Genomic DNA, 72,089 nt, shown 5'->3' on the forward strand with positions numbered 1-72,089 from the left:
CCACATGTTTGGCATTTCTGTGGCGATGAGAGCCCGCCTAATTTACTGGTGCATGTCTCCAGAAGCATGAGCTAGGCATAATGTACTGATCACTACAACGTACTGGTCACTACAATGGCAGTTTGCAATTTTCACATAACATCCACTGCTGCTTGTTTCTGGAAAACACCCATGTAGTTAAAAATGCTCACCACACCTATATATAAATTCCCAAAGGGGTATTATTTCCAAAGTGGTGTCACTTGATGGGGGATTCTGCTCTTCTAGTACTTAGGGTCTCTGTATATGGAGTCTGCAAACTCTTCTAGGAAAATCTGAGCTCCAGGAGGCAAATAGCACTCATTCCCTCCAAAGTCTCATTGTGTGGCTAAGCAGTACTGCACAGCCACATATGGGGTATCTCTACATTCAGCAGAAATTGTTTGACAACTTTTGTGCCATTTTTACCCATTTCCCAGTTTGAATATGAAAAATCTGGGGCTAAAACAAAACTTTGGTGGAAAAAATGTAATTATTCTTTCTTCACCGCCCAATGGTGTAAAATTCTTTGAGGCACAAGTGGTGTCAACATGGTCACTGCACCCCTAGATGAATTCATTGAGAGGTTTAATTTGTAAAATGGTGTCTCTTACGGGGGGATTCTGCTCTTCTAGGACCTTAGGGTCTCTGCCAATGTGGCATGGCACCGTCAAACCAGTCCAGCAAAATATGAACTCCAATATGATGCCCCTTCCCTTCTGAACTTTCCCATATGCCTCAAAAGTATTGCAGTTTTCGACCACATATGGCATATCGGCGTACTCAAGAGAAATTGCAAAACACATTTTGGGGTCTATTTTCTCCTTCTATCCTTGTAAAAATGAAATAATTGGGGGCTAACACAACATATTTGAGGGAAAAAATTTTTTTTTCATTTTCACAGATCAACGTTGCAAAAGTCTGTGAAGCACCTGTGGGTTCAAGGTGCTGACCACACATCTAGATAAGTTTCCTGAGGGGTCTTGTTTGCAAAATGGTATCAATTGTGGGGGTTTACTTTGTTTAGACACATCAGATTCTCTCCAAATATGACATGACATCCTCAGACCATTCCATCAAAGTCTGCGTTCCAAACTGCCACTCCTTCTTTTCTGAACTCTGCCGTGTACCAATTAGGTATACCATAAGAGGAAGCTTTGGTAAAGTGTAAACATAAATCCTCTAAAATTTAATTTTATTAAGCAATATTAAAAACACCAAAAACCCTTTGTGATAGAGAAGATCTATTTCCGTCACAAAAAACAATAATAAAAACCAATGTCCCTATGGGATTTGATTAGGCCCAATCAGGCACTAATAATATATAATGTACTTAACTCGCCCTAGTAAAGGCCTGATAAATTCCTGCTTGTCTTGGGGGTTGGCACCCTATAACAATGATTTTGGCGCCCCCGTTCCTCGGCAGCTGTCTCTCACTTGCCCTGTTCCGCCCTATGATGGTGAGCTAAACACAGAAATAGGTGACTGCCTCTTCAAATACATTATAAGTACTGCACTAATACAACAAATAGATGGATTAGTCAATGCATAATAATAAAACTTATCTCATGAATCTGGGGATTGCTTCAACGCATTTCCCCATCCTGTCAGTTCATCAGGAGGCCAGATAATAGAGCGTCCAGAGAGAGAATAGTGATGCTTGATTCAGTAGTGCATGATCACTTGTGGCATGCTATGATTCTTTGCCAAATGGCTCTATTTAAATGTGTACACAGATTGGTTACTCCTCATTAACATCCGCCCATTACATACAGATATCCTTCCCCAATGTGCAGTCTCCGGTCTTCCAGGGCTCAATTGTGCACATCAGTCCAAGAAACACCAGAGACTGCCTTGTTATTATCAAATGCGCGTGCTCTGGTACATCACTTCCGGAACGGAAGCGGCGATTGCGTTCCATCGTGGAATGCAGATGTACTCAGCCATCGCGCACGAGCAGATGCGCAATCCCCAGGGTATAGTGACAGTCTTCCATGCAGGCGCAAGTACGGCAACATGGTCACTGTGTTCCAGAATGGAACGCAAGCCCACATTCTATGTTGTCACAAATATCATCACTGTGGAAGTCTAAGGCATAATCATGGAGATTACCCTAGTTACCCGGGCATAAAACGCAAACCCAGATGCAGTGATAGCACAAGTTTCAGCGCTATAAAGGTTCAAGGTATACTCATGATTATTGCCCTAGTTACCAAGGACTGACATAGGTCATTATTATATAGATAATAACATTCCATATTGATAAGGGCGATTGTGTCAATAGGGGAGACATTCAACACGATCTATTTATACCATATATGGGGAGAGGGTGTTCAGCCAATCCATCAAGGGAGCTAGTTTCGTATCCATCAAAATATAAAGGTGGATACATGTTTACAAAATTAGATGACAGATATATATTCATTCCATAATTGAAGATCCTCAAAACTGAGGAAATAGAGAAAGACAACTGAAGATTAGCCCATATTGAAACATAGATCAGAGGGGCCACCAGGTTTGGAGGAGCAGAGTCATAAATAAGGGGAGTATATCTCAGAGGAGAAAGAACGAGGGGGCACTTCACAGAAAGCACACATATGAGAGTTGCTCATTTAGTCCTTTCGGGGTGTAAGGTGGCTGCCGGACAGGTCGTGGACGGGAGGTATGTGTCCCCGAAGTGCCAAGCTTCGGTGATATAGGACCCGGAGAAGCAGGCTCCAGCACACATAGTGCTGAGAGGAATTTAATGGGCCCGGATTACAGGGCCGGGTTTTATGAGCAGCTGAAAGAGCTGGGGGGGAACAGCTGCTCCCTTACCTCCAGTCCAGATCTTCGAAGGCTGATTTAAGACAGCTGCGCCTGTCTCAGTCTGTCTGTGTGTGTTGGACAAGGTGAGCAGACCTTGCATGTGTTTCTCAGACTCTGCAGGAGGCAGAGGAAGGCACTTTGTTTAAACGGCTGAGGCTATGCTGCATGGACTTGTTATTTTGAGCTTTGTTCTGTTATTCCTTTTTTGTGCCAGGAATAGGCTGTTATTTTGTTTCCTCACTGGTGTATGGACACGAAATAAACCACCAGTTTGTTTGAACCCGTGGACTGCATTACTGTGTGAACCTGTGTCTACCTCCAACGTGGCTCAGTGAGTACAAATCCCTACAATTGGTGCTAGACGCACGGGCACAGATCCCAAGCGGCAGTGTGACTGCTGCAAGAAAACGTATATGCCCTCGGTGAAGTCGGCCATAAGCCAGCAAGTGTCGCCGGACAAAATGGAGGACCTGCTTAAACATCTGTTGCAGGCACAGCAGGCTAAGCAGACGCAGTTCCAGCAGCAGTACCTGCAGAGCCAGTAGAGCCAGCAGAACATACAGCAGACGCAACGGGAGCAGCAGCAGGAAACAAATGAACTTCTGATTCAGCAGATCCAACAGCAGCAAAGACAATTGGAAATCTTGGCAGAGCAGATCCGTGGCAGGACCACCTCCACATCCTGAGATCCAGGTGATGACTCACATGTCAGGAAGATGGTAAGAAGACCATTACAAAAGATGACCCCGGGTGATGTCGTTGAGGCATTCCTGACAGTCTTTGAGAGGGCGGCAGAACTGGAGAAATTACCTCCAGATCAGTGGGCGGAGGTACTGGCGCCATATTTGACAGGAGAGCCGCAGAAGGCCTACTATGACTTGGCCTTGCAGGACGTGAAAGAATATGTTAAGTTGAAACCTGAGATTTTGGCACGCTTGGGAGTGACTCTGACTGTCAGGGCGCAACGGGTGCACCACTGGGCTTATTGCAGTGACAAACCTCCCCAGTCCCAGATCTTCGACCTCCTACACCTGGTCCAAATGTGGTTGCAACCTGAATCTTCCTCCCCAGCACAGATGGTGGAGAAGGTCATTATAGACAGGTTTATACACTCTCTCCCGAAGTCAGTGAAATCCTGGGTTGCCCAGGGAGATCCCCATAATGCCAATGACTTGGTTGGGTTGGTGGAAAGATACCAGGCGGTTGAGAATCCATTGGGAAAACAAGGGGTCGTAGCCTCTCAATACTGGGGTTCCCAAAAGGCGACGGACACCCAAAAGAAGGGAGCTAGAGCCACACCTTGAGGGCATCCTAATGTTGAGGAGGGGTCTGCATTGCTGCCCAAGGTCCCACCCCATAATATAATGTGTTGGAGATGTCATACCCCTGGCCATATTGACGCCCGGTGTCCCATAAACTCTGAGCCAATGGACTGCAACATGGGCCGGCGCTGCTCCTATTTTGTCTACCCCGCCTGCAGCGCGGTACCTCAACATGGCGAGGGCCCTCAGGCATGCTCAATGTCAGTAAACGGGGCACAAGTCTCTGGACTATGGGACTCAGGAAGTTTGGTGACCATGATAAGGGCCACACTCCCTCATCGACTGGTTCCTGGGAAGGTGGTGGGTGTCCGGTGTATCCATGGGGACGCTAAGAACTATCCTGTGGCCCAGGTGGATGTAAACACGGACTGTGGCATGATGTGGCGGTCGTTAAGGACCTATTGCATCCCATAATAATTGGACGTGACTTTGTATTATTCTGGGAAATGTGGGGGAAAGCGGGGACACCTGGTTGCTCGGACGACAGCCAGATCGCTCCTAAGGAAACTTACCCACAGAACATGGTAGATGAGTTTCCCATGTGTGTGTTTGTGGGCGATGAGGATGAGGCAACATCCCCTGAGGCCAATATCCCTAAGCTGGTTGTGTCTAAGGGAAACTTTGGAACTGCCCAACTCAGGGATTTAACTCTGAAAGGGGCCTTTGAAAATGTTACTGTGTTAAATGGGGTACCTCAGGAACCAAGGGCTGACACTCGGTTTCCTCATTTTGCTGTGAATGGGGATTTGCTGTGCAGAGTAACTAAGCCAAGGGGTGAGGTAATAGAACAGTTGCTGGTGCAGAGCCCTATAGACGCAGGGTGTTAGACATGGCTCATTCTCATGTGTTGGGTTGTCACCTGGGTGCAGACAAGACTCAGGAACGGATCATCCAGAGATTCTACTGGCCAGGTTGCTATAGAGAAATATAGAGTTATTGTCGTTCCTGCCCCACATGCCAGATAACCTCCCCAGTGGCCCACTTCCGCAGTCCCCCAGTGCCCCTACCCATCATCGAGGTTCCATTTGAATGCATAGCAATGGATCTAGTGGGGCCTCTGGTCAAGCCCGCCCGAGGGCATCAGTATATCCTGGTGGTATTAGATTATGCTACACGGTTTCTGGAGGCCCTACCACTACGAAACTCCTCCACCAGGTGTATAGCCGGAAGTTAGTTCACATGTTTTCAAGAACGGGGTTGCCTAAGGAGATCCTAACAGACCAAGGAACTCCATTTATGTCGAAGGTCATGAGGAAATTGTGCAAGACATTGCAGATTGCACAACAGAGAACCTCCGTGTACCATCCCCAGATGGACGGACTGGTCAAGAAGTTTAACAAAACCTTGAAAGCAATGTTGAGGAAAGCAGTGGAAAAGGATGGCTGAGACTGGGACTGTCTGCTTCCCTATCTGTTGTTCGCCATCAAGGAAGTCCCCCAAGCTTCCACAGGTTTCTCCCCATTTGAACCACTCTATGGACGACACCATCGAGGACTCCTGGATGTGGCCAAAGAGTCCTGGGAAGCTGAGACCACTCCCTATAGGAGCGTGGTGGAGCACGTTGCCCAGATGCAAGAGAGGATTGCCCACGTGATGCCCATTGTGAGGGAGCACCTCCTCAAGGCACAAGAGGCACAGTCCAGGGTGTTTAATAGGTCGGCCAGGGTGAGATCGTTCAACCCAGGAGATCGAGTGCTTGTACTAATGCCCACAGTGGAGAGCAAGTTCATGGCCAAGTGGCAGGGCTCCTATGAGGTGGTAGAGAAAGTGGGGGAAGTCAACTATAAAATCCATCAACCGAGGAAGAGGAAGCCCTACCAAATTTACCTTGTTAACTTGATTAAGCAATGACAAGATAGAGAGCCCGTGGAAGCTCCCTGTTTAGTGGCTGAGGCTGAGGCCGATGTGAAAGAGGTCAAGGTGGCAGAGTCACTGTCACGTGCCCAAAAGCAACAGTGCAAAGAGTTGCTACAGCAAAATAAAGACCTGTTTTCGGAGTTGCCAGGACTCACTCAGGTCATAGAGCATGAGGTTCTCACAGAGCCTCATGTTCGTGTCAATCTAAAACCATACCGGATCCCCGAGGCCCGCAGAGAGGTGATCTCAAAAGAAGTGAGGCGTATGCTTAACCTGGGAGTCATTGAAGAGTCCAAAAGTGGATGGTTCAGTCCTATAGTCTTAGTGCCAAAACCAGATGGGGAATGGCGGTTTTGCAACGACTATAGGAAGCTGAACGAGGTCTCGAAGTTCGACGCGTACCCAATGCCTAGGTGTAAGGCAGCGCTAGTCATCATACTGGGGGATACTCGCTGCACCGGGTCAATTAAAGCACACCAGACACGTTTTTCAGTTTTCACACTTCAGCAGTTTATTGCACATAACTGCTTATCACGCAGTCCATCTTAGTGGCTCACCGGCATATTACACACATAACCTTTGGGAGCCTTTCCAGCGACAGACACGTCCACTTGGCTCCAGTTACAGCCCTCAGCTAGGCAACAACATAAATGTCCATATAAAGCAGTGTTTTTACCTTTGGCGGGTTTTAGCTGCTTCAGGTTTATTCTGCCACCGCTGTGGCCTTTACGGCTTCCCAGATGGGGGTCTCCAGCCCTCGTACCATCAAAGGCTACTAGTATGTTTACACAACCAACATCCAGCTTCTGCCTTTCAGGCTTCACCTGGCCTCTCTAGGCCTCACTAAGTCTCTCCAGGCTAATGGTGTCCCCCACAGGAACAGGCCTCACGCCTTACACCCCCTGTCTCAAGACTACCAGGGTTTATATATCCTGTAGTACACACACACAGGACCTGTGCTGATGTCACAGTCATGTGACCAGACATTCTGTGTGCACAGGACCTGTGCTATGTCACAGTTATGTGACCAGTCACCTGAGGGGGAAGTACATGGTCAGCCAAAACACATCCTGGACCCTTACCGTAATGCCGTAAGTCGCTGTATTACATATCGCCCCCCTCTGTTCAAACTTGTGTGGTTGAACACATGACATACACAATCACCTTATAATCCCCAGTTCACACAGAGACTATGTACTTGACAATTGCGCTACTCAGTCCCTGGAACCTTAGTCATCGACATTAGCCCATTCCTTAGGGACCTACCATCCGTCATTGTCACCGACTTCAAGTCACATTTCCGGGTCATAACCTTGTCAGGCCTCCCCCGCTCCCAGGGCTCAATACAGCAGTGTGACTCTCATGCCTTGGTATCTAAGGTCCGGTTCGACTCCGTACTGTCCCATCCTCTATTGGGTCGTTTGTATGGGCCACTCAAACCTGAGTTTCTGGAGGTCTCACTACCTCTAAACCCACGCCCACTACTCTCAGGACATCTTGAAAGGTCCCTAACTTCAGCTGTAGCTGTTCTGTTACTTAGGGGGCCCTTTCTCTGTCTGGTCTCACAATTTCTAGACGGCTGCCACTTTCTGCTGCTCAGGCAATTCTGTCTTTCCACTCGCTGTCTAGCGAGATTCAACTGTTCCACCTCTCGCAGGTAGGTCACTCGGTACTCCATCAGCATGCGTATATATGTAAGACTTTCTTCCGTTCCTGCAGCGGAGAATGACACCATGCCGTCTTCATCTGATATCCAGTCCTGTCGATCACGTGGACTGCTTACTCTCATCACACCAGACTTCTTTACCTTCATCTGCATGGCTCAGCCATTTCTCCCAATGAGCTTTCTCACCAGAACATGAGGCACCCGGATGACCTCTTCCCACAGACTGTGAGCTTTTCTCATAAGCTCCAGTTGTCTAACGGCTTGTTCCGTCTTCAACCGGAGAAACCGCTTTGTGCGAATACATCACCAGTGTATGTCACTTAGGATCGCCACCCTCTTCACTGTGACTTCGGTCGTGGACAGGACCACCAGTTGTTTAGCTTCTGAGGTTGAGTACACCTTACAGGCTCCCACGGCCTTCTTAAACTCTTCATGCACAGACTCACTGGTGCATTCTTCTCTCAAATCCTCGGGTACATCTATGAAGCATTTGTACCGAGACATTTCTGTCTCACCAGTGGTTTCCAGACAATCAACCAGCTCAGGTTTCAGGGACAACTGACTTTCAGCTTCTTCACCCTGTATGCTTCCCCTGAGCTGACTCACAGCTACAACTTCAAGAATTTTCATCTTGACCACTTCCAATTCATATTTATCTTCTGTTAACACTCTCTTAGCTCTCCTCAGGTCCACCTTCTCATGGTATAAGAGAGTGAGTGCAACTTTTTTTTCCTTTTCCTTCTCCAAGGAGGCCTCGTTCACTGAGTGACACTTTGCCAGGCGACTTTTGAGCTTGAAAACTTCTTCCTCTAGCTCAGCGACTCACCTCTCAGCAATCCATCTCTGAAGCTCTTCCTGCTTCAGCTGCACCTTTAACAGTAGAGTTCTCTCAGACCCCTCTGTCTCCAATGCGCTCACTCGGCTCTCAACAGCCAGTCTCTCAAGCTTCTCTCGCTTCAAATGGGCTTGTAGCGACTCCTTGAGCTCCTTGATCTCGGCTCCTGCATCCACCGAATCATCCGAGCTCGCATTATTCGAGTAGGTATTTTTTCCATACCTCCCATCTCCAGTGGCCAACTCCTGGCCCTGGTCTGTGGCTTCTCCGATAGACTCCTCCATCTTTTTCCGCTCAGCTTCCATCTTGCTGATTCTTTCCTTAAGGCATGTCTCTGCCCTCTGGAGATTATCACAGAACGTCTGCAGCTCCTTCACCTGAGCTTCCAGACCTAGGGTCTTTCTGCGGAGATCACCATTTTCATCACGGGTGTCCTGCAGAGTGGTCTCAACCACTTGGCGCATGTGCTCTGCATCCGCCTTATCATCCTCTAGTTTTTCTTTAACCCTGAGGAGATCCTCATAGTCTCTTTTAGTTTGTTGCAGTTCCCCATTGTGTTCATCATATTCCTTCTTGGATTCACACAGCTCCCGGTTGAACTGTTCGCGCAGTCGTTCTAGGTTTTGTTCATGCCCAGAAACTTCATCCTGCAGCGCCTCCTTCTCAAGCTTCAACTGAAAAACCTCCTCCTTGGTTTGGCGGCGGTCCTCCTTAATTTCCTGGAACATTTCCTTCCATTGGTTAATTTCCTCGTTGCTTCCCTCCAGGTCTCGCTGTAAGTTCTTCACAACCTGGTATATTTTCTGCCGTTCAGACTCCAGGCTCCGCTGGTCTGAGGACACGTTCTCCAGGTTTTCCCATAGTTGCTGCACGTCACTCTGACACTGCTGCCTGATAGGCTCCAGCTCTTGGTCATGACTGGCCACCTCCTCTTTCAGGGCTGTCAGATCCTTCTGTCTCAGTACTGTACCGGAGGTTGCTACTGGCAATGTTACCTCCTCTTCTGCCTCTAAAGGAGGATCCACACTTGAAACAAAGGCACACAGTACTACATTTTCTATATTTTCACTTTCAGCAAAGATTACAGGAGCAACCTTTTTGTGGCCCTTGCGCCGTCGACGACGAGAGGGGGACTCTCTCCCCGCGTCTAGCCCCTCCTGACTGACCTCTCTTTCTACTTTCATAGTGTCACCGTCAGCAACGAGGTCTGTGTCACTCCCCATGGATTTGGAGACTAACAGGTCACCTCCCACTTTGACGTCAACCCCTTCTATTGGAGCTACCCCGTTATCAACGGTCAAATCGTCATTTTTAGGCGGTACCAACCCACAACCAGTAACATATTTTGGTTTTCTATACTCTACGCTCTTGTGAAAATCCGCCCCCTTTTGATACTCCGCCCCCTTTTGGACACCCACACTTGCAGGGGAATTGTTACAAAAAAAAATCAGCAATAGTCTTAGGACTCAGTTCACAACATCTCTTACCACCTCCCCGGGCACTCTGGGACAATACTGGCGGCCCCGGAGAGTTCACAGAATGGTCCACTGCCGCCACTCTATACGGTGCCCACAGCTCCGGTGGTTCCTGTACCATGTCCAGTAGAAGTTTCCCAAATACCTGCTGCGGTCCCAACCAGCACTTTAATCGCTCAATAGCTTCATTTTCTTTTGCTGCTCCGTTCACAGCCATCGCGGTACACTATTCACACTAGACAATTCACCGCTTTTCCCCGGAAAAAATTTCGTGGCCCCGCCGAGCCACAGCAAACCACGTTTGAGTGCGAGGACAATTTTCGTAACCCCACCGAGTTACAGAAAACCAGGTTTGAGTGCGAGGACAATTTTTGTAACCCCGCCGACTTACAGCCAGATGCTTTAATTTTTGTGACCCCGCCGAGCCACAGCAAGCTAGGTTTGAGTGCGAAGACAATTTTCGTAACCCTGCCGAGTTACAGCAAGATGCTTTAATCTTCGCAACTCTACCGAGTTACAGCAAGATGCTTTAAACTTCGTGACCCTGCCGAGCCACAGCAAGATGCTTGTATCCACACTCGTCGTCCTGTGCCATTGCCCCTAGCAAACGGGCTGCCGTTGCCCCTAGCAACCGGGCTGCAGTTGCTCGCATTCTCCAACCATATGTAAGGCAGCGCTAGTCATCATACTGGGAGATACTCGCTGCACCGGGTCAATTAAAGCACACCAGACACGTTTTTCAGTTTTCACACTTCAGCAGTTTATTGCACTTCATAACTGCTTATCACACAGTCCATCTTAGTGGCTCACCGGCATATTACACACATAACCTTCTGGAGCCTTTCCAGCGACAGACATGTCCACTTGGATCCAGTTACAGCCCTCAGCTAGGCAACAACATAAATGTCCATATAACGCAGTGTTTTTACCTTTGGCGGGTTTTAGCTGCTTCAGGTTTATTCTGCCACCGCTGTGGCCTTTACGGCTTCCCAGATGGGGGTCTCCAGCCCTCGTACCATCCAAGGCTACTGGTATGTTTACACAGCCAACATCCAGCCTCTGCCTTTCAGGCTTCACCAGGCCTCTCTAGGCCTCACTAAGTCTCTCCAGGTTAATGGTGTCCCCCACAGGAACAGGCCTCACGCCTTACACCCCCTGTCTCAAGACTACCAGGGTTTATATATCCTGTAGCACACACACACAGGACCTGTGCTGATGTCACAGTCATGTGACCAGACACCTGAGGGGGAGGTACATGGTCAGCCAAAACACATCCTGGACCATTACCGTAATGCCGCAAGTCGCTGCATTACACTAGGGTAGTTGAGCTTATCGAAAGGCTAGGACCCACTTGGTACATCACCACTCTGGACCTCACCAAAGGATATTGGCAAATTCCCCTGTCCAAAGCGGCCAAGGAGAAGACAGCCTTCTCGATGCCAGATGGATGTTATCAATACGTCAGGATGCTTTTTGGGTTACAGGGATCTCCGGCCACCTTCCAGAGAGCCATGGACCGGATCTTAGCACCCCACAAAAAGTATGCAGCGGCCTACCCAGATGACATTGTCATATTCAGCCAGGACTGAGAAAGTCATCTGGACAAAGTTCAAGCCATACTTGATGCCCTAAGGAAGGCGGGCTTTACTATCAACCCAAAGAAATGTGCCATAGAGTTGGAGGAAGCCAAGTACCTAGGGTACGTGGCGGGTAGAGGGGAAATTAAACCACAAATAAATAAGGTTGAGGCGATCTTGAACTGGCCACAGCCCCTCTTGAAGAAGCAGGCAGGGCATTTCTATTCATTGTGGGCTACTATCGAAGATTTGTCCCTAACTTTGCCCTGATAGCAGCCTTGCAGACGGATCTTCTGAAAGGGACAAAGCCGGCTATAGCCAAGTGGTCCCCAGAAGCAGAAGCGGCCTTCCAGGAATTGAAACTGGTCCTCTGTAAACAGACAGTCTTGGTGGCACCCAACTTCTCCAAGGAGTTTGTGGTCCAGACGGATGCATTAGATGTCGGACTGGGAGCAGTCTTGTCCCAGGAGATTAACAGAGAAGAACACCCTGTATGTCTTTGGACCCGTTGAAGCGCCGGAAGGCAGCGAAACAGCCGTTGTCCCTTTTTTCCTCTCCCCAACATACCCTTCGGGGTCCCAGTCCAATGCTGCATGCTTCTTTTAAAGAAGACTGGGTGAGTGCTGCCTTTCCTTCTATTCTTGCTTGTGATTGAAATATTTCTTGGATGTGCACCACCATTTAAGTCTTGAAGCACACAGTCTGAATTATGCCCTGGTGATTGATCTTCTGAAAAAACAGCGTGGTGCCAGAATGTTTCTCTTGCATTTGAACCCTGTAATATACCTCAGTCGGAAGCTCTCCACTTGTGAGAAGAACTACTCCATTGTAGAAAAAGAATGTTTGGCCATTAAGTGGGCGTTAAACACTCTGAGGTATTACCTGTTAGGTAGAAGGTTCAGGTTAGTGTCAGACCATACCCCACTGAGGTGGATGCGAGAAAAGAAGCGGAACAATGCCAGAGTGACTAGGTAGTTCCTGGCTTTACAAGATTTTAGTTTCCGGGTAGAGCATAGGCCTGGGAAACAACATGGGAATACTGATGCCTTGTCAAGGGTTTATTGTATGGTGACAGAAGGTGCCAAGCTTCGGTGATGTAGAACCCGGAGAAGCAGGCTCCAGCACACATAGTGCTGAGAGGAATTTAATGGGCCCGGATTACAGGGCCGGGTTTTGTGAGCAGCTGAAAGAGCTGGGGGGGGGACAGCTGCTCACTTACCTCCAGTCCAGATCTTCGAAGGCTGATTTAAGACAGCTGCGCCTGTCTCAGTCTGTCTGTGTGTGTTGGGCAAGGTGAGCAGACCTTGCATGTGTTTCTCAGACTCTGCAGGAGGCAGAGGAAGGCACTTTGTTTAAACGGCTGAGGCTGTGCTGCATGGACTTGTTATTTTGAGCTTTGTTCTGTTATTCGTTTTTGTGCCAGGAAAAGGCTGTTACTTTTGTTTTCTCACTGGTGTATGGACACTAAATAAACCACCAGTTTGTTTGAACCCGCGGACTGCATCACTGTGTGAACCTGTGCCTACCTCCAATGCAGCTCAGTGAGTACAAATCCCTACAGGGGATACTGACTGTAATCTAAATATCCATTCAGTTTCTATTCTAAGGATAATTGTATCCAAGTTCCCTCCTCTTATTTTAGGTCTAATCAATTCAATCATATTGAATGATATTTCTTCTAGTTGTCCCCTATGGATCTCATTCATATGGCGTGCAATCGGTGTGTCACGTCTGTTCCTGATATCTCCCAAGTGCTTGCCCACACGTGTCCGCATCTCCCTTATAGTCTTCCCCACATAGTCCTTGGGAAATGTGCATGCCGCCTTGTAGACCTACAATTGCCAAAATCCCTAATTGAGAAGTGTTTGCCCATAGCCGAACTTGAAAAGGTTTTACAAACAGCCAACCAATCACACCTACTGCACTTTCCACACCTCTAGTAGCCACAGGGTTTTCTCTCCAGCCAGGTCCCTGGTTGTGGAGGTTGTTGGTATAGACTGTGTACCAGACGGTCACCAATTGATCTGCCCCTTCTATATGTAATACAACCCCTGGCAAAAATTATGGAATCACCGGGCTCGGAGGATGTTCATTCAGTTGTTTAATGTTGTTGAAAAAAAGCAGATCACAGACATGGGCTCTTCTCTGCACCCGCTCTAGTTCAGCTATGTCTTTCTTATACACCGGAGACGAGAACTGTACACAGTATTCTAAGTGTGGTCGCACTAGGGACTTATATAGAGGTAAAATTATGTTCTCCTCATGAGCATCTATGCCTCTTTTAATGCATCCCATTATTTTACTTACTGTACCTTTGCAGCAGCTGCCTGACACTGGCCACCAAACGTGACCTTGTCGTCCACCAATACACCCAGGTCTTTTTCAGTTGCAGTTTTGCCCAGTGATTTACAATTAAGCATATAATTATACATTTTATTTCGTCTGCCCAAGTGCATTACCTTACATTTATCCCCATTAAAGCTCATTTGCTATTTTTCAGCCAAAGCTTCAAGTTTACATAGATCCTCCTGTAATATAAAATTGTCCTCCTCTGTATTGATTACCCTGCAGAATTTAGTGTCATCTGCAAATATTGAAATACTACTCTGTATGCCCCCTACAAGGTCATTAATAAATATGTTAAAAAGAAGCGGGCTCAATACTGACCCCTGTGGTACCCCACTGGGTCAGCTGTGACCCAGTCTGAGTGCGTTCCATTAATAACCACCCTTTGTTTCCTATCACTGAGCCAGTTTTTAACCCACATACATATATTTTCCCCTATCCCCATTGTTCTCATTTTATGTATCAACCTTTTGTGTGGAACCGCATCAAAAGCTTTTGAAAAGTCCATATACACAACATACACTGCATTTCCTTGGTCCAGTCCGGAACTTACCTCTTCATAAAAGCTGATCAAATTAGTTTGACAGGAACAGTCCCTCGTAAACCCATGTTGATATTGGGTCATGAGGTTATTCTTCTTCAGATACTCTAGTATAGCATCTCTTAGGAAACCCTCCAGGATTTTACCCACAGTAGATGTTAAGCTTACTGGCCTATAATTTCCAAGTTCGGTTTTTGTCCCCTTTTTGAATATTGGCACCACATTTGCTATATGCCAGTCCTGTGGTACAGACCCTGTTATTATGGAATCTTTAAAGATTAAAAATAATGGTCTGTCTATGACGTTACTTAATTCCTGCAGTACTCGCGGGTGTATCCCATCCGGGCCCGGGGATTTGTCAACTTTAGTGATTTTTAGACCCCGCCGTACTTCCTGCTGGGTTAAGCAAGTGACATTTAATGGAGAATTTTTGCCATCATTTAGCATGTTTTCTGTCATGCGATTTTTTTGTGTAAATACTGTTGAAAAAACATCATTTAGAATATTGGTGTGGGTGTAGTGTTGGGCTTGACCCTCCTCCTCCTCCACCACCATGTGATACTGCGGCCCTAAATTCAAATGTTCAGAGGTCCTGCCGTAGGCAGGAAAGCTGAGTTTTGTGAGAGCCCTCGTGTGGCCCTGTAACATAAGTTTGGAGGCTGGGGGCTGTGTCATAGGTGCAGGAAGATTCCATGACAAGGGCCTCCCTTGACAAACATTATCTACGATGGAGTGCTGTAGTAGTTGTGGCCCTCAATTCAAGTTTTCAGAGGGCCATCAGTTGGTCATCAACAGTCAATGTAAATCTCTATTGAATATGTATCCCCTATCTCAGTCACAATGTGGCACAACATGTGACAAGGGCCTCCAATGGCAAATATTAGTTTGGTAGGACTACTGTACATTCCAGATTTGTCTACTGCACAATGTGCATAGGGCTTGTGAAAATTAGCCCTATGGGCTGAGTCATGGTTGACACAGGAAGCCACCATCCCAAGGGCCTCCAACCACAAATAGTAGTTAGGCTGGAGTAGGAATACTGTCCTGGTTTGTCCAGGATTTGTAAAAATTAGCCCTATGGGCTGAGTCATGGTTGACTCACTATTTTGGCTGTGCCTGTGACAGCTAGCTTGGCTTGTGCCATCAACATCTGAAAATCTGTCAACAAAACCCAAAATGCCAAAAAATGCCAAAATAGCCTGTTGTTAAGGAACATGGACATGGTGTTGTCAGTGGTGCGCGAGAAGGCACTCAGTCTGAGTCAGATCAGAAGAAGCTTGATGCATCCACTATGTTCCTGGAAAAAGTTCCCGGTCTGGAATATAAACGTATGTGGAAGCCTGAAGAGTGAGAGCAGATTCAGTCTTGGATAGCAGACAGGACCTCTACGCATTTCAAAAGCAGCATCAAATCTTCCACGACCACACAGTCTACTGTGGATACACAGAAGGCTGGCCCTTCCAATCCTGAAGCTGGTTCTCCTTCCTCCTGCCATTATCAGTCACAGGAGACATATGACCCCAAGCTTGGCCACTCCGAGGATCAGTTTGGTACGTATCCTTTGGTTGGCTATGGCCTATCACCGTGCAACATTGAAGAGGGACAAGAGGAAGTGGCGTGCGTTGATGCTCAAGTATTTGAGGACCTACGGCCAGGAGAAAGCCACTTGGAGGAACGTCATTTACTGTCTCCAGCGGTGGAGGCTGATGTTGATGAGACACAGTTGCCATCAGGTCAACCTACAATGTCAACTGGGAAGGAGGATAAGATAGAAGACGTGGTGGTCGATGATGAGTCCACTGATCCGACCTGGACTGTTGGCACGCATAGCCATAACAGCAACACAGAGGAAGATGGATATGTAGCACCAACACAGGCACCAAGGGGTCGTGGTTTGCCCAGAGTGAGAACTGGGTCAACTGTTCCCAAGAGCACCCCCGCTGTGTGCCAAGTCAGGGCTAGGGGACGTTCAGCTGCTGTGTTGATTTTTTTTTTCTGAAAGTCCTTCAGAGAAAAACATTGTTGTCTGTAGCATCTGCCCTACCTAGTTGAGCAGAGGCCAGGGCAAAGGCAACCTGAGCACCACCAGTATGAGAAACAACATGGCAGCTAAGCACCCCAGTAGGTGGGCGGAACACCAGGGTACCAAATCAGCATCTAACGGTCAAAATAATAAAAATAATAATAATAATACTCTTTATTTATATAGCGCCAACCTATTCCACAGCGCTTTACAATTCAGAGGTTCATATTCAACAGTCATAAGTAACAAAGCTAAAGATAATACAATAATTAAAGCAAAAATAATGACGACCCTGCTCGCAAGAGCTTATGATGTACAATGAGGTGGGGGTGACACAAAGGACAGGGGCTTATTTACAATGATGGTCCAGCCATCTTGACGGGATGAGGGATAGATAAAGGCTGCATGAGCTCATCACCAGCCAGTATCTGTAGTGCTTTTGGGTTCGGTAGAGACTTATGCCATGTCACCTGGACTATGTCTGTTCAAGAAGCAGGCGCTCATACAGTGGTGGCCAAAAGTATTGGCACCCCTGCAATTCTGTCAGATAATACTCAGTTTCTTCCTGAAAATGATTGCAATCACAAATTCTTTGGTATTATTATCTTCATTTAATTTGTTTGCAAGGAAAAAACACAAAAGAGAATGAAGCAAAAATCAAATCATTGATCATTTCACACAAAACTCCAAAAATGGGCCAGACAAAAGTATTGGCACCCTCAGCCTAATACTTGGTTGCACAACCTTTAGCCAAAATAACTGCGAACAACCGCTTCTGGTAACCATCAATGAGTTTCTTACAATGCTCTGCTGGAATTGTAGACCCTTCTTCTTTGGCAAACTTCTCCAGGTTCCTGATATTTGAAGGGTGCCTTCTCCAACCTGCCATTTTGAGATCTCTCCACAGCTGTTCTATGGGATTCAGGTCTGGACTCATTGCTGGCCACCTTAGAAGTCTCCAGTGCTTTCTCTCAAACCATTTTATAGTGCTTTTTGAAGTGTGTTTTGGGTCATTGTCCTGCTGGAAGACCCATGACCTCTGAGGGAGACCCAGCTTTCTCACACTGGGCCCTACATTATGCTGCAAAACTTGTTGGTAGTCTTCAGACTTCATAATGCCATGCACACGGTCAAGCAGTCCAGTGCCAGAGGCAGCAAAGCAACCCCAAAACATCAGGGAACCTCCGCCATGTTTGACTGTAGGGACCGTGTTCTTTTCTTTGAATGCCTCTTTTTTTTTCCTGTATACTCTATGTTGATGCTTTTACCAAAAAGCTCTACTTTTGTCTCATCTGACCAGAGAACATTCTTCCAAAACGTTTTAGGCTTTCTCAGGTAAGTTTTGGCAAACTCCAGCCTGGCTTTTTTATGTCTCGGGGTAAGAAGTGGGGTCTTCCTGGGTATCCTACCATACAGTCCCTTTTCATTCAGATGCCGACGGATAGTACGGGTTGACACTGTTGTACCCTCGGACTGCAGGGTAGCCTGAACTTGTTTGGATGTTAGTCGAGGTTCTTTATCCACCATCCGCACAATCTTGCGTTGAAATCTCTCGTCAATTTTTCTTTTCCGTCCACATCTAGGGAGGTTAGCCACAGTGCCATGGGCTTTAAACTTCTTGATGACACTGCGCATGGAAGACACAGGAATATTCAGGTCTTTGGAGATGGACTTGTAGCCTTGAGATTGCTCATGCTTCCTCACAATTTGGTTTCTCAAGTCCTCAGACAGTTCTTTGGTCTTCATTCTTTTCTCCGTGCTCAATGTGGTACACACAAGGACACAGGACAGAGGTTGAGTCAACTTTAATCCATGTTAACTGGCTGCAAGTGTGATTTAGTTATTGCCAACACCTGTTAGGTGCCACAAGTAAGTTACAGGTGCTGTTAATTACACGAATTAGAGAAGTATCACATGATTTTTCAAACAGTGACAATACTTTTGTCCACCCCCTTTTTTAGGTTGGTGTGGAATTGTTTCCAATTTGGCTTTAGGACAATTCTTTTTGTGTTTTTCATTGAAGACAAATTAAATTAAGATAATAATACCAAAGAATTTGTGATTGCAATCATTTTCAGGAAGAAACTGAGTATTATCTGACAGAATTGCAGGGGTGCCAATACTTTTGGCCACCACTGTACCTCCTGCCCACAAGCTGCGGTTGCTCACACACAACAAACATCAACCACATCCACTTCCTTGTGCCAGCAAATCATCCAATTGTCCGTGCCTGAGAGCTTGGAAAGAAAGCGTAAATACCCAGCCACACACCAACAGGCACAAATACTAAACTCGCACATTGCCAAATTGCTAGCTGTGGAGATGTTGCGTTTAGGCTTGTGGGAACGTGATCTCTTGGCTGTGGTTGCTCCACGATACAGTGTTCCCAGCCGCCACTATTTTGCCCGGTGTGCGCCGTCCCTGCGTTACACAAGCACGTGTTAAACAATATGAACCATGCTTTCACCAACGCCGTAATCCGGAAGTTCCACCTAACAATAGACACCTGGAAAAATTGTTGTGTTCAGGGACGATACATTTCTGTTATGGCACACTCGGGAAACCTGGTGGAGGGTGGGACAAAGGTGCCAACTGGAACATCACACATCACACCTACGCTAAGAATAGCGGGGCCAACTTCTGTCAGGGTTTCCACCTCTTCATATTCCACTTCCTCTCTCCCCTTCTCCTGCTCCTCATCCTCTGCTGAATTACCCTCCCCTTCACTGCCAAGCTGGGACCTGTGCAGCAGTGCATCGGCAAAGTGGCAAGACGCTCTGTTGAAGCTGATCTGTTTAGGTCAGAAAGCACACACTGCAACAGAGCTGTGGCAAGCTTTAAAACAACAGACCAATCAGTGGCTCTCCCTGCTGCACCTCCAACCCGCTCTGGTCATCTGCGATAATGGGTGTAACCTGGTGGCGGCTTTAAAGCTGGCACACGTGCCATGCATGGCTCACTTGCTGAACCTAGTTGTTTAGAAATTTCTGAAAACTTTCCATGACTTGCCGTACCTACTTGAGAAGGTGCACCGTATTAGCGCCCATTTCCACCATTCCTCTACTGCTTTTGCAGCTTTTACAGCGCTGCAAAAGCACTTGAATTTACCAAGTCACCGACTCATTTGCGACCTGCCCATGCGGTACAACTCCACCTATAATATGTTGGCGAGGATTAGTGAAGAGCAGAGGGCATTAGCTGAATACCAGCTTCAGCATGCCGGTCAGACTGAGAGTCAGCCACAACACATAGCTGTCAAGTGGGTGTGGATCGCTGACATTTGTGAGGTTCTTGAGAACTTTGAGTACTGCACCAACCTTGTGAGCGATGATCAGGCTATTATCAGTGTAACCAACCTGCTGCTGTGTCTCTGGAAACAATCACTGCATAATCTCAAAGAGGAAGCCCAGCATGTTGCTATAGAGCCAGATTTCCCAATGGGTGATACTACCCAGCCCAGCCAATATTCTGAGGCAACATTGGGTGATGAGGAGGGAGAGGACTTGTTTTTCTGTGCTACCGAGGGGACTCGTAATGCTACAGAGGGGAAACCCAACCCAAGCTTCATGTCTGTCCAGCCTGGATGGGCTGGAGAGGAGGAGGTGGAGGAGGAGGAGGAGGAAGCGAGTCAGCGTGAGGAGAGGATGAATACTGTTTCTACTGTTGGGGACTCAGAACATTTGCCTTTTTGCAGCTTGGTCCACATGGCACCCTTCATGTGTAAGTGTCTGTGGCAAGACCCTCGCATGATACACATTTTATCCAACAGTAAAAATAATAATAATTTTTATTTATATAGTGCCAACATATTCCGCAGCACTTTACAATTAAGCAGAGACATGTACATACAATAAATTCAGTTTAAACAGTTACATTAGGAGTGAGGTCCCTGCTCGCAAGCTTACATTCAACAAGGCAATGGGTGGACACAATAGGTGAAAAGTGCTTGTTATTTCAGGTCAGGCAATTATAATAAGTAGGGATTTTCATATAAGACTGCATGATCCCGTCATCAGCCAGTTTTAAGTGCAATAATCAAGTATCGAGTGTAGTTATTGAGGCGCCCCCTGGGCCGTGGGGTACTCTGTAGCCGGGCCGGTCGATGTTGGGGGATGTCACGGTGGCGGTGACCCGGTCCGTGACCCAGGCCGGTCAATTAAAGGGGGAAAAGTAAAAGGGGAATAAAGTTTTTATAGATAATGTTTGTTACGCCACCTGTGGTATGCGGCTTTATGGGGCCGCCGCTGCGGTGCAGATCTTCTGGAGCTGATGGTGACGCAGCAGAGTTGGTTCAGCTCTCCACAGGTAGAGCTAAGCTCCAGGACAGGATATAGTGATACTATGAGGTACATGTTGTTGGTGCTGAGTAGTGCAGGGCTGGTGATGGCGCAGCAACAATTCCAGGACACAGTGGGGTGCAGTCTTCAGGATTACTCACAGTTGTACAAGACTCCAGGTTACAAGGGCCAGTGTGTAACCTCCCATGCCGTCCTGTGTTCACCAGGGAAGGGGTTCAGCAACTCTCAAGCCTCTCAGGAGTACTTAAATGGAACCCCGTTCTATGTTCCTTTCTCAGTCGTCTTCCCTGCGCTGGCTCTCACCCTTCTGCCCTGCGCCTCACAATTAGAGATGAGCGGTGTTCGAATCGAACTGTTCGCCAATCTCAAATTCGATCTCTTTTGGGCGGTGTTCGAGCCGTTCGACGAACCCGAACGATTTGAAAAAAATCCGGCTCTTCGAGGTTATGTTCGATAACTGTTCGTGCACCCAAATCGTAACTGGATTTTTTCACAGTAATGCTGATAATCAATGCTAATACACAGTTTTAGTGTACAGCGGGGCGGGGTGAGGGGCATGGGATGGATCTCTGCAGAAATAATGAAGATCTCCATTTTTTTTTCTCTTTCCCGCATTTACAGTGGGGAGGTGCAGTCTGTCAGCCTATGAGCAGCGCACACACGGAGCGAAGTGCTTTTTTTCACACAAGCAAGGGCATGTGTCATTGGCTGTGAATGTCACATGTCTTTGCCCTATAAGACCCAGCCATTTTCCCCGTCGCCACCATTTTCTCACTGCTGCAGCTGAGTGTTAGACGGCACTGCTGCTGCTGTTAGCGCTATATTGTGTAACTGAATTGCAAGCAAATTTTCTCTTAAATAGACAGAAAGGTTTAGGGAGTAGGGACTAGTTTGTAATTGCAGCCCTTTTGAGGGCTAGGTTATAGCAGTTCCTAGCACTTTTAGCAGGCAGGTCTGTGCTCTTAAATCGACAGATAGGTTGGGAGTAGTGACTAGTTGTAATTCCAGCTCTTTTGAGGGCTAGGTTACATCAGTTCCTATCACTTTTTGCCAGGCAGGTCTGTTTTAGTGCTGTGCAAGTGTTTTTCACAGCATTTGGCTAAATGTAGCTCACAAATCCTTTTGGGCCTCTTGCAGTGTGTGTTAGTCAGTGGAGCAGCCTATCTGTGTTGCAAGCTACAACACCTGTGTATATAATACAAATTTTTTACTGCACCTAGCCAAGTAAAACCTTTTGGGCCTGTAGCAGTGTGTGGTACTCAATCTATTAGGACATCTATACAAAGCTCCACCAGCTTTGAAATTAATAATAATTTTTAGCTGCATCTAGCCCGGAAAATAATTTTGGGCATAGTTGCAGTGTGTGGTACTCATTGTATTAGGCCATCTATACCAAGCTCCACCAGCTTTGAAATTAATAATAATTTCTAGCTGCATCTTGCCTGGAAAATAATTTTGAGCATATTAGCAATGTGTGGTACTCATTCTATTAGGCCATATACACTAAGCTCCACCAGCTTTCAAATTACTAAAAATTTTTAGCTGCATCTTGCCTGGTAAATAATTTTGGGCATAGTAGTAGTGTGTGGTACTCATTGTATTAGGCCATCTATACCAAGCTCCACCAGCTTTGAAATTAATAATAATTTTTAGCTGCATCTAGCCCGGAAAATAATTTTGGGCTTAGTAGCAGTGTGTGGTACTCATTGTATTAGGCCATCTATACCAAGCTCCACCAGCTTTGAAATTAATAATAATTTTTAGCTGCATCTTGCCTGTAAAATAATTTTGGGCATATTAGCAGTGTGTGGTACTCATTCTATTAGGCCATCTATACTAAGCTCCACCAGCTTTCAAATTACTAATAATTTTTAGCTGCATCTTGCCTGGAAAATAATTTTGGGCATAGTAGCAGTGTGTGGTACTCATTGTATTAGGCCATCTATACCAAGCTCCACCAGCTTTGAAATGAATAATAATTTTTAGCTGCATCTAGCCCGGAAAATAATTTTTCTTCCCAATAGTGGTAGCAATAGAAATATGGGGCGCGCTCCTGGCTAACAAAAATATACGCTTCATAACAAGAAACACCAGCCTAGCGCACTGCATTAATAAGATGGCATCATCGTCTCTCCCAGTGCTAGGCCTACTATGCCGGCTAGCATTCCTGTGCCTAAAACACAATGTATGGGTCCGCGCTAGCCACGATGCTGAGGGGTTTAAAGCTGCTGCTAACACTTTATCACAATTCAATTGGCAGATTTTTACAGAGCTCCTCCCCTACGCCCACCCATCAGGCAACAGTTGCCCACCCTCCCTATGGGATCTAGTGGCGAATAGTTGATGCCATTAATCAGAGCGTCAGTTGCCCCGTCGACGTGGCAAGCATACGGTAAGGCATGGGAAGAGTGGACACGACTAGTAGCAGGCAGACGGGTTGACCAATGTGAACAAGCCAGATTACAAATCACCATAGAATTTCTCCACCAGCTAATGATGAGGGGCATATCAGGGGCGTCAGTGCAGCGGTGTCTGACTGGAGTAGCATTTCACTTCCAACTACTGAATTGGGGAGATGTGGCAAAGAGATTCATCATCAGACCATCCATAAAAGGGTGGAAAAGGGGTCAGCCAAGTCAGGAGTGTAGACGTCCCTATCCCGTGTCACTAAAACTGATTTCTTACATCATATCCCTAACACCATTAACATGACACGCACAATTTGAAGCAACACTACTGTCTACTGCATTTGCGATCGCCTTCTTCGGGGCGCTATGCATAAGCGAATTAGTCCCTCAATCCAAAATTACCACCAGTGGAGGCTTATTACACCAGGACGTAGTCATAGCCAATAATGCAATACGTCTACGCACACGCCAATCGAAAATGGTTCCAGCGGGCTGGGGCACTTGGGTACTTCTACAACCCACAAACGGTACACTGAGTCGGGTAACAATAGTAAAAACATATATAACCATCAGATCACAAAGTAATTTCTTCCTATCACACATTGATGGAATGCCATTATCAAGATACTAGTTCCAAGCTATATTTAATAAATGCATAACATCGGCAGGGAACCACCCCAAAGATTACAGGACACACTCATTCCGCATAGGCGCGGCCACGGAAGCAGCAAGAGCAGGACTGTCAAATGGAAGTTCAGAGGATAGGGAGATGGCGATCCACATGTTTGGCGAGATACATAAGACCGGACTTGTTATCCTAATGTGGTTTGTTTCTTTTACAGGTGACACTAAGCCAACAGTGTGGGTGATAGGCCACTCGTATATATATTGGGCAGAAAAAAGGGCGAAAGTCCGCCCAGGCGGGAGGAAATTAGAGTTTCATAACACATATTTCAACTGGAGAGGTATTAGAGGCCTGCTATGGCCACAGGTACTAATGGAGGTAATCAAGGTAGAGAGAGAGGCAAGAGGTCCAGTCATCTTAGTTATACAGGCCGGGGGAAACGACCTAGGTCATCACAAGAGCGCATAACTAATGGCAATAATGAAACTAGACACTGAGCGCTTCAGAGAATTTTTCACAAAACTAACTATAGTATGGTCAGAGCTTGTGCCGATAGCGGTATGGCAAGGTGCGTGAGACATCACGGCCATCGAACGGAAAAGGCAGGTAATAAATATTCGGATGGCAAAATTTAGAAGAGACAGAGGCGGTGTAGTGATACAACACCGACTACTGGAAGGAGATAAAGCAGGCCTCATACGGCCCGACGGTGTTCACTTAATGGATATTGGACTGGACATATTCCTGTCAGGACTCCAGGACGGAGTGGAACAAGTGTTAAGAGTGATGGATGGGGGTCCGAGTCCTGCATACGAGTACGCAGGATCCTCCGTGGCCTGGAAATAGAAAGGACATGTTGGAGAGATACACTTGTTGGCCAACTTGCCGGTGTGGAGACCCAGGGCATGCTGCAACAAGCTGAATTATTTTAGAAATAAAATGCCTTTCTAATGGAATGAGTATAAAGAGTTAATAAAGCTGTGACCGATCCTCACCCATCCAGTTGTAAGTGTTACATTATTGTATTGTCAAGGAAAGGGGGGCGGTAGGGGGGCTGAGCGTCTGGGTTTGGTTGGGGGTCCCCACAGTCTGCCTAGGCTAGATGCATTTAAAAGTTCTTATTAGATACAGAGGCGGTGCTGCTTGCTTCACAGCTGGGCTACTGCGCCCAAAGTATTGCCTAGGCTAGATGCAGTTAAAAATTCTATGCTGACTAGCAGACACTGAAGCTTTGGAGCAGACCTCTGAGTAAACAGCTCTTCAGACTCAATAATCTGTGTTACTCCAAGCCATAGAGTATGTAATTTCTTACAGTTAAAAGGGGGGGGAGCGATGCAACCCACCTGGAATTGACGATGCCAACGTCACGTAAAACACAGCAAGGGAACTCCTAAAAGAGTCTCCATTTTTTCCAAAAATTGTGGCACAGACACCACTTAAGTGGCATCAATTGCCCCAGAGTTGCTTAAAACGGTTGGTGAGGTGATTTTACCAAATCCTCAAGCTTTTAGACTCCCCAGGATGACACAGGGGTAGAAAAGTCCTTGCGGATCCATGATTTGTTCATCTTTATGAACGTGAGTCTGTCTACATTCTCAGTGGACAGCCGCGTGCGCTTATCTGTCAGCACACCACCAGCTGCGCTGAACACACATTCAGAGAGAACGCTGGCTGCAGGGCATGACAAGATCTCCAAGGCGTGAGTGGTGAGCTCCGGACATTTTTCCCGATTGGATTCCCAAAATGAGCAAGGGTCCAGTGACACAGTCATGGCTTCGATGTTCACCTGGAGATACTCCTGTACCATCCTCTCTAGGCGTTGACTAGGTGTCAGACTTCTTGTCTCCTGTGGCCTTTGAAAGGATGGTCTAAAAAAGTGGTGAAACGATTCCACAAAATTGCTGTTACCAGCAGATACTGTGTTACTGTTACGGTTTGAGTGATGAAGACTCAACAGTCCCACGGTTTGCAAGTTAGAACTGTGAGATTCACTACGTGCACCACTGGTGCTTTGTGGAAAAGCACATGTAAGATTCTGCAACAATCTCTGCTGATACTCCTGCATGCGCGAATCCCTTTCTATGGCAGGACTTATTTCGGCACATTTACTTTTGTACCGGGGATCTAAGAGTGTGGCAACCCAGTAGTCGGGATTACTTCGAATTCTTACAATCCAAGGGTCATGTTGCAGGTAGTGCAGCAAGAAGGCACTCATGTGTCTTGCACATCCAGGAGGACCAAGTCCTTGTTGTGTTGGTAGCGAGGTAAGAATCATGCTTCCTTCCTCTGCCCTCTCCCCCTAACCTCGCAGGAAGGCTCCAGGAACCGAAGGGACCCTAGGGGTACGGGCCGTGCAGAAGGACACCCGTACGCCCGCTGCTACCAGGAGGTAGAGGGGTCAGGCCAGATAAGGGGAACCGGTCCCTCAACTAGCAGAGAAACAGCAAGGCTCAACTAGAAACCGGAGGCTGCAGCACTTCATGTACGGCAGGCCAAAGTCCACACCAGTCTCACTAAGAAGGTAGCCACATAGGACCCAGGGGACGGAACACACGTCGCCCGCCAAGGCCCGAGGATACCGAATAGAAGTGTCACTGGGTGTGAGGTGCAGGGAGAAGGCCAGAGAAAGGACACACAGAAGGGGGTCCTGCTAAGTACTCTGGAGCTATCTGGGGGTGGACTGAGCCCCTCACTGAGTACGCACAGCACGACGGGTGAGATTGCTCTGGTACCTGTAATCTGGACTGCAACAACTGTGAGTAAAGATCTTGGAACTGCATCACATGGACTCTGTGTTCATTACTGACTCCCTGCACTACAACCACCATCATCCACCCACACTGCCCTGAAGCTACACTCTTCCTGTGGGGAGTAATAATACCATTGCTGCAAAACCACCAGCTTAGGAGGACTGTTCCGCAGCGGCGGCCCCATTGGCCGCACTCCACAGGTGGCGTATTCGGACATTATAAAACCCATATATACAAATTACCTTTGGATTGACCGCCCTGGGTCAAGGACCGGGTCACCGCCACAGTGACTACAACCCCCAGCATCTACCAGCCCGGCTCCGGGTACCCCACGGCCCAGGGGGCGCGTCAACTTCATAGGTCCCTGATCTGAGACCACTCCTGCAGCGTGAATTGCCCCACCTCTGGATCTCGTTGGCCCAGGCTATACATCAGAACGTATTGCACCAGGGCTTTTCTGTGCTGCCACAGTCGCGGCAACATGTGCAGAGTTGAATTCCACCGTGTCGGCACATCACATTTCAGCCGGTGAACTGGCAGGCCCAACGACTTCTGTAGAGATGTAAGTCGTTGAGCTGCGGGATGCGAACGGCGTAAGTGAGCACACAGCGACCGTGCCCTCTGCAGAAGGCCATCTAGTCCGGGATAGTGGGCTAAAAATTGCTGGACAACCAGGTTCAACATGTGAGCCATACAAGGCACGTGTGTGACATTGCCACGGTGAAGGGCCGCACCCAGGTTTGCAGCATTGTCGCAAATGGCCTTCCCTGGTTGCTGGTCCAGTGGAGACAACCATTCGTGAAACTGGGTCTCCAGAGCTGACCACAACTCCTCAGCTGTGTGACTCACATTTCCCAGACATTTCAAAGTAAACACCGCCTGATGCCGTTGAGCCCTGCTGCCAGCATAGTAAGGAGGCGTGCAGTATTCCTTCTGTGCAGTTAGAAAGCGGGTGGCATTACCAGACAGGCTTTGGGTGCAGGTGGAGGACTGAGAGGAGGTTGAGGAGGCAGAAGTAGTGGAGGAACTTCTAGATAAAGAGGATTGACGCACAACTCGTGGGGACGGCAAGACTTGGACAGCAGCCCCTTGTCCTGCTGTCACCATAGTTACCCAGTGGCCAGTCAGCAACATGTAACACCCCTGTCCATGCCTACTCGTCCAAGTGTCTGTGGTGAAATGCACCCTGTCACACACACAGTTTCTCAAAGAAGTGGTGATGTTGTGTGCGACAAGCTGGTGGAGCGCAGGCACACCTTTCTTAGAGAACTACAAGTCCCAGGATCGCTAAGGTGCTGATACGTGACAGAGCCAGGAGACGCTTAGGCCCCGCATACTGGGAGCGTGAACTCCAAGACAAGGCCCTACCACAAGATCAGCCAGCGCATGACAGAGACAATTTTAGGCCTAGCTCCAGGCAGGTCAGAAACTTACTATGCAGAGGCAAGAAACAGGAGGCCATACACCCGCTCATTGGGGAAGATTCTGATATGCACCCTTCACCCTACAGTGATCTGGGATGCGCCTGAATTTCCACCTGTAAAAAGTACTGAAGTGACTACCGTGTCCGTTCCCGTTCTTGCTCTGACCCAGCTGGGTCTCGCCTGTGATGCATTCCCCCTGCATACGCTGCCCTGAGGCCTAGCTCCACCTGTGGGGAGCTATACCATCGAGCTACCATATCACCGGCCTCAGTGGACTGCTGCAGCGCTGGTGCTTCTCACCAGATACCACAGGTGGCATCACGAACTCTTATAAAATTAACAATTATCCACCCTTTTAAAGAGTGACCCCAGGGTACGGGCCCGGGAGCTGACCACAGCGACATCCCAAAGGCCAGGCAAAGGCCCGGGTACCGAGTCATCCCCATCCCCTGGGCTATTCACATCCTCCTCCACCTCCTCTGCTGACCTCATCGACTGGCTGACTGTGGGTTGACAGTAAGTGGGATCTCCAACCTCGTCATCATCACCCTGTGTGTTCTCACACCCGTTGTCCTCAGAGCCAACCTCTTCCTGCCCTGACCGAAAAGTCAAGATGTCGCTCCAATCAGATATTTGAGTCTCATCATCGTCTTCATCATTGTCTCCACCAACAGGAGTTACAGTTTGGGAACGAGGGTCTACATTATGCTCAGAACCTTCTTCATCTGGTCCTGGATCCGACTCATAAAGATTCTGGGCATCAGTGCAGATCATTTCCTCGTATGGATTAACAGAAGCTCTGGAGCAGACCTCCGTTTCCCAGGCTATAGTATGAGTAAATAGCTGTACAGACTCAACCATCTGTGTTACCCCATACTCAGACGGGCAGCTGGAGACTTGGGAGCTGTGAGGAAGCAAGTGCGATTGGGGTGACACCTCTGAGGACTGGAGTATTTGTGATGTTGAAGTTGAGGTGGAGGAGAGCCCACTTGAAGGAGCACTTGATATCCGTTGAAGCACCTGCTGTTTTTGTGCTTCATCTGGAATTTGTAGCGATGGGCATGTCCGTAAGAAAGGGATCGTATCACATTGTCCACGAAAAGAAGTAGACATCTTAGTTTGGCTGGAAGATGGTCTTTCTTCTGCAGATGTTACTCCCCCCCCACCGCGGGGGGGCTCGACCCACCAGCGGACACGCACCAGTATTAGGAGAGGGGGGCTGGCCGTCAGGGTTCACCGCGGCTCTGGCACAAACCCCGCAACACGGTGGTCGCACGGGCAGGAACGGACTGGCCGTGTCAGCTTCGCACTCCGGCGTAGTCCCTCTGCCCGCTCGCGCCCGTAACCTCAAAGGGATGCGCAAGCGGCTTTTCTTCCCAGGGCTGTTCCCCGCCCAGCAGGAATGTGGGGGAGCTCAGGTCGGCCTTCCACTATACTCCCTTACCTACCTTGCCCACTTTCCTTCTTCCGTTCTCCATCTAACCCCTCGGCTCTGTGGTGTCCGCTCTCCCTCCAGCTCTCTCCTTCTCACAGGTGGACTACTACGTGTATTCACACTGTGGCGAATCTTTTGGGCCCAGGCATAAGAAGTTGTCGAGGTAATGGATAATATGTGCCCCCTTCGATACGTCCATTACAACCCATTCGAGGAAGCAACTAAACGCCTCAAATAGTGAGCAGGATCTGGACCACCCCATGGGCAAACAGCGATCTATGTAGTATGCTCCTTCCCAGAAGCAGTCCAATAGGTGGACACTATCCGGAGGCACAGGTAGTAAGTAATCGGAACGCCGCATCAATGTCTGTTTTGGCAATTAGGGTGACCCTTCCCAACTTCTTGATCCACCTGATTGCTTTGTCAAAGCATGTACAGTATATACTACTGTACTTGGTTCCGCGTCGATGTTGTCGTTTACTGACCTGCCCCTTGGATATGACAAATGGTGGATTAGTCCGAATGTATTGGGTTCCGTTTTTGGCACAACTCACAACGGGGATACCACTACTTCTTGTAAGAAAAGTGTTCTGAATGGAACCGCCATTCTACCTAAAGATATTTCTTTTTTTAATTTTCTTGTCACGACGTCTGGGTGTTGGTAGGCTGATTTTAGATTTTTACTCCAGCCTTTCTTGATTTTAGAAGGGCATGACAAGCCTATATCTGTGTCTCCCCCTCCTTTTACTCCTCCACCTCTTTTCTTTTCGCATGACTATATGTACTTGTCACTTTTCCATGTGTTAGTTGTGTCTTCTGAGCAGTTTGTCAGCTTTTGGACACATTTGAAGTGTTTTCTATGTGTTTCTATGTGTTTTTGTTTGCCTGCCATTGGTTTTAACGGTGTTCGAAGGTGTTCGACGAACAGTTCGACGAACAGTTCGGCGAACATACGGGTGTTCGACGAACCGAACTGAACTCGAACACTACGGGGGTGGCTCCACACTACTCACAATCAGTGTCCCAAGCCAGTGGCCTCGTGCCTTGTCGGGCGACTTGCAGTCCCCTGGACCCTATGTGCCCACCTTTTCGGCGATGTAATTGTGGTTGTTGGCTGCAGCACCTTGAAAATGCAGTCTCCGGCTATCTAGCTGAGCCTGATTGTTCTCCACTAGTTAGGGGCCGGTCCCCTCTGCGGCCTGATCCCTCCACGTTAGTGTAGATTCGTTCGCACAGGGGGCTTCCTGCACTCACCGTGCGTCTATACTGCCCCCCACACTACCCAGTCTATACTCTGTGCCCCAAATACTTTTCTCCCCCATACTGTCCCCTCACACTATTCCCCTCATTAGTCTCTTCACAGATTTCCCCCTCCCTCTCTATACTGTTTCTTCATACATCCCCACTACCCATACTGTTTCCACGCCCATTCCCCTGCTCCTCATACTGTTTCCTTACATATTCCACACTCCTCAAACTGTATCCTCACAGATCCCGCTTGCTCCCCATACTACCATTATGTCTCCTCACAGGTCCCCATACTGTGTTTTCACCAATCACCCCTACCCCTTCCTCAAACTTTTCTGTGCACCAATCCTCCCCACTTCTCATACTGTGTCTGCACCACTTACCCATCTTCTACTGTGTCTGCACCAATTTCCCCCCTTGCCCCTCATACTGTGTCCATGCCACTTTTTCCCCCTCGCTCTTCATGCTGTGTCCACACCAATCCCCCTCCGGCTATTCATTCGGTGTCCACAGCAATCGCCCCACTCCTCATACTATGTTCACACCAATTCCACCCACTCCTCATAATGTTTCTACACCAATCCCTCCCTCCACGTACTGTGTCCACATCAATGCCCACCACTTCTTATACTGTGTCTGCATATTCCCCTCTGCTCCTAATACTGTGTCCACATTAATCCTCTCTACCCCTCATACTATGTCCACACTAACCTCCCTACTCCTCATACTGTGTCCGCACTAATCCCCCACTCCTCATAGCTGTCTGCAACAATTCAATCTCCTTGTTCCTCATACTGTTTCCGCACAAATCTCCCCTTACTCCTCATATTGTGTCCACACCAATCCCCCACCCTCCTCCTCATAGTGTCTGCACCAATCACCTGAATCACTTCCTCAGTGTGTGTGCACCAATCCTCACTCTGCTCCTTATAGTGTGTGCGCACAAATCTCCCCCTAACTTCTCATACTGTGTCTGAACCTATCCCCACACCCCTACTCCATATATTGTGTCCACTGTGTCTGTCTTGCTCCTAAAGTCTCCTTAATTCTCTCCCTCAATTAGAATAAATCTTCTGTATCTTCAGTTTGAGAGGAGCACTTACCAGAGTGACTTTCACCTTAAGCTGAGGTCACATGAGTATAAAAAAAAATTGTTCCTATTCGCATCCAGAAAAGTGGGACGATTTTTTTACTCAGCAGTTATTAATCTATTAATCTTTTAGAGGACCATTTACAGTTTCCCTTCTTACAGAATTGCCATGTATCCGTAAAAATAGGATGCCATACTGATGGTTAGTGATGCGCCCCCTGGGCCGTGGGGGTGCCCGGAGCTGGGCCTTGTAGATGCTGGGGGTAGTAGTCACTGTGGCGGTGACCCGGTTCGTGACCCAGGGCGGTCAAACCAGGGTAGTAGTCTATGTGCACAAATATTAATGTCCGACTACGCCACCTGTGGATTGTGGTTATCGGTAACCGCCGCTGCGGGGCAGTCCGCTGAAGCTGGTGGTATGTGCAGCTAGGTGATGTGACTCCCCACAGGTGGAGTGTAGCTTCAGGGCAGCGTGGGCGGATGATGGTGGTGGTAGTGCCGGGATCAGTAATGATAACACGGAGCCTTTGCAATGCAGTCTCAGGGTCTTTACTCACAGTTCTTTCACTCCAAGTTATTACTGCAGGTTCATAACTTCCTGCGTCGTCCTGTGTTTACCGAGTAAGGGGCTCAGTCGACTCTCAGGTAGCTCTGGAGCATTTAGCAGGACCCCCTTCTGTGTGTCCTCTCTGGCCTCTCTCCTTGTACCTCACACCTAGCGGCACCTCTGTCCAGTGTCCTGGGGCCTTAGCGGGTGACGTGTGTTCTGTCCCCTGACCCTATGTGGCTACTTTCCTAGTGGCTGGTGTGGACGGCCTGCTGTACTTGAAGTGCTGCAGCCTCCGGTTCCCAGTTGAGCCCTGTAGTCTCCACTGGCTGGGGGACCCGGTTCCCCTTCTTTGGCCTGACCCCCCCTACCTACTGGCAGCGGCGGGCATACGGGCGGGTGGTGGCTGCACGGCCCGTACCCCTAGGGTCCCTTCACTCCTCGTCCTGGAGCCTTCCTGCTCCCTCTTTCCTCTCTTCTCTCCTTTCAGGCTCAGGCCTCCTGGCTTGGCCTGCCTGTGGAGCAGAACTCGTACAGAGCCTCTGCCCCCTGTCAGCACCTCAGTCTGACTGACTGGAACTGAACTCTCTCCACTCTCTGAACCAAGATGGTTCCATACTTTAATACGTCCTCCACCCATCCACTACATAGTTCCCCCTCTCTAAGTGGTTCCTCCACACTCCAGCCAGGGATCAGGGACTGTGCTCTTCCGTAGGAGCAATCTCGCCCTGTCCCCCGGAAATGTGGTGTAGTGGATGTAGTGTTAGGGTCCTGAGTAGTGTTGAGCGAACATGCTCGACACTGCTCGGTACTCGCCCGAGCATCACGCTACTCGGGATGTTCGGCGAGCACCGAGCATTTCCGGGTTACTCGGGCGGGAGCTCGAGTCTCCGCCCTGCATGTTTGGCGCTATTTACAGAGCCAATGAACATGCAGGGATTGCCAGCCAGTCACTGTAATGCTGCAGCCATGTTGGTTGTGGGCATTACAGTGATTGGCTGGCCGCACAGCGTCACCTCGAGTATTTAAAACCGGGCGCCGCCATCTTGGACACAGTCGCTCCGGATTAGACAGTGTAGGGACAGCGCTGCTGATTTAGGGAGAGATATAAACTGCGAAATAGTTAGTGTAGGGTCTGTAAAGGCTGCCAGAACAAACAAACAGTCCTTTTCAGGACTAAAATCCATCCCAGATACCAGGCAGGCAGGCTGTATAGGAGACACTGTGGTTATACCAGCAAACGCTGCATTACAGTCCTGTGTACTCCTGTTGCTGAAATTGCTGGACTTAGCACCAGGTGTAGGGGGCCAGGAAAAATCATTTTTTTTTCATCTAAATCCTCCTTTTTTTCCCTCCTTCACACTGTACAAATACCCGTCTTATTAACCTTTTGGTGTCCCACCCCCAAAAAAAAGCGTGTCTCTGATTTTTCAGACACAAATATAACTGTTGAAAATAGTCTGGTGTAGGCTAGAGAAACAGAAGTGTTGTTTTGCACTTCCACGGTTCAAACCTCTGTATTATCCATTTTGGGCCATTTGTATCTAAAAAAAAAAACAGTTTGAGTGTGTCGTTCACTGTTCAGCCGCAAATATCTCTATTTAAAAAAGTGTGGTATACCCCAGTAAACAATAACTGTGGTTTTGCCATCCCACGGTAAAAAATCTCTATTATTCAGGTTTTGGTAGTTTTTTCCGTAAAAAAAAACAGTAGTGTCTCCTGACTGTTGTGACACAAAAATATATCTGTTGAAAATAGTCTTGTGTAGGCCCGACATCCCAGTGTGGTTTCGCAGTTCCACTGGTCAAATCGCTGTACTATCCAGTTTTGGGCCTTTGGTATCTAAAAAAAAAGCAGTTTGAGTGTGTTGCTCACTGTTCAGCCGCAAATATCTCTATTTAAAAAAGTGTGGTATACCCCAGTAAACAATAACTGTGGTTTTGCCATCCCACGGTAAAAAATCTCTATTATTCAGCTTTTGGTAGTTTTTTCCGTAAAGAAAAACAGTAGTGTCCCCTGACTGTTGTGACACAAAAATATATCTGTTGAAAATAGTCTTGTGTAGGCCCGACATCCCAGTGTCGTTTCGCAGTTCCACTGGTCAAATCGCTGTACTATCCAGTTTTGGGCCTTTGGTATCTAAAAAAAAAGCAGTTTGAGTGTGTTGCTCACTGTTCAGCCGCAAATATCTCTATTTAAAAAAGTGTGGTATACCCCAGTAAACAATAACTGTGGTTTAGCCATCCCACGGTAAAAAATCTCTATTATTCAGCTTTTGGTAGTTTTTTCCATAAAGAAAAACAGTAGTGTCTCCTGACTGTTGTGACACAAAAATATATCTGTTGAAAATAGTCTTGTGTAGGCCCGACATCCCAGTGTGGTTTCGCAGTTCCACGGGTCAAATCGCTGTACTATCCAGTTTTTGGCCTTTGGTATCTAAAAAAAAGAAGTTTGAGTGTGTCGCTCACTGTTCAGCCGAAAATATCTCTATTTAAAAAAGTGTGGTATACCCCAGTAAACAATAACTGTGGTTTTCCTCTTCCACGGTTCTAATCGACTCTTTATTACCCTTTTTCCATTGATAGTGCAAGTGTAAGCTATTTTACTTCATTTACAATGGGCAAGGCGCGTGGCAAGGGACGTGGTAGTGGACGTTCTGGTGATGGTTCGTGCAGAGGACGGGGCCGTGGCCAAGGTGAAAATGTGCCACAACCAACAGCCACATCATCTCGCTCCCACTTCTTGACCGAATAACTAGGGAATCACAGAACAACACCAGTATTGAGAACTGATCAGTGTGAACAGGTTATTAATTGGATAGCAGATAATACTTCCAGTTACCTGGGCACCACCACCTCCGGTCTGTCTTCCACATGGTGAACTCTTAGCAGCCGTGAGTCTCGGCCGCATACTCCTCCTCACCCTGATGCTCCTTCCTCCCACCATGCCGAGTGTCGTCAGAAAGCAAGTGATCCCACACTTGGACACTCTGAAGAGCTGTTCACTGGTCCATTTCCATATTTGGGCCCCTCGCCTGATATGCTTGAAGTGGTGGAAGAGGAGATCCCATGTTGCGATGCCCAAATATTTGAACAGCCACGGCCACAGGAAGTCGACATTGGCAATCTGTCACAAGAGGTGGACGATGACGAGACACAATTGCCAGGAAGTGAGGAGGAGGATCGTGGTGTTCAAGTGGAAGAGGAGGAGGTGGTGGATGATCTAGTAACTGACCCAACGTGGAAGGACGACATGCAGAGTGAGGCCAGCAGCACACAGGGGGAGGGAGGCAGAGTACCCCAACAGGCAGGAAGAAGCAGTGTGGTGGCCGGAGACAGAAGGCGGGCAACCGTTCCCCGTAACACCAACACAAGGGACGTTGACAGTACAAGCGGTAGGTCTTCCAGAGTCTGGAATTTTTTTTAAAGGCTCTGCTGATAACCCCAAAAAGGCCATATGTTCCACCTGTCATGCCAGCATCAGCAGGGGTGACAAAACTACCAGCCTGACCACCACCAGCATGATCAGGCACATGGCAGCAAAGCACCCGACTTTCTGGGGCGAAACCCAGGGTCCACGACCAGTGTCAGCGGGTGTCACTACTGCTTCTTCCACTGTTGTGCATGCAATAGAACCCCCTGTTGTGTGTGCAAGGCAATCCCCTGTCCATACTGCATGTAAAGATGCCCCCTCCTCTCAGTCTTCACTTGTTATGGCAGTTTCTCAAGAAACAGCATCAACGTCCACGTCCACGTCCCACCGCAGCGTTCAATTGTCCATATCCCAGACGTTTGAACGAAAGCGGAAATTCGCAGCTAACGCCCCACAGGCCACAGTCCTAAATTCGCACATTTCACGACTGCTTGCATTGGAAATGCTGCCTTTTAGGCTGGTGGAGACGGAATCCTTCCGCAATCTTATGGCGGTGGCCGTCCCTCGGTACTCGGTCCCCAGCCGACACTATTTTGCCCGGTGTGCCATCCCCGCACTACACAAGCACATGTCCAAAGCATCTGCCGTGCCCTCAACAACGCAGTTACTGGGAGAGTCCACCTGACAACGGACACGTGGACAAGTGCTTGTGGCCAGGGACGGTACATCTCTCTGACGGCACACTGGGTAAACATAGTGGAAGCCGGGACCCAGTCAGACCTTGGGACGGAACACATCCTCCCCACACCGAGGATTGCGGGCCCTATGTCAGTCAGAGTTGCCCCCACAGTGTACAGCTCCTGCGCATCCCCCTCCTCCTCCACCTGATGTTCAGCCTCCATCTCAGATATCACCACATCAGTTACAAGCTGGAAGCATTGCAGTACTGCCTCCGCCAAGCGGCAACAGGCTGTGCTGAAACTCATAAGTAGAGATGAGCGTTGTTCTACTCGAACTGTTCGCCAATCTCAAATTCGAGCTGTTTTGGGCGGTGTTCGAGCCGGTCGGCGAACACGAACAATTTGAGAAAAATTCGGCTGTTCGAGGTTGTGTTCGATAACTGTTCGTGCACCAAAATCATAACTGGATTTTTTCTCAGTAATGATGAAAATTAATGTTAATACGCAGTTTGAGTGTACAGCGGGGCGGGGGGAGGGGCAGGGGATGGATCTCTGCAGGAACAATGAAGATCTCCATTTTTTTTTCTCTTTCCCGCATTTGCAGTGGGGAGGTGCAATCTGTCAGCCTATCAGCAGCGCACACACGGAGCGAAGTGCTTTTTTTCACACCAGCAAGGGCATGTGTGATTGGCAGTGTATGTCACATGTCCTTGCCCTATAAGACCAAGCCATTTTCCCCGTCGCCACCATTTTCTCACTGCTGCAGCTGCGTGTTAGACGGCACCGCTGTTGCTGTGTGCGCTATACCTTGTTAATTTCAAGCCAATTTTCGCACAAATATACAGATAGCTTGGGAGTAGGGAATAGTTGTGATTGCAGTCCTTTTAAGGACTAGGTTACAGCATTTCCTACGACTTTTATCAGGCAGGTCTGTGCTCTTAAATAGATCGGTTGTGGGAGTAAAGACTGATTGTAATTGCAGTCCTTTTCAGGACTAGGTTACATGAGTTCCTATCAGTTTTTGCCAGGCAGGTCTGTGCCAGTGCTGTGCAAGTTTTTTTCACAGCATTTGGCTGAATCTAGCAAAGCTAATCCTTTTTGGCCTATTGCAGAGTGTGTTAGTCAGTGGAGTAGCCTATCTGTGTTGCAAGATATACCACCTGTGTATAGAATACCAATTTTTTTACTGCACCTAGTGAAGTAAAATCTTTTGGGCATAGCATCATTCTATTAGTCCATCTATACTGACCTCCATCAGGTTGCAAACTGAATATAATTTTTTTCTGCATCTAGCTCTGAAAAAATATTTGGGCTTCTAGCAATGTGTGGGACTTGGTCTATTAGTCCATCTATACTGACCTCCATCAGGTTGCAAATTAAAAATAATTTTTTTCTTCATTTAGCTCTGAAAAAATATTTGGGCTTCTAGCAGTGTGTGGGACTTGTTCTATTAGTCCTTCTATACTGACCTCCAGCAGGTTGCAAATTGAATATAATTTTTTTCTGCATCTAGCTCTGAAAAAATATTTGGGCTTCTAGCGGTGTGTGGGACTTGGTCTATTAGTCCATCTATACTGACCTCCATCAGGTTGCAAATTAAAAATAATTTTTTTCTGCATCTAGCTCTGAAAAAATATTTGGGCTTCTAGCAGTGTGTGGGACTTGGTCTATTAGTCCATCTATACTGACCTCCATCAGGTTGCAAATTAAAAATAATTTTTTTCTTCATTTATCTCTGAAAAAATATTTGGGCTTCTAGCAGCGTGTGGGACTTGTTCTATTAGTCCATCTATACTGACCTCCATCAGGTTGCAAATTAAAAATAATTTTTTTCTGCATCTAGCTCTGAAAAAATATTTGGGCTTCTAGCAGTGTGTGGGACTTGGTCTATTAGTCCATCTATACTGACCTCCATCAGGTTGCAAATTAAAAATAATTTTTTTCTGCATCTAGCTCTGAAAAAATATTTGGGCTTCTAGCAGTGTGTGGGACTTGGTCTATTAGTCCATCTATACTGACCTCCATCAGGTTGCAAATTGAATAAAAAAAATTTCTGCATCTAGCTCTGAAAAAATATTTGGGCTTCTAGCGGTGTGTGGGACTTGGTCTATTAGTCCATCTATACTGACCTCCATCAGGTTGCAAATTAAAAATAATTTTTTTCTTCATTTAGCTCTGAAAAAATATTTGGGCTTCTAGCAGTGTGTGGGACTTGTTCTATTAGTCCTTCTATACTGACCTCCAGCAGGTTGCAAATTGAATATAATTTTTTTCTGCATCTAGCTCTGAAAAAATATTTGGGCTTCTAGCGGTGTGTGGGACTTGGTCTATGAGTCCATCTATACTGACCTCCATCAGGTTGCAAATTAAAAATAATTTTTTTCTGCATCTAGCTCTGAAAAAATATTTGGGCTTCTAGCAATGTGTGGGACTTGGTCTATTAGTCCATCTATACTGACCTCCATCAGGTTGCAAATTAAAAATAATTTTTTTCTTCATTTATCTCTGAAAAAATATTTGGGCTTCTAGCAGCGTGTGGGACTTGTTCTATTAGTCCATCTATACTGACCTCCATCAGGTTGCAAATTAAAAATAATTTTTTTCTGCATCTAGCTCTGAAAAAATATTTGGGCTTCTAGCAGTGTGTGGGACTTGGTCTATTAGTCCATCTATACTGACCTCCATCAGGTTGCAAATTAAAAATAATTTTTTTCTACATCTAGCTCTGAAAAAATATTTGGGCTTCTAGCAGTGTGTGGGACTTGGTCTATTAGTCCATCTATACTGACCTCCATCAGGTTGCAAATTGAATAAAAAAAATTTCTGCATCTAGCTCTGAAAAAATATTTGGGCTTCTAGCGGTGTGTGGGACTTGGTCTATTAGTCCATCTATACTGACCTCCATCAGGTTGCAAATTAAAAATAATTTTTTTCTTCATTTAGCTCTGAAAAAATATTTGGGCTTCTAGCAGTGTGTGGGACTTGTTCTATTAGTCCTTCTATACTGACCTCCAGCAGGTTGCAAATTGAATATAATTTTTTTCTGCATCTAGCTCTGAAAAAATATTTGGGCTTCTAGCGGTGTGTGGGACTTGGTCTATTAGTCCATCTATACTGACCTCCATCAGGTTGCAAATTAAAAATAATTTTTTTCTGCATCTAGCTCTGAAAAAATATTTGGGCTTCTAGCAGTGTGTGGGACTTGGTCTATTAGTCCATCTATACTGACCTCCATCAGGTTGCAAATTAAAAATAATTTTTTTCTTCATTTATCTCTGAAAAAATATTTGGGCTTCTAACAGCGTGTGGGACTTGTTCTATTAGTCCATCTATACTGACCTCCATCAGGTTGCAAATTAAAAATAATTTTTTTCTGCATCTAACCCAGCCAATAGTTTTGGCCTAATACCACAGTTTGGCCACTCAGCTCTGCTCGGTTACCATCCATTGTTTTTTTGTGCAAACAACTCCAGAGTTGTGAATTAGTTAACCACCAAAATGAGTGGAAAAAGGCCTGCTGCTGGTGGAAAGGGGAATAGGCGTGTTGGGAAGGGGAAAAAAGGTTGTGTCCGTGGGGTAGGTGCAGAACAAAGACCATCTTCCAGCCAAACTAAAATGTCTACTTCTTTTAGCGGACAATGTGATAAGATCCCTTTCTTACGGCCACGCCAATCGCTACAAATTCCAGATGAGGCACAAAAACAGCAGGTGCTTCAACGGATATCAAGTGCTCCTTTAAGTGGGCTCTCCTCCACATCAACTTCAACATCACAAATACTCCAGTCCTCAAAGGTGTCACCCAAATCGCACTTGCTTCCTCACAGCTCCCAAATCTCCAGCTGCCCGTCTGAGTATGAGGTAGAACAGATGGTTGAGTCTGCAGAGCTGTTTACTCATACTATAGCCTGGGAATCAGAGGTCGACTCCAGCGCTTCTGTGAATCCAGACGAGGAAATGATCTGCACTGATGCCCAGAATCTTTATGAGTCGGATCCAGGACCAGACGCAGAAGGTTCTGACCATAATGTAGACCCTCATTCCCAAACTGTAACTCCTGTTGGTGGAGACAATGAGGAAGACGATGATAAGACTCAAATACCTGATTGGAGCGACAACTTTAGTTTTTTGTCAGGGCAGGAACAGGTTGGCTCTGAGGACGACGGGTGTGATAACGCACAGGGTGATGATGATGAGGTCGGAGATCCCACTTACTGTCAACCCACAGTCAGCCAAGAGATGAGGTCAGCAGAGGAGGTGGAGGAAGATGCTAGTGACGACGAGGTCAGGTTGCGCCTTCCTGGACAGAGACGTAGTACTGGAAGCACGTCAACAACTGCATCCTCAAACACAACTCTGCCTCTCACCACAAGTCGTGGTGGCTCTTCAGGTCGCATGGGTGCTAAGCCTTGCATAGCCTGGGCATTTTTTCAGATCGATAAAGATGACCCAACTCGTGTTATCTGTAACATTTGTCAGCAAAAGCTAAGTAGAGGCCAAAAAATACATAGTTTGAGTACTTCATGCATGAACCGGCACATGGACATGAAGCATAAGTTGCAGTGGGAAGCTCAGTGTGCTACAATGCGGTCTAGCCGGCCGGGCCAACCACCGTCTGCCATATCTTGTGCATCCGCGGCCTCTTCATCCTCTGTGACTGGGGGGACAGCAGTCACACCTGTTTTGGGGCGCAGACCTGCCACCTCTTTACCCGCAACAGCCAGCGTGATTGGCAGGTCATCATTTTCTTTGGAGGTGGTAACACCAGCTGGTCTTGAGCGCTGTCCGACATCGATAGCACCACCTTTGGATCAAGGCAACCTAACATGTCCGCCTGCATCTTCCTCACAGACCGGCAGTTTGCCGGGGACACCCTTATCAACCCCGTCTAAGCACAATAGCCAGCCCTCGGTCCCTCAGATGTGGACAAGTAAAAGACCATTTCCTCCTAGCCATGAGAAAGCTAAGAGGTTGAATTTCACCATCTGCAAGCTCTTGGCTACAGAAATGCTGCCTTTCCGCCTGGTGGACACAGAGGATTTTCGAGACCTTATGTCCGTCGCAGTGCCCCAGTACCAGATGCCCAGTCGGCACTACTTCTCAAAGAAAGGTGTGCCTGCGCTCCACCAGCATGTCGCACACAACATCACCGCTTCTTTGAGAAACTCTGTGTGTGACAGGGTGCATTTCACCACAGACACTTGGACGAGTAGGCATGGACAGGGGCGTTACATGTCGCTGACTGGGCACTGGGTAACTATGGTGACAGCAGGACAAGGGGCTGCTGTCCAAGTCTTGCCGTCCCCACGAGTTGTGCGTCAATCCTCTTTATGTCAAAGTTCCACCACTGCTTCTGCCTCCTCAACCTCCTCTCGGTCTTCCACCTGCACCCAAAGCCTGTCTGGTCATGCCACAAGCTTTCTAACTGCGCAGAAGGGATCCTGCACACCTCCTTACTATGCTGGCAGTAGGGCTCAACGTCATCAGGCGGTTTTTACATTGAAATGTCTGGGAAATGTGAGTCACACAGCTGAGGAGTTGTGGTCAGCTCTGGAGAACCAATTTCATGAATGGTTGTCTCCACTGGACCTGAAACCAGGGAAGGCCGTGTGCGACAATGCTGCAAACCTGGGTGCGGCCCTTCGCCGGGGCAATGTCACACACGTGCCTTGTATGGCTCACGTGTTGAACCTGGTTGTCCAGCAATTTTTAGCCCACTATCCCAGACTAGATGGCCTTCTGCAGAGGGCACGGTCACTGTGTGCTCACTTCCGCCGTTCGCATCCCGCAGCTCAGCGACTTACATCTCTACAGAAGTCGTTGGGCCTGCCACTTCACCGGCTAAAATGCGATGTGCCTACCCGGTGGAATTCAACTCTGCACATGTTGCAGCGACTGTGGCAGCACCGACAAGCCCTGGTGCAATACGTTCTGACGTATAGCCTGGGCCAACGAGATTCAGAGGTGGGGCAAATCACGCTGGAGGAGTGGTCTCAGATCAGGGACCTATGCACCCTTCTGCACAGTTTTGAAATGGCGACGAAGATGTTTAGTGCTGACGATGCCATTATCAGCATGACTATTCCGGTGATTTACATGCTGGAGCACATGTTAAACAGAATTCGGAGTCAGGTGGTGGCACAAGAGGAGGTGGAGGAAGTAGAGGAGGAGGAGTTGTACGCGGAAGGGCTAACATCTGCAAGGTCCAGACGGTCGGCAGCACCAAGGCGGCAGGCATGTGAGGGTGGGGGAGATGATTTTACCAGGGCGCATGGTAGCAGCCAAACTAGTGAGGAAGGTGCAGGAGCCCAGGAAGAAGTGGAGGACGAACTGATGGAAGACTCATCAGATGAGGGAGACCTTGATCACATTTCTGTTGTGCGAGGTTGGGGGGAGAGGACAGAGGAAGGAAGCATGATTGTTACCTCGCCACCAACACAACAGGGACTTGGTGCTCCTGGATGCGCAACACACATGAGTGCCTTCTTGCTGCACTACCTGCAACATGACCCTCGAATTGTGAGAATTAGAAATAATCCTGACTACTGGGTTGCCACACTGTTAGATCCCCGGTACAAAAGTAAATTTGCAGAAATTATTCCTGCCATAGAAAGGGATGCACGCATGCAGGAGTATCAGCAGAGACTGTTGCAGAATCTTACATGTGCTTTTCCACAAAATACCAGTGGTGCACGTAGTGAATCTCACAGTTCCAACTTGCCAACCGTGGGACCGTCAAGTGTTCAGCACTCAAACCGTGACAGAACCACAGTATCTGCTGGTAACATCAATTTTGCGGAATCATTTCACCACTTTTTTAGCCCATCCTTTGCAAGGCCACAGGAGACAAGAAGTCTGACACATAGTCAACGCCTAGAGACGATGGTACAGGAGTATCTCCAAGTAAACATTGAAGCCACGACTGTGTCACTGGACCCTTGCTCTTTTTGGGCTTCCAATCTGGATAAATGGCCGGAGCTAGCCACTTACGCCTTGGAGATCTTGTCATGCCCCGCAGCCAGCGTTCTGTCTGAACGTGTGTTCAGCGCTGCTGGTGGTGTGCTGACAGATAAGCGCACGCGGCTCTCCACTGATAATGTAGACAGACTCACGTTCATAAAGATGAACAAATCATGGATCCGAAACGACTTTTCTACCCCTGTGTCATCCTGGGGAGAGTAAAAGCTTGATGATTGGTTAAAATCACCCTACCAACCGTTTTAAGCTTTCAAATTACTAATCATGTTTATCTGTATCTTGACTGGAAAATAATTTGGGCTTTGTAGCAGTGTGCAGCACTGATCCTATTAGGCAATCTATACTAAAGCTTCACCAGATTTAAAATTAAAAATAATTTTTAGCTGCATCTAGCCCGGAAAATAATTTTGGGGCTCCGAGATGCGCAAGGCACATAAGTGCCTTCTTGCTGCACTACCTGCAGCATGACCCTCATATTGTCAGAATTCGAAGTAATCATGACTACTGGGTTGCCACACTCTTAGATCCCCCAAACTTTTCGATCAACCTTTTCATTTTAATAAAGACCAAAAAAATGGTCATTTTTGAAATTATAAGCATTAGCAGGTTGTTAGAAACTGAAATCAAACAGTTTTCAACTCAAAACTTTATTCTAGGTGATGTTACATTTTCACATAGGACCCCTTGTTCGAAAGGAGCTTCTGAACTCTCTCGTCCATTGAATTTGTCAGGTTTTGGATGGTTTCTGCTTCAATTGTTTTGCATGAGGACAGAATACCCTCCCAGAGCTGTTGCTTAGATGTGAACTGCCTCCCGCCATCATAGACACTCCTTTTAATGATGCTCCAAAGGTTCTGAATGGGGTAGAGGTCAGGGGAGCATGGGGGTCACACCATAAGTTTGTCCCCTTTTATGCCCATATCAGCCAGAGATGCAGATGTTTTATGTGCAGCATGAGATGGTGCATTATCATGCAGAAAAATGATCTTGCTGTGAAATACACGGTTCTTCTTCTTGAACCATGGCAGGAAGTGCTGTTTGAGAAAATCCACATACATTATGGAGTTCATCTTTAGCGCCTTCAGGGATTCTAAAGGGGCCGACAATCTCTCTCCCCATGATTCCAGCCCAAAACATTACTCCACCTCCTCCTTGTTGGCGCTGTAGCCATGTTTGCGTGGGGTGTCCATCAACCAGCCATCCTCCACTCCATCCATCTGGACCATCGAGCGCTGCACGGCACTCATCCGTGAACAAAACAGTTTTGAAATCAGTCTTCATGTAATGTTTGGCCCACTGGAGCCGTTTCTGCTTGTGTGAAGTGGATAGAGGAGGTCGACAGGATGGCGCATGCACAGCTGCAAACCTCTGAAGGACCCTGCATCTTGTTGTTCGGGGGACGTTGGAGGCACAAGCAGCTTCAAAAACTTGTCTGCTGCTATGACAAGGCTTTTTTGCCGCTGCTCTTTCAACCTGACATAATTGCCTGTAGGAAAGAGTCCTCAATTTGCCCTTATCAGCACGCACACGTGTGTACTGTGAATCAGCTACATACTTCTTGATTGCCAAGACACTTCATCCTGATCATCGCACAATGTTGATTGTAGTCATGCCTTGACCTAAACACTCCACAATTTGTTGCTTCTCAGCAGCCGACACATCCTTTTTCTTTCCCATTTTGGCAGAAAATGTAGGCTGCTTAATAATGTGAGAGAGCCTTCTTAAGTAGTCTTGCCTTTCATTGGACACACCTGCCAAACTAATTAGCACAGGTGTCTGCAATTGCTTACAGTGATATAAAGAGCCCTGACACACATCACCATCAATGAGTTTAACTGACAAACAAACAAATTCTTCCCTTATCACTCCTAAACACTTTTTGTATAATAATTTGGAACGCAGTGTACATGTGCTTTTCCACAAAACACCAGTGGTTCACGTAGTGAATCTTACAGTTCTAACTTGCCAACCGTGGTCTGTATGGAGTTGTTCAATAAAGGGCCCAAAATTAAGATAACATAGATGGGAGAGGTCTCTATGAATAGGAATTCCTAAGTATTTGATACCCTGTGAGGGCCAGGCAAAGGGAAAGTTGGACTGGATGGAATCCTATATGGATTTGGGGAGGGAGACATCGAGGGCCTCAGACTTCGCTGCATTGATTTTAAAATTTTACCATGTAACAAAGTGATCTATTTCAGCCATAACAGCATGGATGGATATATGTGATTGAGTGATATATACTAGGACATCATCAGCAAATAGAGAGCACTTGTACTCGGTGCCTCCCACCTCAATCCACCTAATATTGGGGTTATGGCGAATTGATGAGAGCAGGTGCTCCGTCACTAGGATGTATAAGAGAGGGGACAGAGGACATCACTGCCTTGTCCCATTGGTGATTGTGAAAGGTGATGAAAATGTTCTGACGCACCCCCTGGGCCTTGGGACACCCGGAGCGGGACCCTTTTTGGTGGATGCTGGTGGTTGTAGTCTTCGTGGCGGCGACCCAGTTCCGTGGCTCAGGGCGGTCAAACCAGTGGCGGAACTATTTATGTGGTTTTCATGTTTAAATGTCCGACTACGCCACCCGTGGATTGCGGTCAGAGTGAACCGCCGCTACAGGGCAGACCACTGAGGCTGGTGTTGTGGGTGCAGCAGAGCGTAGCATAACTCCCCACGGGAGGAGTATAGCCTCAGGGCAGTGTATGCGGAGGATGGGGGTGATGGTGCAGGGCAGCAGCAGTAACGACACGGAGTCAGTGATGCAGTTCAGGGCCTTTACTCACAGTTCTTATTATCCAGACCACGTCTGCAGGTAACGGCTGCCCACGTCGTACTGTGCTCACCAGGTGAGGGGCTCAGACAACTCCCAGATAACTTTGGAGCACTTCACAGGACCCCCTTTGTGTGTCCTTTGTCTGGCCTTTCTTACCAACACTTCTGTCCGGCTGCCTCGGGCCTCCTCTTGGTAAACTTGGCGCCAGTTTCCCTGACCCTATGTGGTGCCTTCCTAGCGGGTGTAGCGAGGGGCTGCGCCACATAAAATGTCAGAGCCTCCGGTTTCTAGCTGAGGGTCGTTTCCTGCCTCCACTAGTTCGGGGACCGGTCTCCCCCTTTGGCCTGACCCCTCCACGCAGGTGGATTCGGGCGTGCGGTGGCGACTCGCCCGTCCGCACCCCTGGGATCCCTTCATTCCTCGTTCCTGGAGCCTTCTCCGGTCCTCTTCCTTCCTTCTCCCTCTTCCAGGCCTGGGCCTCTGTTACTAGGCCCGCCTCCGGAGCAGAGCTCATGCAGAGCCCCTGCTCCCTGCCACTTCTGCTCAGACTTCTCTGCACTGAACTAAGATGGTGCCCACCTTTTATACTCCCTTCTCAATGCACCCAGGAACTGCTTCCTCCCTGCTCCTGCACTACAGGGTTCCCCTTCCTCAGTGTTCCCTCCCCCCACTCCAGCCAGGGACAGGGACTGTCGTGCCCATCTCAGGGGCATATTGGTCGCCCTGCCCCACGGCAATGTGGTGTAATGCATGCAGGTGTCGGGTCCTGATCCACACTCCATCCTTACCTGAGAGTGAGATATCACACCTCTGGGTGAGGTGCAATACGTCTTTAGCAACCGAGCCCTCAGGGTGCTACAGTTCCATTTATCTTCAGCCTAGGTGACGTATTGCGATACAGGGCCGTGATTTTGGCTATAAAAGGGTCCCCTAGACCCCTACCCCAAGCTTTTTAAGAGAATCATATATGGCGTGCCAGGAGACTCTATGGAATGCTTTCTCAGCATCCAACGAGAGTATCTAATTACAAATTTTTAACTGCATCTAGCCCAGGAAATACTTTGTGCCTAGTAGCAGTGTCTGCTAGTAAGCGGATTATCCCGGCTGTTAAGCAAGCTGCACCACCTGTAGTTTAGACACTTAATTTTTTCAAAGGAAATGCTTCGGGACCATGGGATACTTAGTGAAGAGCATCAGGAGGCACCCCAAGGCATAGGGGCTGGGACTGGCAGTAGGATGCCTTGCGGTGGACAGCCGAGCTCGATCCTTATAAAAGCTTTTTAACTGCAGCAGCTTTAGTGGACGCTACTGGAGCTGGAATTACCGCGGCTGCTGGCATGAGACTTGCCCTCCAATAGATCCTTGTAAATGGATTTAAAGTGTATTCATTCAAATTAGAGAGACAATTTAAATTAAAAAGCTTAGAGCTGCCTCCACCACAGGGGGGCTCGCTCGACCCACCAGCGGACAGGCACCAGTATTGGGAGAGGGGGGCTGGCCGTCAGGGTTCACCGCGGCTCTGGCACAAACCCGGCGACACGGAGGTGGCACGGGCAGGAGCGGACTGGCCGTGTCGGCTTCTCACTTTTTGGATTTTAGAAGGGCATGACATGCCTATATCTGTGTCTCCCCCTCCTTTTACTCCTCCACCTCTTTTATTTTCGCATGACTATATGTACTTGTCACTTTTCCATGTGTTAGCTATGTCTTCTGAGCAGTTTGTCAGCTTTTGGACACCTTTGAAGGTGTTTTCTATGTGTTTCTATGTGTTTTTGTTTGCCTGCCATTGGTTTTAACGGTGTTCGAAGGTGTTCGACGAACAGTTCGACGAACAGTTCGGCGAACACACGGGTGTTCGACGAACCGAACCGAACTCGAACACTACGGGGGTGGCTCAACACTACTCATAAGCTTAGGTGATAAACCTCGCACTGCTTGTGAGTTGTGGACAGCTGTGAAAGAGCAGGCAGATCTGTGGCTGAGACCGCTGAACCTACATCCCGGCATGGTCGTGTGTGACAATGGCCGTAACCTGGTGGCGGCTCTGAGGTGAGGTGAGATCACACACGTACCATGCCTGGCTCATGTGCTTAACCTCGTGGTTCAGCGGTTTCATAAATCGTACCCCAAGTTGCCAGATCTGCTCGTGAAAGTACGCCGCCTGTCAGCTCATTTTCGCAAGTCGGCTACAGCTTCCGCCGCCCTTGCTGTGTTGCAGCAGCGTTTGCAGCTTCCGGCACACCGACTGGTGTGTGATGTCCCCACACGTTGGAACTCTACCCTCCACATGTTGCAAAGGATTTGTGAGCAGAAGAGAGCAGTTGTGGAGTACCAGCTGCAACAAGGCCGTCGATATTCAGGTCAGACTCCACACATAAGACCTCAGGAGTGGACCTGGATGTCTGACATATGTACCATCCTGACAAACTTTGAGGAGGCCACCAAGATGGTGAGTGGCGATAACGCCATCATTAGTGTCAGCATCCCACTTGTCTGTCTTTTGCAACGCTCTCTGCAGAGAATTAAAGAGGAGGCATTGCAGCCAGAGTATGATGAGATGGATCAAGAAGCCGTAGCGGGCGATTACACATAGCCCAGCCTCATCTCATCCCAACATGCATTGGGGGACAATGAGGGAGAGGAGGAGGAGGAGGAGGAAGAACAGGAGCTGCTATCATGCGTTGTAGACGGTAGTACCTGTACAAGTCTCATACCGTCAGTTCAGCGTGGGTGGTCTGAGGACAGGGGGGAGGAGGAAGAGGAGGAGGAGGAGGAGAGCATGGTCAGTCGTCATCTTGGTGAGGACACGGAAATCTTGCCCGTTACCAGTCTGGCACGCATGGCTGACTTTATGTTACGCTGCCTTAACCGTGACCCTCGCGTTGTCAAAATGTAGGGTGACAGTCATTACTGGTTGGTGACACTTGTAGACCCCCGCTAGAAGGAGAACTTTCACTCTCTTATTCCTGAGGTGGAGAGGTCTACAAAAATTGGGGCAGTACCAGAATGCCCTTGCTGCAGAACTCTTAAAAAAATTCCCATCTGAACACGCTAGAGGCAGAGGTCACAGTTCGTTGCCCAACCAAGGCGTACAGGCGAGAGAGACACAACTCCAATCCAGCAGAAGCAGGGGAACACTGTCAACGTTCTGGGACAGTTTTCTGACACCCGCCAAGCTTACAGGCCCTGAGGCGCGGGGTACTCTCACAAGGAGTGGAAAGTTTCAAAATATGGTGAGGGAGTACCTTGCCGACCGTACCAGCGTCCTCCGTGATTCCTCTGTGCCTTTTAATTATTGGGTATCCAAGCTGGACACTTGGAATGAACTCGCTCTGTACGCCTTGAAGGTCCTGGCCTGTCCTGCCGCTAGTGTGTTATCGGAGCGTGTTTTTAGTGCCGCTGGGGAATTATAACTGATAAGCGCACTCGCCTGTCAACTGACAATGCTGACAAGCTGACCCTTATCAAAATGAACAAGGGCTGGATTGGGCCAGACTTCTCATCACCACCAAATGACAGCAGAGTAACATAAAGTCAAATCCAGTGTGTTATTTCGGGAGGTGTATTCACATGCACCGCTTCACACCCACACATGGGTATACGCTTCCTCGTTTCGGCTGTTTTATCTTCTTCTCCTTATCCTCAGCCTCCACCACCACTATACCACCAGGGTGCCAGCATTGCAAGTTCCTCCGTCCTTATTTTTGGCAGCTTTTGCTTGCAAGGCATAAGCAAATACTATGGAACACCCACTCCCCAATAATGGGACTTATGTTTGTAATATGCTGTACTGCATGGCTCTTGTAAGGGGCATTGCAAGTTGCTCCGTCCTAATTTTTGGCAGCTTTTGCTTGGAAAGCATAAGCAAATACCATGGGACACCCACTCCCCAATAATGGGACTTATGTTTGTAATATGCTGTACTGCATTGCTCTTGTAAGGGGCATTGCAAGTTGCTCCGTCCTAATTTTTGGCAGCTTTTGCTTGGAAAGCATAAGCAAATACTATGGGACAACCACTCCCCTATAATGGGACTTATGTTTGTAATATGCTGTACTGCATGGCTCTTGTAAGGGGCATTGCAAGTTGCTCCGTCCTAATTTTTGGCAGCTTTTGCTTGCAAGGCATAAGCAAATACCATGGGACACCCACTCCCCAATAATGGGACTTATGTTTGTAATATGCTGTACTGCATGGCTCTTGTAAGGGGCATTGCAAGTTGCTCCGTCCTAATTTTTGGCAGCTTTTGCTTGGAAAGCATAAGCAAATACCATGGGACACCCACTCCCCAATAATAGGACTTATGTTTGTAATATGCTGTACTGCATGGCTCTTGTAAGGGGCATTGCAAGTTGCTCCGTCCTAATTTTTGGCAGCTTTTGCTTGCAAGGCATAAGCAAATACCATGGGACACCCACTCCCCAATAATGGGACTTATGTTTGTAATATGCTGTACTGCATGGCTCTTGTAAGGGGCATTGCAAGTTGCTCCGTCCTAATTTTTGGCAGCTTTTGCTTGGAAAGCATAAGCAAATACTATGGGAGACCCACTCCCCAATAATGGGACTTATGTTTGTAATATGCTGTACTGCATGGCTCTTGTAAGGGGCATTGCAAGTTGCTCCGTCCTAATTTTTGGCAGCTTTTGCTTGGAAAGCATAAGCAAATACCATGTGACACCCACTCCCCAATAATGGGACTTATGTTTGTAATATGCTGTACTGCATGGCTCTTGTAAGGGGCATTGCAAGTTGCTCCGTCCTAATTTTTTTCAGCTTTTGCTTGCAAGGCATAAGCAAATACTATGGACACCCACTCCCCAATAATGGGACTTATGTTTGTAATATGCTGTACTGCATGGCTCTTGTAAGGGGCATTGCAAGTTGCTCCGTCCTAATTTTTGGCAGCTTTTGCTTGGAAAGCATAAGCAAATACCATGGGACACCCACTCCCCAATAATAGGACTTATGTTTGTAATATGCTGTACTGCATGGCTCTTGTAAGGGGCATTGCAAGTTGCTCCGTCCTAATATTTGGCAGCTTTTGCTTGCAAGGCATAAGCAAATACTATGGGAGAACCACTCCCCAATAATGGGACTTGTTTGTAATATGCTGTACTGCATGTGACGCGCCCCCTGGGCCGTGTGTACACGTGTGTGGGATACCCGGTGCCGGGTCTCTGGGGTCTGTTGTCTCCGTGGCGGTGACCCGGTCCCGTGGCTCAGGCTGGTCAAACCAGTGGCAGTCTTTCTTAGGTTTTGAGGTTAATTGTCCGACTGCGCCACCCGTGGATTGCGGTCAGGGAGTACCACCGCTGCGAGGCAGACCGCTGAGGCTGGTGTTGTGTGCGCAGCAGAGAATGGGATAACTTCCCACGGGAGGAGTATAGCCTCAGGGCAGTGAGTGTGGATGATGGGGGTGATGGTGCACGAGCGCAGCAGGAACGACTCAGAGTCTTTGCAGTGCAGTTCAGGGTCTTTGCTGATGATTATAAGGTAGACCCTCCCGGGAGTACTGGCTAGCATAAGAGGCCTGGTCAGTCTATGAGCAAGCAGGAGTTCCCCTGGCCAGGTGGAGTTGTAGGTCTCCCCGTCTGTCTGTACTCTTCCTGGCTACCTTGCTGTAAGCGGGTAGAAGTAGCCCACATCCCTGAGTGTACCATGTAGTGCTCATCCGTATGGCTGGTGACTTGGGGCCTTCTGTTAGCCTCCGCTCCACGACGGCGGTGCTGGTCCCTTGCTTGTGACTGAGCCTCCGGGCTTCTATGGCCAGAGGACCTGAAATCCCCTGCCGGCTGGTTTCTGCTGCTGGATATATAAGTCATCACAGCCTCGGACTCCTGTGTCCGGTTCCTATTGTCTTCTTCCAGGGCGAGCTCTGCTCAGTTTCCAGCCCCTGGTCTTTAGCTCCTAGCTCCTACAGAGCTCCTTGCTGTTACTTTCCCTTGCTCTTGTAATGCACACGCCCGGGCTGTGCGGCGTGTGCGAGTGATTCCACTGGACGGTGCCGGAGAGTGATTGCCTGGAGGGGCGTAACTAGGTATTCACCTGATCCGACCAGGGTCGCACGACGGCATACGACGCCAGTGCACCAAGGAGGAACCGAGAAGAGGGACCAGGTGCTACTCCAGGACAGACCCCGGACACGGCTGTTGACCCACACAGGGGAACACAGGAACAGACTGGGTAGGCTGGCGCACTGACTGGTGGGTATAGGCAGGCACGACTGGTATGCGGGCAGGCGGGTATGCAGGCAGGGAGGTACAGGCAAGCACAGCTAGAGTGCAGACAGGGAGGCACTAGCAGGTAGGAACACTGGCGGGATAGGACCCAGTACACACTGGGACTCAGGAACAATACAGGCAGAGGGGTACAGGCAAGCACAGCTAGAGTGCAGACAGGGAGGCACTAGCAATTAGGGACACTGGCGGGATAGGACCCAGTACACACTGGGACTCTGGAACAGAACCACAGATGTGGCGGACAAACACAGCAGAGTGAGGCCGCCCAGAGAGGTGAGCGAGAACAGGGCAGGACAAGACCGCCAGGAGCGGTGAGCAAAGGGTCAGAGCTGAGCGAGACTGCCGGAGCAGTGAGCAAGAGTAAAGCAGGACGAGACCGCCTGGAGCGGTGAGCAAGAGTGGAGCAAGACTGCCGGAGCAGTGAGCAAAAGGGTCAGAGCGGAGCAAGGATGCCGGAGCAGCGAGCAAAGGAGTCAGAGCAGGCTAGAACCGCCGGAGCGGTAAGCAAGGAGTCAGAGCAGGCTAGAACCGCCGGAGCGGTAAGCAAGGAGTCAGAGCAGGCTAGAACCGCCGGAGCGGTGAGCAAAGGAGTCAGAGCAGGCTAGAACCGCCGGAGCGGTGAGCAAAGGAGTCAGAGCAGGCTAGAACCGCTGGAGCGGTGAGCAAAGGAGTCAGAGCAGGCTAGAACCGCCGGAGCGGTGAGCAAAGGAGTCAGAGCAGGCTAGAACCGCCGGAGCGGTGAGCAAAGGATTCAGAGCAGGCTAGAACCGCCGGAGCGGTGAGCAAAGGAGTCAGAGCAGGCTAGAACCGCCGGAGCGGTGAGCAAAGGAGTCAGAGCAGGCTAGAACCGCCGGAGCGGTGAGCAAAGGAGTCAGAGCGGGCTAGAACCGCCGGAGCGGTGAGCAAAGGAGTCAGAGCAGGCTAGAACCGCCGGAGCGGTGAGCAAAGGAGTCAGAGCAGGCTAGAACCGCCGGAGCGGTGAGCAAAGGAGTAAGAGCAGGCTAGAACCGCCGGAGCGGTGAGCAAAGGAGTCAGAGCAGGCTAGAACCGCCGGAGCGGTGAGCAAAGGAGTCAGAGCAGGCTAGAACCGCCGGAGCGGTGAGCAAAGGAGTAAGAGCAGGCTAGAACCGCCGGAGCGGTGAGCAAAGGAGTTAGAGCAAGCAAGGCCAAGCAGGGGGGACAGGGCTCTGTTCACATGGAACAGACAGGAAGGGAAAGGCAGAGCCAGATACCCACAGGGTACTTGCAGTGAAGTAGCGAGTGGACCACAAACTCACAAACGGGAGTACAGAGACAACAAGCAGGAGTTAGGTACGAGTTCAGACTCTGCAGAAAAAGGAAGGGAACGGACATAGAGTCAAAACAGGTAAAGGATAGGAGAGAGTTCAGACTGGAACTGAGTGTACAGAGGAGACCGACACTGCAGCGGAATACAGGAGCGGGTCTGGGAATACGGCCCCCAGAGAGGCAGGACGAACAGGCAAGGAGCGTGTTCAGACAGGACAGACAAGATACAGGAGCGGGTCTAGGTAATCGGCCCCTAGAAGGCAGGAGGAACAGGCTAGGAGCGTGTTCAGACAGGCCTGGAAATACAGCCTCCAGGATAGGCAGACAAGAGAACACAGAACGGGACCTGGCACCTTCAGAGTGCAAGCACACACTGAATGAAACACTATGCTCAGGCAGGGAATGATTGGAGTAGCTGAGCTATATACCAGGTGACAGACAGCAATAGGCTGAGGACGCACAAGGGGTGTGACCCACAGCAGGTACAAAAAGCAGGAAGTGATCGGGCGCCGCCCTTAAGCAGCAGAAACCGACACAAACAAACAGCATGGAGGGAAGCCAGAGAGACATTCTGGACAGGAGATCAAGTGCGCGCTCTTGCACAGTGGGATATGGACCACTATGCAAGGACGCCGCCAGGTATGTTACAGCTCTCACTCTGACTCTGACTGTTCTCTGACTCACTAAACCCCGCCCCAGATCCAGTTTATAAGGGCAGAATTCTCCCCTCCCAGGACTGGAGCAGGAGGATGTTGCATGTTTAAGGGATCCTGACCAGGAAACCTCCCACTTGCTCTCCGACGTAATATCTCTATTACTGTGGTGACCAGACCCCTGGGGTGCCACACATGGCTCTTGTAAGGGGCATTGCAGTTCCTCATAATTTTTGGAAAGCCTTCCATTCACTGCTTAGGCCAACAGTGCACAGGAGACCCAGTTACTATAAATGGAAAAAAAGGTTTAGTTAACGCCCTCTGACCTCCATGTCATTTCCAAGGGGCATTGGAGTGCCTCGAAATTTTTGGTAGGCATTGCACTCACTGTATGCCCTATAACTGTGTAGCCGAACCACTCCTTTTGTTACAGAAACATATCCTACAAGACATATCTGGTTGACTGGCCAGATATTGATGTGAATGGTCCCTGTTCCTCCTGCTCTTTCTCCTTTGCCACTACCTCATCCATCATTTATCACCTGAAGCTTTGTTTTAACGGGAGTCATAGAACTTGGATAGAAGCAGGAAAACATCCAGCAATCCTTGGAGGAGGTAGGATATGCGCCAAAACGCTGACCACCTCAGGCCTAGCCGATACTACATACATGCGCTTGCATTACAACAAAACAAAGCAGATGCTAACTTCTATCATCCTCATCATGCTCCTCACCTTGGCACTCTCAACTCCCCTGATGGAGAAGCCAGGGCCCTCCGGAGGAGTCTGATAGTCTGGTGGGCTCGGCCAATGCTGCCCTAAAGCAGGCCAGGCTAAGAAAAGTGTGGGAAAGGTTACCGGGACAAATAGGGGTGGCTGGGGACCGAGTATGGACACCCGGCCCCCCCCTGGAGGCTGGGGAGCAAGCGGGGACACCCGGCCACCAGGCAGCTGGGGACTGAGTATGGATACCAGGCCGCCGACACAGCCATGGCGTGGTGGCCAGATTCCGCCTCCACATGCCTAAAAGGCCCAATTTAAAGTGCAAGCAAGCAGTATGGTAATGCAGCCTGGGGGTGGGTGGGTGGCAGGCTTCATACTTGCGCTTGCATTGCAAGGAATGGGAGAGGTACAATTGAACACTGCCCTGGGACAAGGACTTGAATGGGGATATTTGCAAGTCTGCGACGACAGGTGCAAGGTGGGAGGCATCTTCGCATGTACCATGAACAGGGGTTTGGCATGCACACACTACAGCGGAATAGGCTCTCCTTCCCACTAAATGCACTGGGGAGGGCACAGGTAATGTTTTGGTATACGCGCTTAATCTTATGTATAAAGCACACCAGGACAAATAGGGGCGGCTGGGGACTGATTATGGATACCTCACTGCCGAAGCAGCCATGAGGTAGTGGCCAGCTTCGGCCTCCTCCAAACTGAAAGGCCCCATTTCAAGTGCAAGCTAGCAGTATGGAATTGCAGTCTGGGGGTGGGTGGGTGGCAGGCTGCACACTTACACTTGCATTAAAAGAAAACATAGCAGTTGCTAACTTCTGTCATCATCATCATGCTCCTCACCTTGGCACTCTCAACTCCACCGATGGAGAAGTCAGGGCCCACCGGAGGAGTCTGGTTCTCTGGTGGGCTCGTCCAATGCTGCCTAAAGCAGGCCGGGCTAAGAAAAGTGTGTGGGGGGATGTTCCAAGGAGAAATAGGGGCGGCTGGGGACCGTTTATGGACACCCGGCTGCCCGCAGGCGGCTGGGGACCATGTGTGGACACCCGGCCGCGGGGCGGCTGGGGACCGAGTATGGACACCCGGCTGCCGGGCAGCTGGGTACTGAGTATGGATTCCAGGCCGCCAACACAGCCATGACGTGGTGGCCAGATTCCGCCTCCACATGCCTAAAAGGCCCAATTTCAAGTTCAAGCAAGCAAGCAGTATGGTATTGCAGCCTTGGGGTGGGTGGGTGGCAGGCTGCATACTTGCACTTGCATTGCAAGGAATGGGGGAGGTACAATTGAACACTGCCCTGGGACTAGAACTTGCATGGGGATAGTTGCAAGTCTGCATCTTCTGATGCGGCAAGGATCATTTAGGATGGGCACACTTTTAGACAGTGACCTGGGAGTCAGAGATGCTTCCAGGGGTCTTTCCCATGCTGTTCCCAAGTCTTTTCAGCACTTTATGCATGTGTCACACAGCACATGGCCAGATAAGGTTGTAAAATGTTAAAATGACATTTCCCGGTGAATGCATTTGTCATAGTTGAAAGCAATACAAAAGTGCAAAAACGCATAAAAAATGCTACTTGTGAACATAGCCGAAGGTGTGGAGGAGTATTTTTGTTTTTGGTCATTTATTTTAACTTATACACAAGTCTTTTCCCTGGAATGGATGTTCCTTAACATATTTCACAGGAAAAAAGTTTCACTTTCGTTTTTGAACGTTTTATTGTGAGCCCGTAAAAGTGGCTTAATACCTCTGACCACGTTGTTGACAGCAGTGACCTGGAGGTCAGAAATGCTTCCTGGGGCGATCCCCATGCTGTCCCCATGTCATTTGAGCACTGTCACTATCGTTTTGGGCACTTGTTAGGCTTTTAAAAGACTGCCGGGGGTGCCACCCCAAAAATGCTCGAGTCTCCCATAGACTAACATTGGGCTCGTTGCTCGGGTCGAGCACCCGAGTATCACTGTGAGCTCGGCCCGAGCTTCGAGCACCCGAGCATTTTAGTGCTCGCTCAACACTAGTCCCGAGCCATACTCCTTCCTTACCTGAGAGTGAGATACCACACCTCTGGATGAGATGCAATACCTCTGTGGCGATCGAACCCTCAGGGGCGCCCCATTAGTATGGGATCCAATTTTTTTCTTGCACTGAACCAATCTTGGAGTCAAATCGCAGTATGCTGAGATTTTTTACTCACATTTGTCCGAGTGCAATTTTTTTTCTTGGATTGCACTCATCCGATTTATATGCTCATGTGAGTGAGCCCTTAGAGTTCTCATAAAACTTTACAAGTATCAACAGTCATATCATATACAAGTAATGGAAACTCTATTCAATTAACACAGATTTTTTACTCCTAAAGTGAGAATTTTGAGAATGACTAGAGAGTCTAATAAGTCTTACCAATAAGACATATTACAAAGTTTCTTATATTCACATGTGTGCACAATTATTTGGCAATTTGTATTTTTGATGATTCATTTTATTAGTGAACAACTAAAGTGCTGTTGATCAATCCAAAGGCTTAATAAACCTGAAATCTGAATATTTGAGAAAGTAAAAGTGAGGTTTTGTCTTTCTTTGGGGAATATCTATGTGTGCTTGATTATTGGTCAACAATTAATTTGCAGAATTACTATGCAACTAAATGAAAAATGAAAATGTTCCCATCTTGTTTATTTTCATCGGTAAAAGTGAGAATAATAACCAAACAACTCAAAATGTACAAAAATGTACACAAATACATTTATGACATTTTAATAAAAAAATATCAGTGACCAATGTAGCCGCACTTCTATTCAATAACAGTTATAAGTCCTTCATCCGTGAAGTCTGTCAGTTTCTTAATCTGGTGAGGATCACCTTTTTGAGCAATACCATCCACAGCCACCCAGAAACTGTTCAGCGAGCTGCACTGTTTTCCTTCACCATAAGTTGCCTGTTTAAGAAGGGCAGACAAGTTCTCAATAGGGTTTAGGTCAGGTGAGGATGAAGGCCACATCATTATTCTTTCATCTTTAAGGCCTTTACTGACTAGCCAAGCAGTAGAGTACTTTGAAGCATGCAATGGCGCATTTGTAGCACCCCGAGGGCTCGGCTGCTACAGGGGTATTGCACCTTGAACCAGAGGTGTGGTATTCCACTCCCGGGTAAGGATGGAGTGTGGACTAGAACTCAGTTAGCTGCATGCACCACACACACCCCATTTCCGAGGAACAGACCGACGGTACTCCCACTAGAAAGATGTGCAGGTACGACAGCTTCTGTTCCTGGCTGGAGTGGGGAGGGGGAGGAAAACCCAGTGGTGTAGGAGCAGATATGGGCGGGTTTCTGGGCATAGGAAGGAGCCCATTGGTTGCTAATCACCTGGGCTCGGGTGTCAGAGGGAGTATAAAAGGTGGGCACCATCTTAGGAGTGAGGTCAGTTCAGTCAAACAGAAGAAGAGTGAGAAGAGGAGTGACAGGGAGCAGCAGCCCTGTCTGGGTGCTGCCCCTGGAGGGAGCAAGAGTGAAGAAGAAAGGAACAAGAAGCAAGGAAAGAATGAAACATAAGAAAAGGCCCAGAGACATGAAGCAAGAAGGAACCCGAACACGCTAGGAGTCAGCGGGTGAAGGGTTGGCAGATCAGGGTACCGGATCCCAAACTGGTGGAGGCCACTTATCCTCAGCCAGGAACCGGAGGACGTGGCCACGTCTTGGCGCGACCACTCACTACACTCACCACGAAGGCATGCCACATAGGGTCAGGGAGACCGGAGAAAGGTTTCGCCACCAGAAGGCCCGAGGAAGCTGGACATGGGTGGGTCCCTAGTGGGGACGGCCAGAGAAAGGAACGGGGAAAGGAGTTCAAGGTCACACTCTGGAATTGCCTGGGGGTTGGTCGAGCCCCGTACCTGGTGGACGCAGCATGGCTCGGGTCGTCATCACCTGCAGGACTGATGTTAATAACAACTGTGAGTAAAGCATTGAAAACTGCAATCAGTCTCTGTGTTCCATCGCACCACCAGCACCATAGGTACCGGGACGCTCTTACTATCGCTCCCTTCAACCGCACCAGCTGCCCTGAGGCTATACCTCTCCCGTTGGGGGTTATACCACCATAGCTGCACATATATACCATCGGCCTCAGCGGACTGTTTTGCAGTGGCGACCTTGCGACCGCAAATCAACGGGTGGCGTAGTCGGACACTAATACCATCATACCAATAACTGCCACTTAGTTTGACCACCCTGGGCACGGACCGGGTCACCGCCACACGAAGACTACTACCCCCATCGGATCCGGCTCCGGGTATTCCCCGCGCTCACGCGTGCCGCACTACAGCACTGGCCCAGGGGGCGCGTCACATTGTCATGAATAAACATCATAGTTTTCTTGAATGATGAAGACTTCTTTCTGTACCACTGCATAAAGGAAATGTCTTCCAAAAATGTGAAAAGGAAGACTGCCACAAAATATAAATTAACAATATCTTAATTGCATACAAAAATAGATTAAAAAGCCTTGTGCTAAATATGGTTAACGTCTTGATCAACTGACGCGTTTGCTCTGTATTCTACAAACTGGCATTAGGTTTGGGAGTTGATTTTGAGTCCTTCTCCAATTCATAATGCCAACAAATAGATTGTTACGTAAGCAGGTGGCACATGTGGTTTGTGGACCCACTGTTCCACGGGGCCGGGCTTGCCTAGGAGGGGTATAGCTAAGTAGCTATCTGGTGTTCACTGAAGCTCCTGATGGTCGTATCAGGCTTGAGCTACAGATAGCCGCCAGGTTCCACTACTAGGCAATCCCCAGTACTGCAGCTGCTGACCCCAGAGATCAGGTACACAGGCATGGATAGGACTAGGGCTCCATTCAGACTAATAGTTTCTGGATCCTCTGCCAGAATGATTACTGACACGGACACGGACTCGGGCTCCATTCAGACTACGAGGTTCAGGATCCTCAGGTAGAATGATTATTTACACAGAGTCTCAGACAGGGCTGATTCAAAGACTGGTTGTAGCAGTCTGGAAATACAGGATACTCAGATAGGCACACGCTCAGACATACAGGTCTAGGACACTGATTCAGGTACTGCCGGAGCAGATTCAGGGTTCAGGACTGGCTGCACAAGGACCAGGGGCTTAAGGTACAGGACACTGGACACACAAGGACCAGGGGACCTCACAACTCATTATTAGACTACCACACTACCTAATGATGCCTTTTAAACAAGATGCCTCCCAGATATTGGCTGGGAGCCATCCTACACGTGCACTCTTATACTAAATGACTCCCAGCCATTGGCTGGGGGGATTTAGCTTTGTGCATGCTCTGCCCCTTTAAGAGCAGGGGACTGCACGCACTGGGCGCCCCTCACAACACATGGGGACAGAGAGCACGCCGGGGACCCCGCCTCAGGGCGATGAGTATTCCAGCATCCCTGCATGGAGGGGGAAGGGGAATCATGCAGGGGTGCTGGAAAATAGCATTACTGTACCCCCCTTATGCACCCTCTTCTTCAAGCTCATAAGGACTCTCTGCAGAGAAGTTGGAGGTCAACACCTCTTCAAGGACTCTCACAACTTCTCTTCAGGACCACGACTTCTCCTGGCCAATAGAAGAAAAATTACATCTTTTACCATCTTCACGACTAGGATGCTTCTTTCCATCAAGCCATCCTCAGCATAGGATGAAGTGGGCATAGTGCCAGGAACTTGGCATTGGGAAGTCTCTTTCCATTCACTGAGATCAGAAACCACCCTGGAGGATTCAAGAACCAAGTGGAGTTCCTTTGCTTGGTTGGTGGATTTCAGAGAATTGGAAGATGCCACAGACTTGATGTTCTCTTCACCAGACCATCTAGAAACTGAAGATACCGCCTCTGGGTTCATCTTCAGCCTGGTCTCCAAGATGATATGTCCACGAGGTGGAGAGGTTCCTTTGGGCAGGTCATTGTAAAAATCGTCGGGACTGTATGGGGACATCGACTCAGCTTCCCTTCCTTCGGAGACGCCAGCACACAGCAAGTCAGTGACTAGCTGACCTTGCAGAGAAGATCGCCACATTGCTGACTGACCTGGATGTATGGGGACCAGACATCTCTTGTGACTTGACTGTCCCCAAAGAAACACCACCTGGGGTTTCCAGACTAGAACGGACTCTTGAGTTCCCAGCTCTGGACGACCTATGGGAAAACTAGACAGCACATGGAAGGCCATTTTCTCCATATCTGATGCTTCAATCTGGAGCTCAAATTGCTTGGAAATTACTTGACTGTTTTTAGGTAGGGAGCATCCTTCACGTGGCATCACCCGCACCAGATTCTGGAGCTGTTGGACGGGAATCTAACACTGACTCTTCACGGCCTGCAGCAACAACTCTCCCACCAAACGAAAGCCTTCACTTGCCATGGATACAGTAACAGTCATTGGTGGAGAGGGAGAGAGAATACTCTCACCAAGGGCAGCCTCTCCTACTGGCCCAAGCTTAGGAGTTTTTTAGACTTCACAGGACAAAGATCGTCAGGATGTTCCAAACAACTGCAGCGATACCGAAATCTCTTCTCGCGACAGAGTTCCGGCTTCTGCTTAGCCAGCCAAATATGGTCAACCTTCATGGATTCTGCATGCATAGTTGCCTCAACAGGCATGGAAACAGGTGGTCTTTGGAAGGACAGAGCCAGATGTGACAGTTTCCTCATGTGTGTCACCTGTGTGGTCTTGCCCTAGAGGCTGGTAAGGGAAGATTCCGGAATCAGCTCATCGAAGACCTTTTGGAAGGCCACTAGGAAGGCCTGCGGGTCCAATGTGATAAGAGCCCTTTTTTCCCATAGTGGGCTGAGCCATGCTAGGGCATCTCCTGCTAGGTAGGACATTAGGAATCCCACCTTGACCCGTTTGGAAGAAAAGTGATGGCTCCAAACTTCATAGTGCCGCTTGCACTGCTCTAAGAAACCACGGCACTGCTTTGGATCTCCATAGTAAAATGGCGGATCAGACAGGATGGGTTCCACTCCACAGGCATAAGTTTCAGGTTGAATAGGCACAGCCGCAGGTACTGCAACTTGGGCTGGCGCAACTGATGTCAGGATTTCCAATTGGGTATCTAATGTCTTCAGATGGAGCAAAATTTTTTCCTGGCTTTCTCGCTGGTAGCTCAGCTATCGACACAGCTCCGAGTGCAGCTGAGCACGGGGGATGAGCAGGGCCCATGATCAAGGAAACTCTTATGCAGGCAGGTGGATCAAGTGGTTCGTGGACCCACTGTGCCACGGGGCCGGGCTTGCCTAGGAGGGGCGTAGCTAAGCATCTACCTGGTGTTGACTGGTGCTTCTGATGGTGGAGCCAGGCTTGAGCTGCAGGTAGCCGCCAGGTACCACTACTAGGCAGTCCCCGGTACTGTAGCTGCTGACCTCAGGGATCAGGTACGCAGACACGGATAGGACTAGGGCTCCATTCAGACTAATAGGTTCTGGAACCTCTGGCAGAACGGTTACTGACACGGACATGGACTCGGGCTCCGTTCAGACTGCAAGGTTCAGGATCCTCAGGCAGAACGGTTTCAGACATGGAGTCTCAGACAGGGCAGATTTGGAGACTGGTTGTAGCAGTCCAGATATACGGGATATTCGAATAGGCACATGTTCAGACACATGAGTCTGAGATACTGGTCTAGATACCGCCGGAGAGGTTTCACGGTTCAGGACTACCCGCATAAGGACCAGGGACTATGGGCTTACAACTGGCTGCACAAGGTCAAGGGACTTTAGGTTCAGGACACTGCCCACATCAAGACAATGGGACCTCACAACTCATTAGTAGCCTATCACACTACCTATAATATTACTTGGATTGCTTGGCCCCTCCATATTTTGAAGGGTGCCTTTTAAACAAGATGCCTTCCAGCTATTGGCTGGGAGCCATCTTGCAGGTGCACAGTTATACTAAATGCCTCCTAGCCATTGGCTGGGAGCATTTAACTCTGTGCACACTATTACCCCTTTAAGAGAAGGAGAGCGCACACACACACAAGGAGTGTGCATTAGGCATGCCTACGGGAAGTGCGGTATGCACAACACATGGAGACAGGGAGCGTGGTTGAGATGATGAGTATTCTGGCATCCCTGCATAGAGCAGAAAGGGAAACAATGAAGGGGCGCTGGCAATTAGCGATATATAGCGGTACCTCATCACTACCTCGCTGACACCTATGTCAAAATCAAGGTATGTTCCCATTGATGATCTAGTCACAGAATCATCCATCTGGTTAATCAAGAGTCATTCTTATCTCAACAGTGCATAAAACCTATGAAAAACCCATCTTTAGCTATTTCTTGGCCCAGTCTTGATGTTTTAACTTCTGTGTCTTGTTCAGTGGTGGTTTCTTTTTTTCCTTACTTGGGTTTGTCTCTGAACACCTTGTACTTCTGGGTACTCTTGGGAGGATGCAGTTTTGGAATATGACAGCAGCACTGGAGGATAATGAATACTTGGTCGCTTCAGGTTTGATTCTTCTCAAATATTTAGCAGTTAATGTGCATGTTTTTTCTTCAAAACTTTTTTGTTATCCTGGTGACTATTTGCAACTAAACATTTGATGGTTCTGTCATCACACCCCAATATCTTAGCAGCTTCAAGAGTGGTGCATCCCTCTATAAGACTTAACAATTTTTTACTTTTCATAAATATACATACACAATCCCCTTCATTCAATAAGTATTCTAGCTCATACAGCTTGGAGTTAGAAAATATGCATATAAAATGATGGTATGTTCAAAATACTCACTTGTCTAATAATTGCGCACACAGTGTATTGAGATATCACAAAAATAAAAATAGCATATTTTTCTATAAGATGCACTTTTTTCCTCCAAAATTTTGGAGGAAAGTGGGGGGTGCGTCTTATAGTCTGAATACTATATACCTGGCTGTGCGTGGTGGTTGGTGTGGGGGAGCGGCAGCGGGGGAGCAGCGGGGCACAGGAGGCAGCAGCCACCTGCTGCAGCCTACACTGTGCCCGCTACTAAAGAAAATTAATATTCCCTGCTCCCCACACCCATGGGCGTGGAAAGCAATGAATATTCATTTCTCTTAATAGCCAGCACACTGGAGATGCAGCGTGGCTCCTGCTGCCACTCTGTAGTCAGTGTGCCCGCTATTAAAGCTCATGAATATTTTCTACAACTCACTCCCATGGGTTGTAGTGAATATCCATGGTCTTTAATAGCAGGCACACTGACCACAGAGAGGCAGCAGGAGCCGCACTGCGGTACAGTGTGTCAGCTATTGAACAGACTGAATGGTCACTGCTCCCCACGCACAGAGTCCCGGCGTGGGGAGCAGTGACTATTCCAGCACAGCGTCTCACACTGTGTGAGGGCACATGGCACGGACTCCATGCGAATTGCCATGAACGGCTCACACAGTGAGAGTGTCATTTGCAGAGCGGGATAGCGCTGGAGGAGAGAGGAGGTGAGGATGAGTGTGATGGGGGCACAGAGGGTGCCTACATACCAGGATGGGGGCTCAGAGGGGTGCCATGCATACCAGGATGGGGGCTCAGAAGGTGCCATACATTCTAGGATGGGGGCTCAGAAGTAGTGTTGAGCCACCCCTGTAGTGTTCGAGTTCGGTTCGTCGAACACCCGTATGTTCGTCGAACTGTTCGTCGAACACCGTCGAACACCATTAAAACCAATGGCAGGCGAACAAAAACACATAGAAACACATAGAAAACACCTTCAAAGGTGTCCAAAAGCTGACAAACTGCTCAGAAGACACAACTAACACATGGAAAACTGACAAGTACATATAGCCATGCGAAAAGAAAAGAGGTGGAGGAGTAAAAGGAGAGGGAGACACAGATATAGGCATGTCATGCCCTTCTAAAACCAAAAAAGTGCGAAGCCGACACGGCCAGTCCGTTCCTCCCGTGCGACCCCCTTATCGCCGGGTTTGTGCCAGAGCCGCGGTGGACCCTGACGGCCAGCCCCCCTCTCCCAATACTGGTGCCTGTCTGCTGGTGGGTCGAGCGAGCCACCCCGCGGTGGAGGCAGGTCTAATCTTTTTATTTTAAATTGTCTCTCTAATTTAAATGAGTACACTTTAAATCCTTTTACAAGGATCTATTGAAGGGCAAGTCTCCTGCCAGCAGCCGCGGTAATTCCAGCTCCAGTAGCGTCCACTAAAGCTGCTGCAATTAAAAAGCTTTTATAAGGATCGAGCTTGGCGGTGCACCGCAAGGCGTCCTACCGCCAGTCCCAGCCCCTGTGCCTTGGGGTGCCTCCCCAATGCTCTTCACTGAGTGTCCCTGGGGCCCGAACCATTTCCTTTGAAAAAATTAAGTGTCCAAACTACAGGTGGTTTAGCTTGCCTAACAGCTGGGATAATCCGCTGACTAGCAGACACTGCTACTAGGCACAAAGTATTTCCTGGGCTAGATGCAGTTAAAAATTTGTAATTAGATACTCTCGTTGGATGCTGAGAAAGCATTCCATAGAGTCTCCTGGCACGCCATATATTATTCTCTTAAAAAGCTTGGGGTAGGGGTCTAGGGGACCCTTTTATAGCCAAAATCACGGCCCTGTATCGCAATACGTCACCTAGGCTGAAGATAAATGGAACATTTTCATCACCTTTCATAATCACCAATGGGACAAGGCAGGGATGTCCTCTGTCCCCTCTCTTATACATCCTAGTGATGGAGCACCAGCTCTCATCAATTCGCCATAACCCCAATATTAGGTGGATTGAGGTGGGAGGCACCGAGTACAAGTGCTCTGCATTTGCTGATGATGTCCTAGTATATATCACTCAATCACATATATCCATCGCTGCTGTTATGGCTGAAATAGATCACTTTGTTACATGGTCAAATTTGAAAATCAATGCAGCGAAGTCTGAGGCCCTCGATGTCTCCCTCCCCAAATCCATACAGGATTCCATCCAGTCCAACTTTCCCTTTGCCTGGCCCTCACAGTGTATAAAATACTTAGGAGTTCCTATTCATAGAGACCTCTCCCGTCTGTTATCTTAATTTTGGGCTCTTTATTGAACAACTCCATACAGACCACGGTTGGCAAGTTAGAACTGTAAGATTCACTACGTGAACCACTGGTGTTTTGTGGAAAAGCACATGTACACGGTGTTCCAAATTAATATGCAAAAAGTGTTTAGGACTGATAAGGGAAGAATTTGTTTGTTTGTTAGTTAAACTCATTGATGGTGATGTGTGTCAGGGCTCTTTATATCACTGTAAGCAATTGCAGACACCTGTGCTAATTAGTTTGGCAGGTGTGTCCAATGAAAGGCAAGACTACTTAAGAAGGCTGTCCCACATTATTAAGCAGCCTACATTTTCTGCCAAAATGGGAAAGAAAAAGGATGTGTCGGCTGCTGAGAAGCAACAAATTGTGGAGTGTTTAGGTCAAGGCATGACTACAATCAACATTGCCAAGACACTTCATCCTGATCATCGCACAATCAAGAAGTATGTAGCTGATTCACAGTACACACATGTGTGTTTTTGAAGCTGCTGGTGCCTCCAACGTCCCCCGAACAACAAGATGCAGGGTCCTTCAGAGGTTTGCAGCTGTGCGTAAGCCATCCTGTCGACCTCCTCTATCCACTGTACACAAGCAGAAACGGCTCCAGTGGGCCAAACAATACATGAAGACTGACTTCAAAATTGTTTTGTTCACCGATGAGTGCCATGCAATGCTCGATAGTCCAGATGGATGGAGTGGAGGATGGCTGGTTGATGGACACCCCATGCAAACACGGCTACGGTGCCAACAAGGAGGAGGTGGAGTAATGTTTGGGCTGGAATCATGGGGAGAGAGATTGTCGGCCCCTTTAGGATCCCTGAAGGGGTAAAGATTAAATACATAATGTATGTGGAGTTTCTCTAACAGCACTTCCTGCCATGGTTCAAGAAGAACCGTGTATTCCGCAGCAAGATCATTTTCATGCATGATAATGCACCGTCTCATGCTGCACATAACACATCTGCATCTCTGGCTGATATGGGCATAAAAGGGGACAAACTTACGGTGTGACCCCCATGCTCCCCTGACCTCAACCCCATTGAGAACCTCTGGAGCATCATCAAAAGGAGTGTCTATGATGGCGGGAGGCAGTTCACATCTAAGCAACAGCTGTGGGAGGGTATTCTGTCCCCATGCAAAACAATTGAAGCAGAAACCATCCAAATCCTGACAAATTCAATGGACGAGAGAGTTCAAAAGCTCCTTTCGAACAAGGGGTCCTATGTGCAAATGTAACATCACCTAGAATAAAGTTTTGAGTTGAAAACTGTTTGATTTCAGTTTCTAATAACCTGCTAATGCTTATAATTTCAAAAATGACCATTTTTTTGTTCTTTATTAAAATGAAAAGGTTGATCGAAGAGTGTGGGGGATCTAAGAGTGTGGCAACCCAGTAGTCAGGATTATTTCACATTCTGACAATCTGAGGGTCATGTTGCAGGTAGTACAGCAAGAAGGCACTCATGTGTCTTGCGCATCTAGGAGCCCCAAAATTATTTTCCGGGCTGGATGCAGCTAAAAATTATTATTAATTTGAAAGCTGATGGAGCTTAGTATAGATGGCCTAATAGAATCAGTACTGCAAACTGCTACAAGGCCCAAATTATTTTCCAGCCAAGATACAGATGAACATGATTAGTAATTTTAAATCTGGTGGAGTTTAGTATATATGGCCTAACAGAATCAGTACTGCACACTGCTACAAGGCCCAAATTATTTTCCAGCCAAGATACAGATAAACATGATTAGTAATTTTAAATCTGGTGGAGTTTAGTATAGATGGCCTAATAGAATCAGTACTTCACACTGCTAAAAGGACCAAATTATTTTCCAGCCAAAATACAGATAAACGTGATTAGTAATTTGAAAGCTTAAAACGGTTGGTGAGGTGACTTTAACAAATCATCAAGCTTTTACTCTCCCCAGGATGACACAGGGGTAGAAAAGTCATTTCGGATCCATGATTTGATCATCTTTATGAACGTGAGTCTGTCTACATTATCAGTGGAGAGCCGCGTGCGCTTATCTGTCAGCACACCACCAGCAGCGCTGAACACACGTTCAGACAGAATGCTGGCTGCAGGGCATGACAAGACCTCCAAGGTGTAAGTGGCGAGCTTCGGCCATTTATCCAGATTGGAAGCCCAAAAAGAGCAAGGGTCCAGTGACACAGTCATGGCTTCAATGTTTACTTGGAGATACTCCTGTACCATCGTCTCTAGGCATTGACTATGTGTCAGACTTCTTGTCTCCTGTGGCATTGCAAAGGATGGGCTAAAAAAGTGGTGAAATGATTCTGCAAAATTGATGTTACCAGCAGATACTGTGTTTCTGTTACCTTTTGAGTGCTGAACACTTGACGGACCCACGGTTGGCAAGTTGGAACTGTGAGATTCACTACGTGCACCACTAGTGTTTTGTGGAAAAGCACATGTTAGATTCTGCAACAGTCTCTGCTGATACTCCAGCATGTGTGCATCTCTTTCTATGGCAGGAATAATTTCTGCAAATTTACTTTTGTACCGGGGATCTAACAGTGTGGCAACCCAGTAGTCAGGACTATTTCTAATTCTCACAATTCGAGGGTCATGTTGCAGGTAGTGCAGCAAGAAGGCACTCGTGTGTCTTGCGCATCCAGGAGCACCAAGTCCCTGTTGTGTTGGTGGCGAGGTAACAATCATGCTTCCTTCCTCTGCCCTCTCCCCCCAACCTCGCACAACAGAAATGTGATCAAGGTCTCCCTCATCTGATGAGTCTTCCATCAGTTCGTCCTCCACTTCTTCCTGGGCTCCTGCACCTTCCTCACTAGTTTGGCTGCTACCATGCACCCAGGTAAAACCATCCCCCCCACCCTCACATGCCTGACGCCTTGGTGCTGCTGACCGTCTGGACCTTGCAGATGTTAGCCCTTCCGCATACAACTCCTCCTCCTCTACTTCCTCCACCTCCTCTATTGCCACCACCTGACTCCGAATTCTGTTTAACATGTGCTCCAGCATGTAAATCACCGGAATAGTCATGCTGATAATGGCATCATCAGCACTAAACATCTTCGTCGCCATTTCAAAACTGTGCAGAAGGGTGCATAGGTCCCTGATTTGAGACCACTCCTCCAGCGTGATTTGCCCCACCTCGTTGGCCCAGGCTATACGTCAGAATGTATTGCACCAGGGCTTGTCGGTGCTGCCACAGTCGCTGCAACATGTGCAGAGTTGAATTCCACCAGGTAGGCACATCGCATTTTAGCCGGTGAAGTGGCAAGCCCAACGACTTCTGTAGAGATGTAAGTCGCTAAGCTGCGGGATGCGAACGGCAGAAGTGAGCACACAGCGACCGTGCCCTCTGCAGAAGGCCATCTTGTCCGGGATAGTGGGCTAAAAGTTGCTGGACAACCAGGTTCAACACATGAGCCATACAAGGCACGTGTGTGACATTGCCCCGGCGAAGGGCCGCACCCAGGTTTTCAGCATTGTCGCACACTGCCTTCCCTGGTTTCAGGTCCAGTGGAGACAACCATTCATGAAACTGGTTCTCCAGAGCTGAACACAACTCCTCAGCTGTATGACTCACATTTCCAAGACATTTCAAAGTAAAAACTTCCTGATGACGTTGAGCCCTGCTGCCAGCATAGTAAGGAGGTGTGCATGATCCCTTCTGCGCAATTAGAAAGCTTGTGGCATGACCAGACAGGATTTGGGTGCAAGTGGAGGACCGAGAGGAGGTTGAGGAGGCCGAAGCAGTGGAGGAACTTCAAGATAAAGAGGATTGACGCACAACTCGTGGGGACAGCAAGACTTGGACAGCAGCCCCTTGTCCTGCTGTCACCATAGTTACCCAGTGCCCAGTCAGCGACATGTAACACCCCTGTCCATGCCTACTTGTCCAAGTGTCTGTGGTGAAATGCACCCTGTCACACACAGAGCTTCTCAAAGAAGCGGTGATGTTGTGTGCGACATGCTGGTGGAGCGCAGGCACACCTTTCTTTGAGAAGTAGTGCCCACTGGGCATCTGGTACTGGGGCACTGCGACGGACATAAGGTCTCGAAAATCCTCTGTGTCCACCAGGCGGAAAGGCAGCATTTCTGTAGCCAAGAGCTTGCAGATGGTGAAATTTAACCTCTTAGCTTTCTCATGGCTAGTAGGAAATGGTCTTTTACTTGTCCACATCTGAGGGACGAGGGCTGGCTGTTGTGCTTAGAAGGGGTTGAGAAGGGTGTCCCCGGCAAACTGCCTGTTAGTGAGGAAGATGCAGGCGGACATGTTAGGTTGCCTTGATCCAAATGTGGTGCTATCGATGTCGGACAGCGCTGAACCTCCAAAGAAAATGATGACCTGCCAATCACACTGGCTGTTGTGGGTAAAGAGGTGGCAGGTCTGCATCCCAAAACAGGTGTGACTGCTGTCCCCCCAGGCACAAAGGATGAAGACGCCACGGATGCAAAAGATGTGGCAGACGGTGGTCGGCCCGGCCGGCTAGGCCGCATTGTAGCACAGTGAGCTTCCCACTGCAACTTATGCTTCATATCCATGTGCCGGTTCATGCATGAAGTACTCAAACTATGTATTTTTTGGCCTCTACTTAGCTTTTGCTGACAAATGTTACAGATAACACGAGTTGGGTCATCTTTATCGATCTGAAAAAATGCCCAGGCTATGCAAGGCTTAGCACTCATGTGACCTGAAGAGCCACCACGACTTGTGGTCAGAGGCAGAGTTGTGTTTGAGGATGCAGTTGTTGACGTGCTTCCAGTACTACATCTCTGTCCAGGAAGGCGCAACCTGACCTCGTCGTCACTAGCATCCTCCTCCACCTCCTCTGCTGACCTCATCGACTGGCTGACTGTGGGTTGACAGCAAGTGGGATCTTCAACCTCGTCATCATCACCCTGTGTGTTATCACACCCGTCGTCCTCAGAGCCAACCTCTTCCTGCCCTGACAAAAAACTAAAGTTGTCGCTCCAATCAGGTATTTGAGTCTCATCATCATCTTCATCATTGTCTCCACCAACAGGAGTTACAGTTTGGGAACTTGGGTCGACATTATGGTCAGAACCTTCTGCATCTGGTCCTGGATCCGACTCATAAAGATTCTGGGCATCAGTGCAGATCATTTCCTCGTCTGGATTCACAGAAGCTCTGGAGCCGACCTCTGATTCCCAGGCTATAGTATCAGTAAACAGCTCTGCAGACTCAACCATCTGTTCTACCCCATACTCAGACGGGCAGCTGGAGACTTGGGAGCTGTGAGGAAGCAAGTGCGATTGGGGTGACACGTCTGAGGACTGGAGTATTTGTGATGTTGAAGTTGAGGTGGAGGAGAGCCCACTTAAAGGAGCACTTGATATCCGTTGAAGTACTTGCTGTTTTTGTGCCTCATCTGGAATTTGTATCGATTGGAGTGGCCGTAAGGAAGGGATCTTATCACATTGTCCGCTAAAAGAAGTAGACATCTTAGTTTGGCTGGAAGATGGTCTTTCTTCTGCAGATGTTACTGTTGCTTTAACACCTACCCCACGGACACAACCTTCTTTTCACTTCCCAACACGCCTATTCCCCTTTCCACCAGCAGCAGGCCATTTTCCACTCATTTTGGTGGTTAACTAATTCACAACTCTGGAGTTGTTTGTACAAAAAACAATGGATGGGAACCGCGCAGTGCTGAGTGGCCAAACTGTGGTATTAGCCCAAAAGTATTGGCTGGGTTAGATGCAGATAAAAATTATTTTGAATTTGCAACCTGGTGGAGGTTCGTATAGATGGACTAATAGAACAAGTCCCACACACTGTTACAAGCCGAAATATTTTTTCAGAGCTAGATGCAGATTAAAATTATTTTGAATTTGCAACCTGGTGGAGGTTAGTATAGATGGACTAATAGAACACGTCCCACACACTGCTACAAGCCGAAGCCCAAATATTTTTTCAGAGCTAGATGCAGATAAAAATTATATTGAATTTGCAACCTGGTGGAGGTTAGTATAGATGGACTAATAGAACAAGTCCCACACACTACTACAAGCCGAAATATTTTTTCAGTGCTAGATGC

The sequence above is a fragment of the Phyllobates terribilis genome, unplaced genomic scaffold (genome assembly GCF_046119375.1).
Source record: "Phyllobates terribilis strain yellow unplaced genomic scaffold, ASM4611937v1 Scaffold_11__3_contigs__length_659146591, whole genome shotgun sequence".
NCBI lineage: Eukaryota > Metazoa > Chordata > Amphibia > Anura > Dendrobatidae > Phyllobates > Phyllobates terribilis.